This window comes from Hydra vulgaris, chromosome 01 (assembly GCF_038396675.1).
Source record: "Hydra vulgaris chromosome 01, alternate assembly HydraT2T_AEP".
In the NCBI taxonomy this organism is placed as follows: Eukaryota; Metazoa; Cnidaria; class Hydrozoa; order Anthoathecata; family Hydridae; genus Hydra; species Hydra vulgaris.
Window position 1 is genome coordinate 15,664,248 of NC_088920.1, and position 72,089 is coordinate 15,736,336.

The following is a 72,089-nucleotide window of genomic DNA, read 5'->3' on the forward strand; positions in this document are numbered from 1 at the left end:
TAATTTTATTTTTTCATTATAAAATTAAATCTCTTCAAGTTTCAATAAACCTAAAAACTCATGCCTTTATCGTAAACATTATGTATAATAACGAAGGTTGAATATAATAAAGAAATGTTACAGTAAAAAAGAATGTTACGGTAAAAAAGAATGTTGCAGTAATAAAAAAATGTTACAGTAAAAAAGTAGTAAAAAAAAATTAATTACAAATTTAATAAGAATAAAGTTTATTACCAAAAAATATATTTTTATCTATTTTTAGTATTTTTCTATGATTAATACTTTTTAATATTAATTTTATTTTAATATTTATAGTTACAATAGAATAAATGTATTAATATTATAATCAAAATGATCAAAATTCAAAATATAATTATTAAAAAAATAATAACGTTAAAAAAAAATTATGAAAAATTATATACTGAATATTTATATACGTTAATTTATATATAAGATTAATATCAATTATCATTATTTATAGTTTAATATTATTATTACAAATGTTAAAAACGTAATAATTATTAAAAACGTATGTTTTTAATAATTATTACGTTTTTAACTAATAAATTTTAAAATAATTATTAAAAACGTATGTTAAAAATGTACCACAAATATAACATATAACATTAAAAAAAATATATAAAATATATAACATTAAAAAATTAATTATAATAAATTAAATACCTTAATATTTATTCGAAGAATAATATATATAATAAAAATTATTATCATTTATAACTTACACCCATGCTGAACCAGATTTTAGTTTGATGAAATGACATAAGGTTTTGTCATACCTTTTTGGAATTGTTAGAACCATACTATTCAGGGAAAGTTAGTGAAAAAAATCATAGAACTAATTATTTAAAAATATTTGGATTTAAACAGGGGTCAAAACGAGTCCCGGACTTTGGCGTCCTTCTGGTTGATCATGAGACCAATCCGAGAGGGGCAAAACTTGTTTTATATTTTGTTAAATAATATAATTAGTCATAAGTTGCCCCTTCTAGAGGGCCCAAAAGACAACCCAAGGGGCACCAATTTTATCACCTTTTTTGACCCCTTTGTATGTAATCATTACTAAACTTTATAAAAAAGTTTATAAATAATGAATAATATTTTTTACTTAACAATTCTGAAACAACGAAAATAAAATATCAAAAATCACGTTTTCACTATAGTCAAATATGTTTACATTGAAAAAATACAAAAAAAATACAAGTATTGTACAATAGTTTTATACTAAGCATTAGTTTTATACTGAACAATACTTTATACAAAACAGACCGCAACTCATCATTACCACATGTGCAACCAAACTTTTTAATTGAGTATATTTTCATTTTATTTGTTTTAATTTTTAAAACTGAAGTATAATTAACAAAGCATGTAAGTAATGTTAAATAGCATTTAATAAGGAACCTATATACTACAATAGTCAGCATTTATATCTGTAATATATTATGTTATATTTGCATATTTGTACAGAATATTTGAAACATTTTTTAAAGAATTATTATATGTTATATAAATCCGTATATTTTATGTAAAATATAAAGTGTGTTTTCTCTGTGTTTTTAAATTATTTTATTTTTCTAGATAGAATGAGTTTTATTTAAACCGACCTGTACTCATGAGGAAAACAGGAGAAAAGTGTGTTTATACTGTGCCAAAAAAACATATAAACCTAACAATATTAATGTACCGTTGATTAAAAATTTAGTGAGTTTTAAATGCAGCATTAAAAATTTATTTTACCCTATTTATTCTACCATGCAAAAGCAATATAAGAAAAAGAGCCTTCTTTACAAGTAAAGTGGAACAAAATCGAAATACCAGTTCAAACTAGAAGTGTTTTTGTAAGTAAATGCAAAATATGTATAATTAGATCTACTCAAGGGAGACCTAAAAAATTCAAAAAGGGACGCAAATGCAACGCACAGTAAATAGTCTTGCTTGTCAAACCTGCTTTTCAATTATAAGAAAAAGAATTAGTCACAAATGTTCTTTAGCTGTACTTAAATGTAATGTAATGCAAAAGCTTGCAGATGATGTCAAGACAATTAGCAAATAGCTTATGTTGTAATTAAAGACAAATTAGACAAAAAAGGTAATGCAGTACTTGCCACCGGTGGTAAAAAAACAGTTTTACACTTAAAAGAAACATTGAGGATACTAGTAATATACAACAATTGTCTGTAAACAGTATGATTGACATACAATCAACTTAAGAATTAAGTAACACAAAAATTCTAAAGCTAGCAAAGAATTACGATTCAAAACACAAACCAGAAAAATTGTACAATCATTGTTAGCAGAAGAGCTAAAATATTTTGACCAGCAACTTGATGATTACTTTGTTGAGGATTTTGAACTTTTTAATATTAAATCTCTGGAGGAAAAAAAGTTTGTTTAAACTGATCCTATTTATCAGAACAACAAATGTCAATGAGTTTCTGTGGCAAATAATAGATAAAAAAGAGCCTATCCTCAAAACCAGTCTGTAAAAATTTTCATCGATGGAGGTCGAGGATTTCTTAAGGTAATTTGATTTAATAATGTGCCACTTTTGTTTCTATTTAAAAATTTAACAAGTGTAACTTGTTATAAATTATTTAGGTTTGTTTAAATGTTGTATCAAACCCTAGTTTAATTAAACATTTAAAAACAAAAAGAGAAAATAAGGAGAAACTAAATCATCAAATTTCAAAGAAGGATCTGCGAAAGCATCATTTATTATATCTCTGGTACCAGATGTACCAGAGACAAACCATAATGTTAAAATTCCACTATACAAACTCTGTTTTGATAAAATATGCTTTACTTGTGTGGCAGATATCAAACTCTGTCAAGTTATGTGTGGTATGTCTTCAAGGTCTATGACAACTCATCCGTGTTATATTTGTACATGGAATAGAACAGAGGTTTTTAAAAATGATTGCATTGAGTTACGAACACTTGTAAATTGTATAAATCGAGCAGATCAAAGAAAATTAGAGCAAAATTATATTTTAAGTATATTGATGAAGTTCTTTTAATTGGAGATGATAATGACCTAAATGTTAATTATCTTTTGCCTCCAGAACTTCACTTGATGGAAGGGGCAACGAACCATACCTTTAAGACAATAAACAAGTTAGCTGATCCAATACTATTAAAAAAGATCGAAAATGATTTAAATATTTTAAAATCAATAAGAAATGGGTCATATAATGTTGCCGAAAAATATTAAAAAGTTGGGTAAAGTACTATAACTTGTTTCCAGTCCAATTAAAACCATTCGCTGAAGCATTCAGACTTCTGGATAACCTTGTTCACTCACCTTGTTTTGGTGTAAATTTAAGGCCAACATTTGTAAAAGACACCAGGTTGTTTAAGAATCATTATTCAATCTTGGTGGAAGATAACAAAATGACAGTTACACATCATATTTCAACACGTAGGTCCTTCTTGTAAAGATAAGGACATTGGATTGGGTTTCTTTAGTGAACAAGCAGGGAAAGCTGCTCACTACTCATTTCAAAAGGAAGTATGGAAACGTTTCAAAGTGTCTGATAACCATCAAAAGTACGCAATGTTTAATAAATTATTTTTGAAAATGCTATTTTTTCCTTTTAATTTTAAGAAGAAAGTGCTCGGCATTGGCGCCTCTTAGACTGTTTATAATACCCATCTGAGGAGGGCGTATAACGACTAGTCACATTTACTGACAAAATGTACAACGATTGCATGCACTCCTGTAGTAGATCTTGAGATCGGTCAGAGGGGCGCCCAAGTCTGGGACCTATTTAGCCCCCTGTATAAACCTAAATATTTTTTAAAGATAAGTTTTATGATTTTTCACACTAACTTTCCCTGAATGGCATAGTTTGAACAATTCTAAAAAGGTATGACACAACCCTATCTTATTTCATCAAACTAAAATCAGGTTCAGCATGGGTGTGAACTTAATATTATTATTATTATCATTAACAATGGTTAAAAAAATAATTATTATAAAAAATTATATTCCACCATTATAATTATATATTTAATTATAATTACCATTATAATTATATGTTAATGTTATAACTATTTTTATTAATATATTTTAAAACGAATTAATTTTTTTTTGTTCTTTTATTTCTTCACAATAACTATTACAGTAAAATAAATGAAAGAAAAATGCATATAAATAAAAAATTACAGATCTCATCAACAAGAACCGCTTACAATCGCTACGTGTTTAAAACAATTTTGTAATGTGTATAAATTAAATAAGGCAGTCAAATAAAGTATATAAAACGAAAGTTAGAAGTAAAAATTTACGTTTTATATAAATACTTAAAATACAAAACTTGATAGGTATAAAATGTAAAAATTAAAATAACACGATACACAAAAGTAAAATTAATAAAACAAAATTTAAATAAATAAGTAATAGTCAAACAAAATTTAAATAAACAAGTATATAGTCAAAGAAAGAATTCGTAAAAACATTATAAATAAATCAAAATAACTAAATTTAAAAATTTATAAGTATGTTTTCAATTGAGAGAATATTTTTTAATTTCCTTTTAAATGCGAAAAAGTTCCAGTCTTGAGAAAAATCAAAGTGTTTCAAAACTATTGTTCTTTAGAATAATATAATAATATAATATTCAATTTTTTGAGTTTAATTCTAATATATTTATATTATTTCGTTTATTTTAAAACATATTTAGTTATACAAAAATAAATTAAATATTTTATTTAATGTTTTATATAATTGTTTTTATTTTATATATTTAAAATTCTAAACATTTTTAAATGTTAATTCATCGAGTTTGTGATAAGTTTTTCCACGGTACTTGATCTTGAACTTCTTGATATTTGAACAATGAATCCACACACAAATGTCTTTAATGAAATCAATGTCGTCGTGAAGTTGAAGAAGTAATTTTTCACAAAGATTAATCCAAGGTAGAATGTTGTCTTCAAAATCATTTTTTGTTATTAAATCAAGTGAGATCCATATATTTAACTTTTTAATCTTATCTTTTGGTTTCCATCCTTTAAAATTAATTGGACGATAAAAACTGACGTTGAGAACATTAGTTGAACATAAAATTAAAAGATTTTTTTCTTCATCACTTAAAATATTTTTATAAACACATAGGAACGATAACTTTCTTCCAGATTTTATGTAATAATTAACGAAATAACTATTGCAAGAAGTTGCGTAAGAAGTTTTTCCATCGTTAATCGAAATCCTCCATCCAATCCATGGTTCATCAAACAGTCGTTTAGACCAAACATCAAAATGAACTAACACACCATCAACGATTGATTTTATTTCATTAGTAAATGACGATTGACTTTCATAAAAGCATTCGTAGAAAAAATCAAAATCATCATGAGAAAATCTAGTACTTTTAGATAGTCGATCTAAAGAAAAATTAAATGTTAAATATTACAATAAAAAAAAAACAACTAACAATAATCAAAATAATAATCAAAATTGTGATATATATTATATTATTCTTTTTATATATACATAGATTAATATTAAACTATAATTAAATAAAAAATTAAATACACTTTCTTATTATTAATAAATAGATTATATTTACATTATAATATTATAAACATAAACACGTTAATATTAAATTATAAAATTATATATAAAACTTAATAAAACTTTTAAACAAAATAATTCCTTAATAAAAAATATATCTATTTTTTTAATTTGATCATAATTTTAATGTTATTAAATATTATTATAAATGTTGTTATATTTATAATTTATAATAACATATAATATACATTTTACTTGTAATAATATAAAACAGATTAATAATTTATTTAAGAAAAAATACATTATTATTTATTCATATTGTCTTTGAAAAAAATATAATCATTTTTTTTATATAAGTAGATAAAAACAAAACGTGTTTTATTTATATGCAAATTTGAAAAGAACTCAGTAATTTTATAACCTAAATTTGTCCAAATTTAGAAAAACAGAACTTGTCTAAATTTAGAATTTAATAAATTTGCGTTTCTTGAATAAAGCTACAAAATATATAAATGTTAAAATATAAAAAAAAGGAACTAACGTAGCTAAGAAGAACCAATAATCTATTTGATCAAATTTAAAACTTTTTATAAACTACATTGAAAGCATGTTATTTAGACAGATGAATAAAATTTTTGTTTTAAAAAGCAAAAATTATAGTTCATGTAACATTCATTTTTAAGAAAAGTTTTACTGTCACAATCACCTTATCACAATCACCTTAATCACCCTGTCACAATCACCTTAATCACCCTGTCACAATCACCTTAAAATTAATTTTTCTCTTTGGGAATGGGAAATGAACACAAGTTCTAGTGGGAAATTTAACTTACGCTAAAAAAAGAAAAAAAGCTACTATTAACTATAGTAACAGTTAGTATCAAAATTTGGACAAACTGTCGATTTACAAATTATTGTACTATTTTGTAGAAATATTATATATTTTTATTAAATCGAATGAAGAGATTAAAAATAAACTCGGTTGAAATTACAATCCTAGAATAGAATGAGCTTATATCTTGAAATCAAACTAATATCAAAAATGTTAAATTAAATTTAAATGTTTTTAGCATCTTTACTTGTATTTTTAAAAAATAATATAATTAATTTACAAAATAAAGTTAAAAAAAGAAAAAAAATTGTTGTTATTAACAATTATACTCAAGAGATCGTCATCGTATGTATACATATTGTAACAACTCAACTTTAGTTCTAAAACATGAACTTTTTTAATGAAAACAAATAATTGAATATAAAACTGAAGTAACGGGTAATAACTAAAAAATGAAAATTTTGATATTGGGCTATAATAAAAACAAATGTTTAGAAAATGAAATTTATTTATTATAATTGAAGGTACATCACTTATTTTTAAGATAAAGTTAAGGAACATTCGAATATGGTCCATCATCAGCAGTTCAACGTAGTTTTGTCATGGTGTTGGAACAGGAGCATTGTACAGCATTTACATTTATTTGACGAATGCATCTTTGATTCGGGTAATCTATTCTTTGCAATTTTTAGCTCTTCACTTGTTTTTGTATACTAACAAACTCAAATGTCCAAAGAAATTTTCAATTGGGTGACACTAAAGTAAGTTTGTCAGATTGTGGTTTTTTGGTATGTATGGGATGTTTTGGCTTTCCAAGAAGACTTGTATTTTTTTGGCATAATGCGATGACGCTTTATCCAGCCAAATCAAGTAATTGCCATCTGAATGATATTTTTAAAGAAATGGAATCAATATTTTCTTCAAACATTGATTTTGGTATACTTCTTGATTAATAGCCAAACCACTTGGCTTAAACTATGGTTGGAAATTCCCCTTTCAGATATGGCAATGTACAGCATCACTTTCAGCTCAAACTTGTGTTTATATTTGTATTTTACTTTTGTAGGTGTTGTAGAACTTTTATCTGCATAATATCGATCATTTCCTGGAACTTGCATTTCGGAGAGGGAAAAGTAACTTTTGTCATCCAAAACAAAACACTTTCCAGAGTAATTTTGGGTCATCCAGCAGCATTGAGATTTCATGGTTGATATTTGTTGCTCAGTGTATTCCGGTGCTCTTTTTTTTGCGGCAGAATATTCCTTGTTTTTCAATGATTTGCAGATATAAGGCTGCATACTCTCAAACTTTTCTGCAGCATCTTGTTGAATTATTGAATCATTGTTGTTGAAAGCACCATGAAGCAAATGTCCCTTTTTGTTGTTGAAAGTACCATGAAGCAAAAGTCCCTTCTTGTTCATTATTTTAGCTGGTCTTCCACTACCAATTTTACGATTGGTGGTTAAGGATGCCAAAATACAGTAAATAGTTGAAACTGGAACATTTTTGGTCTTAAAATGATTCACAGTAAACTTTTACCTAAGATTTTTGTGCATTTAATAGAACTATACAAAGCGTTCGAGTAGTACATCTTGGTTTGACGGCGTTTTAAACAACTGAATTAGCTAATGCAAAACAAAACATATAATAAGTTTGTAAACAGAGAGAGTATAGTTTCACATAGTAGTACTTTTTTTTTTTTGACGGTTTGATTTCAGAGGGATAGAATTATTCTCACTTTTTAGTTATCACCCTTTATACTTATGAAATTTAAAAAGTTTTGTTACCAGTGCGAATTTTAATAAACAATGGTAACAAAATGATACTGTAAAGCATTTTGAGAAAAAAAAATCGAAAAGTGAGATTTTTTAAATTTAAAACTTAATCACCGAACTTCAAAAAATCTGTTAATAAATTTGAAAAAATTATAAAAATTGAAAACAAACGCATTGCGCATAAAATGATTTAACTACCGCAACCTATTTTGGAATGCTTGGTTATTGTAGCTGGATGTTAAACAAATGAGCCGTTTATTTTAAGTGGCATATAATAATAAGATTTCTTTCCAAAATATCTAAATAATTTTTAACATCATCGGTTTAAATTATTTCACTATTGAAGAGATATCATTACATTGTAATCATTGTTTATTAAAAAATAAGCAGCTCAACTTATTTTTATTAATATTCATTAAATTTAAACATTCTAGTATTGTAATGTTGATTACTAAGAAACCAATTTTAATGAACATTTGCAATATGACGTTATAAAGAAAAAGTTTTTTGTTAAAACTTTTTCTTTATAACGTCAAAAGACGTTTTTTACTCTTGTTTTAAAAATAACTAGGGTATTTTTTAAGAGAATTAATCGAGAGAATTGATTTTTAATTTAATAAATTGATTTTTCCATTAATTTACTGACGACCATTTCCAACAACCCTTTTGAATCAATTACGTCCAATATATTTTTATTAGTATTAAAAAGCTTCAAATTTTGTATTTGGTCAACGGGCATTGTGGATCTAAAATAATTTATGAATAATTTTAATTTACTAAATACTCATTCATTTGATGACATAAACCTTGGCCCTGCAAAAGCTATTAGGGCCATGATTGTCGCAGAACCAACACTAAAATCTCTGAATAAATTCAATCAAAATAACTTTACTTTTTTGCATCACAACTTGGAGGGAATAATTTTACAACTATTTTTAAAGTCTATCTTTAAAATCTATATAAAGTATTTGGTACTTAAGGTGCTTTCAATGAAATAAATAAATGTTCAATACTTTAATTATCTTATTTCAAATCCACAGAGATAATAAAGTAAAGTATCTAAAAAAAATTTAAATTCCGATCTGTAAAATGTATGAAAATTAAACATCGTCTGAGAATATGGGTTAGATTCAATGTTTTTTGTAGTCTTTTTCTATGAACTCTTTTACAGACCCATACAAATTTTATTGATTCGGCTTGAATTGTTTATCTTATTTTAGATAAATTACGGAGTTGTAAAGAATTTTTGATTAGTCATAAACTTTTTTGTAAATATCTATAATCTCTTTGTACTGGAAGAAAAAAAATTGTTTCGATACAGAATATTAATCTCATCTAACTATAATACTGGTATCACAGCAGTGTTCAATGAATGTATTATTCTCATGGGCCTGGCATGGTATAAGAGGTTGTCCAAAAAATTACGTATGCTCATAAGGCGAGGAGGGGGATCTTCAAATAACGTACAAAATTGTAAAGGGAGGAGGAGGGGGGAGATGAGGAGGGTTTAATTTAAAAGTAGGTATGCTCGAATAAAAAAAAACTTTCTTGGAAATGTTAGTTTTCCTGATTTATCACAATTTTTAAGTACTTGTTAAGAACTAAATGTTTTAGAAAAATTAACAACTTAAAAAAACAAAACCATACAATATATAAACCAATAGAAAAGATAATTTTCTGACTAAGGGTTCTAGTTTGTTAACAAAAAAGAATGTATGGGATAAGGGAGTCGAGGGTATTGTTTTCTTCTATGCACATTAATGCCATCCCTTATACACTGACCCTGAGTAAGGCGGACTTTATTGTATTTCCTTTTTTTTCCAAAAAATAGGGTCTAGCAGAGCTGTGACTAATGGGTTGGAGTTTTTTTTATTATTATTGGGGATCATCCCCTCTCCCCGATAAAAAAATCTCTCATTAGGGTCCCTAAATCTAAAAAATTGTCCACGAGGTATAGTTAAAAAATAAAAGCTCCTTAAATTTGCAAAAGGATTCCTAGACTTATGGTTTAGCCTAACTCCAGCTTCGCGTTTCACACTTTGTTTTCATTGTTACTCATCTTGCATTAGACTAGTTTTTTACGGACTTACTAAAGTTAAGTTAAAATAATTTAAAAAACATTTCTGAATTCATACAATTTTTTCTAAATTAAAGCTTATTCAAATATTGGCAAACTTACTTTTAAGGAAGGAAGGGGGCAAGACTTAAAAGTATGCATGGCAACAGGGGAGGAGGAGGACGAGGGGGGGGAGGGGTCAAATTTCTTAATTTTTGGCGTACGTACTTTATGGACAACCCCTAAATGGAATTAAGCAATTAAGAAGATCAGGTAGTTTTTGTTATGTAGCACTTACTATTGCCAAACATATGAGTATATGTTTTATATCATACATGTATACATACCACATAATTTTTTTCTTTTAACATCATTAGTCCAAGTATGCTATTACATACATGACCAATTTTGTTCTCTTTCTTTTTTTGTTTTTATTTATTGAAAAAAGATGGGAAGGGGATAGCAACACCAACAAGTTACGAAAATACGGAATTCAAAAACATTGTAACAAATTAAATCTACATTTCAGTAAAATTGTTTAGAAAAAAGATAAAAGAGCTGTATGAACGAATAAATAAAACCAGTAACGGACAATGTAGCCACATCTATAGCTGATTATATTTTACTTCAAACCAGATTTAAATGCAATTTAACACTGAAAAAAAAAAGGTTTTGCAAAAAGGGTTTTCAGACTTGGATATGGTTTTTTAACAGCAGTAAATTTTTTGGTGTATTAGAGTTTTCCAAAAGTATTTTTTTAGAAAATTCTTTTGCAAATGTTTTAAAAATTTTTTCTTTTAGTTTTACAACCAAGTTTACATCTTTTAGCACAAAAATGATGTTTATTAATGTTAAAAGTTTTAAATATTTGTTATAAATATTTATATATAAATATTAACTAAAAGTAAAAACTTTTAGGTGTATCAGGATTGGCATCGTTAATCAGTTTAACAAAACTTTTTTTTGATATTTCTTCTTAGATAATAATGGGGAGTTCTACTTGTTGTATTTAGTTTTATTTACTAATATTTAATCATCAATAATCAATTTTATGTATTTGCTGCTTTTAACATGCAATCCTTGTGTTGATTTTTAAGTCATGCTCAAGCTGATATGTTGCGCTTGTAAATGTTATAGTATGTTAATACATTTCGTATTTTTTTTTTTCATTCTATAGAGTTTGTTTTGCAATTAAAATTTTATCACATCATAAGGCATGGTGCAGCAGTTCTGGGTCAGCATTATGCTGGCTCTGGATAGACAAGCTATTGGTAAGGAGGCGATAACTAATTGAAGAACTCTCTTTCGTTGTGCTCTGTGGTAAGATCGTAAGGACTTCTTGAAGCACCCAATTAACCACTCTCACAAAAAATATATATTCAAAATGATTACATTACAGTCGTGAAACAATCGTGCAAATGGAAATACTGTGTGGTAATATAAATCACACAAATGTCAAAACTCTTCTGCTACCACTAATATAAAATCTAAATAACGCCATTTCTGATAAAAATTAACTTTAGTGAAATATTATTCAAAATACAACATTTCCAACATTTTTTTACAGCTGCAAATAGTACTTTGATAATCTTTTACTGAAAATGAGCTGAACGTTTATTAAATTATTTGTGCTTTAGCAACTAAAATATCGACTTTTTAGATATTATTTATCATTAACATAAACTTTAGTTTAGTGAAAGCAATGTTTTTTTTCTAACTTTTCTAAGCACAGATAACTAGATTTTTTGAAACAACAAATGAATCATGGGTCTCAGTTTTTATGGCCAAAACATTTTAAATTTAGGTTACATTATACAAGCAGCGCAATTACAAAGTTAAAACATTTAATGATTATTTTTTATTAATATTGTTATTTAGGCGAACATGTATTTCAGGTACCCCTTTTCAGTACGTCCATAAAAATATTTTTTACGAGACGAATATTGTCGAAAACCATACCCTAACCAAACCCTAACCCTTAGGGTTATGCTTAGGATTTAGCTTATTGTTTGGTTAGGGTAAGGCTTTCAATAAAATAAGCTTTATTGTTGGGTTTAGGGTAAGAGTATAGTTTTCAATAAATGTGATTTGAAAATCGTGACTCATTTTTTACAAACTTACTACAGGGGGTGCCTGAAATACTCTTCTGCCATAATTTATACTTATTAAGTTTTTATACTTATTTTTATACTTAATGTTACCGCTAACTTTTAAATTTCTATTTTGTTTTTTGTTTGTATAATATCTAAAAAGTCAATATTTTAGCCGCAAAAGTACAAATTAATTAATAAACGTGCAACTCATCTTCAGTAAAAGATTATTAAATTACCATTTGCAGCCGTAGAAAAAATACTTTTTAATTCTATTCAGCAGCTTTAAATTTAAATATAATAACCTAATATTTAAACTTAAAGTTTAAATGTTTTTTTATATATATCAAATTTACTTCAAATTTTAGGTAAAATAAGGTAAATAAAATAACAAATAACTTTTTAATATAATATATCAAAATTGAATAAATTATATAAACAACTCAATTATTAAGTTGTTAATGAATTAAAATTATTGTTAATAAAAGTTGTAAAAGAATAAAAAATATTGTTAACAATTTAATTATAGTTAAATTTAATTATAATTAAAATCAATATTTTCTACAAACATGCCGGAAAGGGGTAGCCTAGACTAGCAACTCCAACTCCTGCTCTTTTGGCTGGAGTGGCAAGGGTAGCATGAATGTGCGCTTTCTAGGAAATAGGTATGGTAAATTTCTGTGCTTTAAAAGCATTTTATTATCCAACATTTCATTATTAATGTTTTATTATCAATATCTACTAACTGGAACTGGTGATTGGTGGTAATAGATTACTTTTTTTTCAAATTTTTTAAAGAGAAAACAGTTTATAATTGATTTAAACGAAACTTTAAAATATATTTTATTGAAGAGAAAAAAAAAGAATCAATAAACAGCAGTGGCACAACTCCAAAACAAATCAGCTAAATGAACCAACCTTAAAGGATTTTTTGTAAATTGCAATCACGTTTAGAACTAATATGTTTCCAAAAATCAACTTGAAATTAAATAAATATGTCATATTGAATTTTATTCTTCTTCCTATCAACTTAAGTTACAACTTTTTGTTATTACGCCTTAACTCTATATATATTCCAAATGTTTTTTAGTAGATGCTTTGCAAAAAAGCAATAGCTTTTTGAGTTTGTGTTTTTATATTTTGAAAAAAAAAAAGAAAAAAAGAAACACATTGTAAAGACAATATACAGTTATAAAACAAATATAGCAATAGTTTTTCAGTTAGTATTTTTATTTTCAATGATTATTTTCGAGTGGTTATTATTTCCGAAGATTATTTGCGTACAAATTTATTATCTCTTAGTACTTTCTTAACCGTAATCTTAACTTAAATGTAAAGGTTTTAACCACTGAACAGTCATGCTGAAGGCCAAAAGAATTCTAAAGAAAAATACTTAGGAATTATTAAAAGCAGTAGCATCCACCTTATCAGATCAAAATTACTACTTTGTTGAAAAAAACAACAACTGAACCGGTGTAGCCAGAGAACATTCACGGTGAACTACAGAATCAGGATAAACTTGACATAGTCAAAAAATTGACAATAGAGAAAAACTGGAGTTTGATGCAAACAGGAGTCTGGAGGTGAAATTCTAATGGAAAATCTTGTTAGAAAAGCTTATTTCAGTGAAATTGATTAAAAAAAAAAAAAAAACAGTTTCAGAAATGGAAGAGCTTGTGTTAGAGCTTGGTTTAATGAGTTTAGTTGGTTATTTTATGATTAATCACTGAAAGCTATCTTTTGTGAAACCTGTACAAAATATGTTCAGGTGGAGTGCTTTAGCATGGAGTCAAAAAGGATTTAGAACATTGAGCAAATATGCAGCAGCACTAAAAGATCACGAGGACTCCAATGTTCATAAGGCTGCAAGTGCTCTAAAGATTGAAAAAGAAAATATAAAGTTTACAATATTTAATGCTCATATTAACTAAATGTACATGGAGAAGCAAGCACTTTGAAGAAAAGGCCTGCTAGCTCATTTCGGAACATTAAAAATAATGCTTTGACAGGGTGTAGCTATAAGAGGTGATAATGATAAAGAATCCAATATTTATCAGTTTAATTTGGATAAGAGTAAAAATGACAAGACATTAGAAATGTTGATGATTGAAAACCATTATGTTTTATCTCATGACATCTTGCAAGAGTAAGAACAACTTCTCACCTTAGAAGTGCAAAGGCAGATTATTGAACTGATCAAAGATAAAGATTTCTACATTTCGGTATTTCCAGATAAATCCTCGGATATTACTACAAAGGAACAATTATTGTTTAATATAAGAACTTGCAGTGAAATATGAAGTGAATGAAGATTTTATCGGAGTATATGAATGTGTCAATGGTCTTTCTTCAGATGCCTTGGTGACATATATTGAAGATACCTTTTTGAAGTGCAACTTGGAGTATACAAAAGTTGCCGGATTAAGCTTTGATAAGCACAACATTTTCACTGCATAGCACATTGCAGCAAGCTGATTGTTAAGGATACATATGCAATATCATCACTACAGTCAGATTTCCTCAGCATTGTCCAAAAAATTTATGCAATTGTAGCAGCATATCCAAAGCGTGTTGTCTTTTTCGAACAAATCTAAAAGGATATATTTCAAGAGTCTGAATCAGAGGAATACAGAATATTGCGACTAAAGTCTATGTCAATGACTCGATGGACAACACAAACAAAAACAGTACAAGTGGTGTTGGAGAAGATTGTAGAACTTTGTACAATATTGAACAGTCTTCAGAGGGACAAGGCTATTTCTGCAGAAACAAGAGCACAAATTAAAGGTTTATTATCTCAGCTTTCATCAGTAAAAAAACTTTTTAAACTGCAAAGCACTTTTGAATTTTTTGCTATTATATAAAATCTATTGAAGCAGTTAAAAGAAATTAATCTGAAAGGTGTCGCAGTATTCTGCATTCAAAATGTATCTCAGAGATTTGCAGAACTTAGATCAGATAAGGAATTTAAAAGAATTTTAAAGGCGGCAAAAAAAATACCTGGAATCAAGCAAGGCAATGAGTCTGAAACATTATGTGATTCAGTAGTTACTGAGAAGCTTATATTGGGCGGTGCAATGACTGGTCCTGTCAAACCAGAGCAAAAACAAAGGAAATCTTGTTTTGAAGCAATTGATGCGATTTAGAACAGTTTGAGAGAAAGATTTGAACAGGATGGATTAACAGCTGTAAAAAATATATTGTGTAAAAATATAAAAATATATAGCTGTAAAAAAATATAACATGAGGAAATACTAAAGTAACTACTTAAAAGTAAGGTGTGATATTAAAAGTTAAACTTTTACTGGATTGTAATTATTTAGACTTTTTTTTCTTATTAATTTTTCGTTTATTAATAGGGACTTCAATACAATTTATAAACCTATTATAAAATTATCCTGAAATATTAACTTTAATTTTATTGCATTTAAAATGTTATTCTTGATTCAAAATGGATTTAATCAACTTTATAGCACTTCTGGTTATTAGGAAATTTGCATTTTTATACTTCATAATTTGACTTTTTTTGGACAAAAAAATTCGTAATTATGAATTCAGTTTTTTTTGACATTTTTTTTGTCATCGTATATGAAATCTGCATAAAAATTTTAAGCAACAACTTCAGACAATAATATATTTGTTATTTTTCATGCATAAAATTTAAAACAACAATAAACAAATAAAACAACTTTTAGTTTAAAACTAACTGGTTAGCAGAATTATTCTGCCTACCCTTTAAGTCTGTGCCTTGGAGGCCTCTTACAAGACAATAGCTGGATGCAGTTAACATCTGCCCAATATGAGTATTTTCATTGAGACAACATCTCTAGTTTTATCTCAACTAAAAGCCCCAAAACAAGGGATTTCTAAATGGCAGTTTGTTTCTTCTAGCCTTTGCTTAAAAAAGAACACTCTACAAGGCAGCAAGGCATGGAGCAGGTAGTACTGGGTAACATATTACCGGTAGCAGGTTGATCGCGATGATCCTGAACCTAACCTGAATTACTAAAACGTGTTATTACTACAACATCATAAAATCCTGCCTCTACCAACAAAATACTACAACTTTTATAAATTATAAAAGTATATATAAAGTCAAAGCTTATTTTTACTTGCCTTGGATATAATTAACTTTTTAGATATAACCATTGTACATTTTCAAAATAAACTGTGAGCAACTTAGTGTGATGAAAGATTACATCATAATCACAAGTCAAAATGAAAACTTTCTACTATAGTATAAAATATAATGTGATGAATAATATAAATACATAATATGATAATGCTGTACAAAAAGATACTAAAATTGTTCCAGATGTTATTAGACTTCGAAAGAAATCACCAAATATAGTTACCTCTATCTAAAGATATCGTCAGGGGTAGATGAGTATTCAGATGATATTGGACATTAGATATTAAATGATATTAGAGTAAAAGAAAAATATAGATGATCTTGAACAAAAGTGTATAGATGATCTTGGACTACTCTGTTGTTGGACAGATGTAGTAATCTTTTACAGAAGATATTACTTTAAGACAAAGAAAAAGAATAGAAATAAGATAGATAAAAATACAAGCAAGGCATTAAAAAAAATAATTAAAAAAACAAATCTGTGGCTATGTGATAATGATATTGGGGATATAAGTTTCATTATATAGAATAAGGTGCTGCTTTTGTAGTTGCAAATATTTCAATAGATTACCACAAAAACATTCAAATTAATTGATAATATTCAATTTAATGTGATAATAGTAATTCATTCAAATTAATAATAATTATATCAAATTATATCATTATATATCAAATTATATCATTATATATCAAATTATATCATTATATATCAAATTATATCATTATATATCAAATTATATCATTATATATCAAATTAGATCATTATATATCAAATTATATCAAATTAAATCAAATTAATAATAATAGTAATTCATTCAAATTAATGTGATAATAGTAAAAATCTGAAAAGCAAAGTTTTTAATAAAGTGAAAAAATGATTGCATTAAATGATAAAAACTGATAGAGATTCCATGCTATCCTATTCTTCAGAATATGAAAACCACAAACTTTATGAAGAGAAAATTAAAAAATATTACATAAAACAATATACATAAACTGATAAACTGATAAATATATGCTTTAATTGTGGTGATTGTGATACATAAAATAATTGTCTAAAAATTGTTTACTATAATTTTTAGACAAAATTGGTTATTTAATTAAAAAATATATATAAAAATATAAAATAGCTTAAAAACAAATAATTGAAAAAATATTTTGATGATAAAAATATTTTGATGTCTATTAAATTTCTCCTTGAAAAAATAATAACATAAAACAAAATTTATTGTTTGAACATATGAATATTAATCAAAAATGCACCAAATTTTAAAACAAATTACTTACTAACCCAAAATAGAAAGCAAAAGTGAAGACTCCTCTTTTGATTTTTTTAAAGGATTCAGGTTAACAAGAAACTTTAATAAAATATTTTGGTTTTTATTGCTTAATCCACAAATCATTGGTAAACAACTCCTCAGATTTGCATTGGCCATAATCTCTTTACTGCTTAAACAATTGTATGCATACACAGATGCACTAAACTCCATTATTGTCAAATGTGCGAATTGGTAAAAATAACCTAGATGTGTTTCAACCCTTTCAATAAAACCAAAAAGACCTTCATCAACTTCATTTAAGTCATTGATAAATAGTAAAACTTCCTCTTCTGAAAAAATGAATTTATTTTCAATAAACAATACATAAGCTATCCTACAAATGTTTAATACATACTTCTTATTATTTTTATTTCCCATCATTTCATAAACCAACCCATTGTTTTTGATAATGTGTTTTTGCAAAAAGTATAAAAAAATATTTGCATACAATTCTGTCATTGTTAAGAAAGAAGTTGAATATATTTTGCTTGAATCACTAATAATTTTACACATGGAAGATAAATAAAATGGAACAGATGCCATGGCTTTTGCAATTGGAGATTCTTTTAATGTTGCTTTTACAACTTCTTTTTTTTCTTCCATAACATGATTTTCTACATAATTATCGATTCCGATTTTGTTAAATCCCATTATTTGAATAGTTAGCTCATCACTATGCTCTGTATATATACTTTGGTATTGATCGATTGCATAAACTCTACCAGCAACTAAATGTTTGTATTTTTGAATTTCTGCTAAAGCATTAACAATCGGATAGGCACAACATGAACTTGGATTTAATAATTCATTTAAATATTTAAATTCATCTAATCCATCAATTATAAACAATGCAGTATGCTTACTAATATCAAAATCTTTTATAATATCTTTGTAGAAAACATGTAGTAATTCACTAATATTTGAAATATTTTGATATTGATTAAGCCTCCTACATTCCAAATAAAAAACAAGTTCAACATTATTCCAAATCAAATTATTTGACCAATCAAGCAAACATTTTCTGAGCAACCATGTTTTTCCAATACCAGCTATTCCAGATATTAATATTACAGATTTTTCTTTCATAAATATGTCACTGTATGGAATTGGTGTATAACTCATTTGCTTTTCAAGAAATTTCTTTCGTTCATCACTACAAACAACATCCATTTGAGCATTGTATGCATCAACAATACACAGATCAACAAATTTTTGTATTAGATCAACATTAGCAGGTGCTTTTAGCAGTGGTTGAACTTCGTTTATTTTCCCATAATTTTTCAGATAATAATTTTTTACTGCTGTGCATATCTCTGACACATCTAAACATAAACCATCATTATCTCTTAATTATTTCTGATTAATTTAAATCTGTAATAATTAAAATGTAGTGTAGTTATGTAAATTTAAACTTTTAAAAAACTTCTTATTTTTTGCTTTATTTTTGCTAATAATTAAAATTATCACTTCAAACTACTGCAATTACCTCTCTTGACATGATCTCTGCTAGCAACATCAGGTGGATTTGAAGAATCTAAATGATAGTTATATGAAAACTTCTGACAATGTTTTTGTTCAAGATTAATTTTGGTTATCCTTTAATTAATTTAAAAACTTATAATCTATAAAGTTAATACTGTGTATGAATTAAACCTCAATATACAAAAGCTCTGAAGATCTTTTTGACCCTAACTATCTCCCAATTGGTTTACTTACTGTTTAAAATCAGTGAATCTTTAATTTAGAAGCTTTAAAGTCAAAGACTTTTAATAAAAACTGGTATGTTTGACTTCTCCATAGGCTTGTTTCATATATCTGGCATAAATCTAGATATATGAAACATATATATATCTAGAGTAAATCACTTCAAAGAAAATGTAACTTTATTTCATACAAAGTTCATAATGCATTTATAGCTGAAGGAGGAGAAGAAGTTGAAGCATAGCTACAAACTTTTAAACAATAATATTGTTGAAAATATTCTGCTTTTTTCATAACTGAAAAATAACAGTATGAATGATAAGGAAAGATATTTTAAAAGTTGTACAAAAGTACCCAAAAATCTTTAAAAAAACATTTGTTTAAAAAAATAAAGATATTTTTCACAAACAAACAAATGTAAAAGCATTAAATTACAAGAAAGTTTTAAATCTAAACAATATAGAAGAATTGATAACTAGATGTCCTGGGATTGAAATGGATACAACGATAATACAACAATTTGTCTAAACCATGAATGTATTCACTTAGAGAATTACGCCACATTTCATATAAATTACTGTGGTTTATTTAAATAACGTTAAAGGTCTGGTGTTACCTCTGAAAATATTTTTTAGTAAAATAAATTTTTTAATCCAGTATTATTTTATTAAATTGAATAAATTAAGGGTACCAATACATATATTTTTTAAAGTGATGTTTTTAGAACCACCCTGCACTGCTCTTATTTTGATGTTTTTAGTCAGTTATTTTAACTACAGACTTCTTAATACTTTTACTTTTATTAACCAATCTTTTCAGCAGGTTCACATGAAATGAAAACTGTAGAAATCGAAATAAAAACCACATCTTTGTTTATTTTTTCAACTTTTTTCTATAAAATTAAAACATCTAAAAAATGAGGAGGTCCTGAACTTTATTTAGCAGGATCTTTTAAGTGCTAAAATATTTTGATCAAACTTAAAACGCAATTATAATTTACGATCATATTTAAAATTAAATTTTTATTTTTCAAAAATAAGTTTTCTTTAATCAAAGGAAGCAGGGAGTGTTTTTTAAATGTTATTTCTGCTCCAGTTTGCAAACAAGATGGTTTGTGCCTCAAATCAAAGTTATTTTTATTCAGAGACTAATTAAAGTAATTAAATAATGGCACAAAAATAATAAATAAAATAAAATAATAAAATAATAAATAATAATATTTAGACAAAATTAGTCTTAACAATTACATATTAATTAATTATAACATATATATATATATATATATATATATATATATATATATATATATATATATATATATATATATATATATATATATATATATAATCTATATATATAAGAAATTAAAATGATATAGTGCAGAAAATACTAAACAAAAACATTTTTCACAATGAGTCTGCAAAAAGCAAGATATCATTCAATATCTCATTTTGGTGATAAAAAATACAAAACTTGCAACAGAAGGTATTGCTCTTCTAAAAAAATTAAATGTACACTTAGGTAGCAAAGTGATCATACAAGGCTTAATTGGAAACTTAGAGGAGAACCATCGAAAGCTAAAAATACTCTTTTAGTTCCTTTAACTTGATTAGGGGAGGTGAGGGCAGTTTAGGACAAGGGTAGTTTAGGACAATGCAAATAATCCAATATATTCGTCGACTGAAAATACTTTCACATGTAAGCGTCATAGGATTTCTTTCACAAAGGCAGTCAGGTAGCTTTTCTACAAACGTTTTGTGGTTTTTGATATTTTTTCTAATTTTTTTAATTCTTAAGTGTAAGGATTTACAAAGAAATTTACTCCACCCAAGGAATTATTTTTTGCATTTTCTATGAAAGGTATATGTTCTGCAACGTAAATAAAAAAATTCAACGATAAAACATAAATTCTTCACAAAAAAATTGTGGAATGTTTCCTGAGATCAGGGTTGAGGCAGCATTGGACGATTTTCACGGGGCACATTAGGATGTGTTGCACGGATCATAACAAACTTATCTTCAAATAAAATTATACTAAGTTTAAAAATGGTGCGGAATTATAAAAAAAAAATGTGAAAGATTTATAAACGAAGAAAATTTAAAAACTGCAGTTAAACATGTTTTTGATATAACAATGAAGTTAAGAGAAGCTGCAGGTGTATTTGGGTTCTCTAAAAGTACGTTAGCTTACGGAAAAAAAATGCTCCGAAATAATAGAAAATCAAAAAGTGATAACTTTTCAACCAAATATTCTGTGAATCAAGATATAATTTTCTAACATAGCTTCTTCTGCATTTACTAAAGCAGAAGAAGCTATGTTAGAAAATTATATGTTAAAATCATCAAAAATAAATATGGTTTAACTTATTACCAAACTAGAATTTTAGCTTGAATATAGTAATGCTTTGAAAAAATGTCCTGAACTATGGAGCCAAAATAAAATTGCTGGCATTGAATGGATGAAAGGATTTATGATAAGACACAAAAAGCTTTCTCTGCGCAAACCAGAAAATACAAGTCTATCAAGAGCAACAAGTTTTAACCAACAAAATGTGAATGAATTTCAACTCAACTTAGAGAGAGTACTCTGTAAGTCTAAAATATTCTCCAGAACGCATATTTAACATAGATGAAACAAGTGTCATGACTGTTGTGCAGGCACCAAATATCATAACTCAGCGAGGTCAAAAGCAAGTTGGTCAAAACGTCTCAGCTGAAAGAGGGCAGCTTGTAACTATGTGCTATTATTAATGCAGTCGGAAACATTATACCACCAGTTTTTATATATCCTCGAGCAAAATTTCAAGAGCGTATGCTAACAGGAGGACCTAATTGTTGTGTTGGATTTGCTAACAACCCTAGTAGTGGATGGATGACAAGAGAACTTTTTATATGAGTGCTCAAACATTTAAAGCTCCATTCAAAGTGCAATAAAGAAAACAAGATTTTGTTATTACTAGATAACCACGAAAGCCATTGTACTATTAATGCAATCAACTTTTGCAGAGATAATGGAATTGTTTTACTTACATTCCCACCACATTGTACACATAGACTTCAACTTCTTGATGTTTCAGTATTGGGTCCTTTTAAACAAAAACTTTCTGTACCTTAAAATGACTGGTTGTTAAATCACCCAGGAAGAACTATAACAATTCATAATTTAGCCAGTATAGTAACCCCGGCATATAATAGCTCATTTACACCAAATAATATTACTGCAGGGTTCAAAAAATGTTGTATTTTTCCTTTTTCAAGAAATGCATTCACAAATGAAGATTTCGACTGTTCAGAGGTAACAAACCAAAGCCTTAATTACATCTCTTATCAATCTAGTAATAATGACAATAATAAAAAAAGCTACATAGATTTTAAAATTTTAAATGTTAGTGTTCATTTTATAGTAAAAACTTTTGAAGCTACTGTGCCAAATAATGAGTCACTTAATGCATATAAAAACTCAACTGATGAGCCGTCACAGCCATCTGCACCAGTTTTATCTCCTGAAATGATTAGACAATACCCAAAAGCACCTCCAAGAAAAAAAACATCAAAAGGCAAAAAAAAAGGAAGATGAAGAATTTTAACAGACACACCAGAAAGACCACCAATAACAGAATCTATAACTAACACAAAACAGAAAATATTTAACAAGCATATTAACCCCCCCCCAAAAAAAAAAAAAAAATTAATGCAACAGTCTCTAGCTCTACCTGTATGCACAATAAAAGTAATTCTTGTTTGCAAAATAAAACAAGTTTAAATTTTAAAGACAAGCCTGTTGTATACACAGAAAAATTGAAAACAGAAGCATTACATCATGGAGATTTTTGTTTAGTCCAATGTGCTTGAACAGTTAACAATGCAACGTTAGCTTTTGCTTGCAGAATTGAAGAAATAAATGGAAACATTTTGGTTGTTAATTTGTTGAATAAAAAAGTAGGATTTAATATATTTTACTTTCCTGATATACAAAATAAGTGGTCGGTGCCAATTGCAGAAGTCTTAGCTAAACATCCTATGCCAAACAATGCAGGAAGCATTTCAAGAGGTTCTGGTATAATATTCAAATTTGATTTTTCTACATTTAAACTTGGTTGAATGTTATGAATTCTCTCAATTCGAACAAAAAGAAAAAATTTATGTTTATCTACATCCATTTTATATTCAAACTTTTTGTTTTTTTTATTATCTTTTTATTAATAAGAGTGATTTGTGGTTGAATAGCATTTTCATTTTAGTTAATTTGAATATACAAAAAAACTCATTAATGGTTTGAGATCTTTATAAGAATAATTATGTTACTCCTAATAATTCTGTTGATTCTGTAATTGTTAATAATTACTGCTAAATGAAAAAATTATGTTTTAAGAAACATTTCCTGTCTTTTTATTATATTTCCTAAACTGCCCCAACATTGTCCTAAACTACCCCCTCTTGTAGGGTAGTTTTGGACTATTGGTAGCTTCGATTTTAAAGGAAAAAAACAACCATAATTTATTTGAACTAGCTCAACTTTGCTTTTTTTTGAAGAATGAATACCTAAATTACCTTTTTCAGCAAAAAATTTAATTTTTTGTCAAACAGTACGAAATCTGTAATATCTTTTTAAAAAAGTGTCCTATTGTGCCCCCTCTCCCCTAATTGAAGTCGGCCTCAACAACATCCTTTGATTACCAATAAATTTTCCTTATTTTAGCTTGATAAGCAATACAAAGCCTAAAATTTTTTTGTAAATATTAGGTTATGACAGAAAATGCTTTTGATGTTTTTGTAATGGGACAATAGATAAGAAAGAAGATTAAATGCACAGTGTCATAAAAGATCAACTCAAAAACAATAAAGACTTTTTTTAAACAAGATACTGTTTAATTGTACTGACCGGTCTTTCTTAATAACAAGTTTGTTCATTATAAAAAATTTAATCATATTAATTCTGTTGTACATTTTGATATTGATGAAAGACAGAGATCACTAAAAATTGTGATGAGAGTGTTTGAAAAATTGGCATTAGGTTTACAACCAAGGAATCAAAGGTACAGTGGGGGAGCAATTTGATCATACTAGGCTTATTTGGAAATGTAGAGGAGAAAATACTTTTGTTGCGATTGTGATGGGCTGATGGATAAGAAATAAGATTAAATGACTTTTGGATTACTAGTAATTTAATTCAGAGACTTGATAATAAACCTCCAATACATATTCAATATTATGAAAATGTTACTGATCCATGTCTGTTACCTATGAAACTGACTGCAGAAATTATCAACATAATTTCACCACTTGAATAGCATATTTTTTGAACACCATGTTAGTAAAATTATTGATCTCCTTTCTTTCCTAATAAAAATCAAAAGTTATTTAAAAAGAAAAAAAAAACTGTTGTCAGACATGGCTATAATGGTTGTGGTTTTGATGGATCTAACAAAGCCAAAGTTTTAAGATATTTCGACAAAATTCTTAAATAAATTTTTTTTTTAACTCAATTGGCCAGACTACCAGCCTACATTTGATTAAGAGACAAAAATATGTTAATACTACTATCTTTAGCAAGTTATTACTTAGTTAACTTTTGCTTTATTTAGTTGCTGAATGTTTTGAATTAAAATTAATAGATCCTACAGAGAGGAAATAAATAAGTTTACTCTCTATGCTGCACTTAAAAATAGCTATTCATGATGTATTCATAAACAAGATTTCACTTGGATGGAAGTTTCACATAATCAGGTTTTATATCAAGGAGAATTTTGATAGGCAGAAGATTTCGCTTGGTGTTACATCAGTACAAACATCTGTACTAGTTCATAAAACCTAAAAAAAAGATACACAGAACAGGTTTGTTGTGTCCAATAAAAATGCCCATCACAGTCAAAAGTTAGGAGCCACGGTGGCTGAATACAATCCAATAAATTGTCATAGGATTTTTCAAGAGTATATTCAGATTGTAAAAATTCAATATGAATTTTTTTTTGTATCAGTGAAGAAAATATTTTACACTTTTAAAATATTTTACACAGATTTTTGATATAAAGAAAATTGCAACTATTATTGCACTGATATAAATTATAAATAAAATATTTTGTAAAAAAACACAGCAATCGAAGCACAGGGGTAGGAAAACTTTAAAAAGCCCCTACTGTATCCACATAGTTAAGGAAAATTAATTTTAAAAAATTAAAACTTATATCCAATCACTAATTTAAAATTGGTTTTAAATTTTGTTATATATACTATGGCACTCAAAAAATACTGCCACATAAAGTTTAGAATCCCCTCAGTTAATGTAAGTTTTAAATTTTTTAGAAAAAAGGTCAAAAAATAAGAAGCAAGAGATCAGTCATCGATCCTATGATAATTTATTTATCAGATCTAGAAAGTTCTTTATTTGTAGAATCTAGAAATATATAACTTTGGTGTACATAGAAATTTGCTTTCAAGGACAAACAATGTCAAAATCAATCAAAATCATGAATTTTTAACTACTACAGTGTATTTTATGATGCTAATAAATTTACATAATATGTATTGTATGCACATTTAGTCATTATTATTATTAGTCATTATTGTACATTAAGTCATTAGGCTCATCAGTAGTACAATGTCTTAAATTAATGTCAAATTATAATTAACAATAATAATAATAACAATAATAATAATAATAGCAATAATAACAAATTAACTTTTAGATTTTTTTATTTCAATAATAATGATATTTTGTGACATCTTTGGTTAATGAGTTCTGTTAATAATAAAAGTGAGGAGCAGGTAAATAATATTAAACACTATCATTTCTAGAATATTTGTTGGTCATGTGACATGCATGCAGTCTGCTGTGGTCAGAAAACATTTTCTTTGAAATGTGAAAAACTTGTTTATTTTTCAAAATCCTATAATAACTATAACTATTCACTATGCTTGATGGACACACTTGTTAAAATCAAAAAGTTAAAAAATTTTTCTAGATACTAATAGGTTATTACTAGTTTGATGAAAAGACAGTATCAAACGCAAAACACAAGCAAACAGCAGCTTCATCGGGTCAGCAGTTTCTAAATGCAGCTGCAGCTGAAGAATGTGATGATGATAATGTCAATATAATGGGATCAGTCAAATCACTTCAGTCAGGCCAGTCAAGTGCCAGTTCCTCTGATGAAGAGCAACAAGAATCTGCTGATGAATTCATTTTAAAGCCTAAAACTCTAAGAACAAGTAGCAATAAAAAACCTAAACTCTCTGTGCTGACTTCAAAAGTATCAGCAGTATTAGACAGGACAAACACAAGCATTCGCACATTAACAATGATCCTGGCATTTCTGGTTAATAAAATAGGCAACTCAACATCTTCCACAGTTCTTTCAAAAGTACCATTCACCGTCAAAGAGCTGTTTTGTCGAGAAACTTCAAAACAGATTAAGAAGAACTTTTGAGAAAGCAAATCTGCCATGCACTGGGATGTCAAGCTTCTACCTGATATCACTGGAGTAGACACAAAACAAGTAAATAGTTTCTCAGTATCGGTATCTTCTCTTGTTAATGGAAGATCAACTTTCTGAGTGTGCCAAAGTTGTCTTCTGGGACAGGAAAGGCAGCAATGGAGGCAGTTTAGGAACTTTTGAAGTCGTGGCAGACAGATTCATAAGTGATCTGAATGTGCTTTGATAGAACAACCTCAAATACAATTCAACTTAATGGAGCCTGCACACTTTTGGAGTCAGTCATTGGTTGAAACTTGCTATTGTTGCCATCACATGTTCGAAGAGCTGCTGTCAGATGCATATGGAGTGTGCCTAGTCCCATCCACTGGAATGGAGATTTTGATATTTAAAAAATCTAAAGAAAACCGGTCGAAACTACTTCACTGTCAACTAAAGCCACAACCGACACTGCTGATCTGTGCAAGTGACTTTAACTTGGCCATCCTTGAGATGACTACAAGGAACTTCTTCAACTTGCGGCTTCCATGATTGGTTTGAGTAATTCTACTGTAGCGGCTGTTCAAATTCAAAAACCTGGTGCCCTTCATCAAGCACGTCGGACGGCCAAGTCAATCTACACAATGATGATTGAATTGCTCTTTGATGGTAACAAATCTGTAATAAAGCTAACAGCTTGAGAATTGCAAAGAATACAACAATTCAATGGATTTGTAGTCAAAGTATATCTTCAGTCTTGGTTTTCATGTCAAATAGTTGCTGATGCACCAGTCAATGACATTCTTCTGATCCAAATTCTCCATGATTATGACAACCTTGGTTTGCAAACAGCAGGTCTGAAGATGATGGTCTGGTATTCTTGGTACCTAAGCCAAGAGATGGCAACATTCTCTCCTTTTTCTCAACATCTATCCTGTAAAGAGAAAGCAAAGCTTGTATCAGAAATAAAAGATGATTGAGTATTGCATTTAATCAAATCATTTCCTCATTCAATATCAGAATGAACCATTTCTAGAAGTTTCTTTAAAACTACCGCAATTGACGACAGTTTTCTTGTCTTGCCTGTAGAAGAATGCAATCAAAGCCAATCTTTTCAGATAGCATGTGAAAAGATAAAAAAACTTGGCCTGTGTCAATGACTGTGGCGAACGTGGTGTTTCCCTCATACAGAATTTAAATGCCACTATAACAAAAGATGAGTAACAAAAACAATATCTTCTACAAGTTGTTGAGAAGCACATACACAACTTTTCAAAGTGCAAAGTTTACTACTGAGAACTGATGCTAATGTATTTTATATATGTAAATCTATTACTAGGTATCATAAAATATACCTAGTACCTAGTCCAACCATAGAAGTTAAAAGTTCATGATATTGTTTGACTTTGACATTACTTGTCCTTTAAAGCATATTTCCATGTACACAAAAGTTATATATTTCTAGATTCTACAAATAAAGAACTGTCTAGATTTGATAAACAAATTATCATATGATCAAAGACTGATCTCTAAAAATTTGTCCAAATTTGCCCAAATTGGAGACGTAGAACAATTTACAAATTACTCCGCTATTCTAGAACTTCATGACCCTTGGGGGACCCCTAAATATTATTGAAATGATCTAAAAAGAATTAGGAATTGTAATGGGACCATAAAAAAACTTTTAGGAGGGACTGCATCATCAATTAAAAAAAAAAATTTTATGAGTGTTTTGGGACACCCTAGAATATATATATATATATATATATATATATATATATATATATATATATATATATATATATATATATATATATATATATATATATATATATATATATATATATATATATATATATATATATATATATATATATATATATATATAAATATATATATATATATATATACAATTTTTCACAATTTGTTGATAATCAGGAGGAAAAACATATAATTATCAATGTGAAACTACTAGAATGTAAATTGGAGTATTATATTATTCAATGAACCTTATTTTTCCCTTATTGTACTCAAGGTTTATTACAGAAAATCTTGCAAGATATTTATCTTAATTACAAAAGCAGTTGAACAGTTTTATACAAAATTGTCTTTTAATTTTTCATTTGTGTTGTTTTTTGTTGCTATTTTACAGATATATTAATAACTTATTTCAAACTTTTTTTAGATAAAAATTAAAATATTGACAAATTAGGTGGGTAAAAATGGCTAAATCTAAAGACCCAAGATATTTCATACTAGAAACCATCCCTATTGAATCTGATAAGAATATACAGGGATCTAGGTTACCAACTGCTTGTCTGGTGCTTTTATGTTTTTTTGCACACTTTACTTCAAAATCTAAGAGAGATTCAGCAAATAAAAAAGTTAAATCAATTCTACCATTTTATAATCGGGCAAGAACACAAACAATTAAGTCTATAAAATGGCAGAAGAAATCATAAAATTATTTGAGGAGTTAAAGAGTCTGTTAAAAATTGACCATGCCCATAGAAACACTGTCAAGAATACTCAAATAATTATTGGATTTAAAAACAAGCTAACAAAAACAATGAAGTTCTGGCTACAGGATGTGCTAGATAAACAGTTTCTGATCAGCATGACGACTGATAGAACAGCATTTGTAGGCTCAGTTGATCTTAAGCTTCATCTTGTGAAAGAAAAGTTACACGACAGAAAATTTGCTGAAGAAAGAATCTATAAAGAAAAAGAACAGCAATCAAACATCTTGAGATGTTCTAAAAAAAGTTTAATGGAGATAGACGAAGGTTGTCTTGATCATGATGAACTTTGATGTATTTATGGAACAAAGCAGCATTATCACAAAAGAAGCTTGAAAACTGGCACAACTGTGTTTATACCACATAATATTCTGAAATCATGTAAAGTTATTGAAACAGCTCTTAGAAACAAAATTACACTTACTGCACTCAGTTCTTTATTCCACTCAATAATTTGTGCCACGTCTGGTGATTCTTCTAGAGTTGACTTGAGCTACACAACAGCATACAGGTATATATATATATATATATATATATATATATATATATATATATATATATATATATATATATATTTATATATATATATATTGATTAAAATAGAAATTTCTTGTTTTGTTTGAAATATTACTTTCTCTAAGACGAATATTTTACTTTGGGTACTTTTACTTTTAGTTAAATTTACTTTGGATCCAAAAGTATAATTCAATCATCAATATTTTTACTCTTGCATTTTTTATTTTAAACCATTTAGGAACAAAATGGAGTGTGTGCAGACGATTGCTACCAAGATAAAGAGCTCCTGGAAATCTCCAAAAATTGGCGTTGTTCATCGAGATAGCAAGTTAATGGATTCACTTGACAAAAAAAATTTTAGAAAAGAAAGACTTCCAGTTCTTCTTAAAGGTAGCTCTAAAATAAAACTTTGGCCAGTCAATTCATGTAAATTTAGGCACTAATGAACAATTTACATATTGGCATATTTATATGCTAATATTTAGCACTTTATATCTTATTTCTATTTCAAAATGTATATTTTTATAGGTTGTTTAGGAGTAAAATTACTGGGTGTACCAGCGCTTTCATATACAGGGTGGATGCTCGAAATCCGGACAATTTTAAATTTGCATTTTTTTGTTTTTAAATTCTATGTTGCGAAATTCAAACATTAATCAAAACAAACATTGTACTCTCGGGAAAAAAAATAAAATTTGCAAATTTAGCACATCATATCAAAGGAATATGACTGCAGAGTTGTCCCAGAGATTATAAAATGGTTTGGCTTTCCAAAAAGCACAGTTTATGATATTGCAAAGAGGTTTAATGATGGTGCAGAGTCTGTAGAACGAAAAGAAAAGACTGCTCACAAACCAATCAGGAATAAGGCCTTCATCAGCAGAGTACAGAAGTCGATCAACAAAAACCCCAGCACCTCCATCTGGAAACTGAGCAAAGATATGAATGTGTCTCATTACACCATGAGAAGAGTGATCTGTGATGACCTTAGGTACAAGTCCTATGTCCTGAAAGTCAGGCAGTTTCAATGAAGGAGAAGAGAGTGGCTAAGTGTTCCGTTCTTTTAGCATCAATAAAACATGAAGCTGTTGGTAAACTTCGTTTTTTCAGCGATGAGAAAATTTTTACTGTGAATGCCAAAGTGAACAGAAGAAATAACAGATGGTTGGCTCAAGACCCAAAAGATGTCCCAGTGATTGGTCAGACAAAATTTCTAGCCTCTGTCCATGTCTTTATGTCTGTTTCCAGCAAAGGGCATGTCATGCCACCACACTTCTTCCTGAAGGGCCAAAATGTCAACAAAGAAGTCTACTTGGACCTTCTGATTAAGGTGGTGAAACCTTGGATGGACAAGTGTTCCAATGGTAGGCCATATGTGTTTCAGCAAGACTCAGCTCCTGCTCATACCTCCAATTTGGTACAGGGTTGGCTTGAAGAGAATATCCCTATGTTCGGGTCGAAGCACTTTTGGCCTCCAAACTCACCAGATCTCAATCCATTGGACTATTATGTCTGGGGCACTTTGGAACATGAGACCAATAAATCAAGTCACAACACTGTTGAATCTCTAAAGTAGAGCAATTACTACTGCAGCTGCCAACATGTTGGCCGATGAGGTGGAGCACGCCTGCTCCAGGTTTAGGAAGCGTATCGAGCAAGTCATTGAAGCTAAAGGCAGCTGGATTTAGTGAAATGAAAGCTCTTATATGTGTACATTAATGTTTAAAATTTCAGAAATATAGCTTTGAAACTAATACTTTTATTGTAATTTTTATTTTGTATCAAAAAAGTCCGGATTTCGAGCATCCACCCTGTAAACCCACCAAGAAGATGGGACCAGTGATTGCTAAAGCAACATATGAATTACTAGAAGATTGGAACTGCATAGATTGTGTGGCAGGCATGGTTTTTGACACAACAGCATCAAATACTGGTGCTATAACTGCAGGCTGTGTTTCAATCCAAAATTTATAGAACAGGCCACTTCTATGGCTTGCTTGCCAACATCACATAGGAGAGATTATACTAACTCATGTATGGAACAGTTTAAAGATCGAGATTTCAAAAGGTCTTAATATCAATCTATTTTTAAGGTAATCTAACATGTTTATTATAATTTTTAATTATTATTATTAAGTATTTAAAATTAAACTAACATCAGTGTTATAAGCAACAATATAATGAATGCATTGTTTCACTTTTAGATTTAAGAAAAACTTTGAAAACTTAATTGCCAAACTATTGAAGACTTAGACATCCCTCAAATTTCAAGTCTTTGATAAACAAAAAAGATGCTATTACCAATCTTGATGGTAATTGTATGTGTATTTGTAATTGGTAATGAGGCAAAATTTCAACAGGGGTGATTATAGAGAACTTGTTCAACTAGCATTGTTGTATCTGAGCAAAGGCAAAGATGTGTTATTCTCTGGATTTATTAGACCAGGCGCTTTGCCCAATGCAAGGTGGATGGCAAAATTGTTATATTCTATAAAAGTTGTACTGTTAAACAAAAAAATCAGCCAGCTACCTAAAGGAACAACTTTTGCTCTACAGCAACTTCCTAAGCTACAAAGGATTGTTCAGTTTGTTGTATTTTGTTATATTCCATAATGGCTCAGTGTACCTATATCTTCAGCAGATCCTATTAACGATTTAAATCTTATTAATTCATTATTAGAGTATAAAGTTATAGATTTTACTATTGCTAATGCTGCTCTGAAAGCTTTCAGCAATCACATGTGGTATCTCACTGAGGAGTTAGCTCTACTGTCTCTATTTAATAATAACTTAGAGGGCAAGCAGAGGCAAAAGATTGCAAATAAAATATCAGGCAACCAAAAAAGTTTTTGCGGTTTTGCAGATCCATAAATAAATACACATAAAAACAGTTTTAATAAAGTTGATTCTGAAAAATAGTCTCCTTCAGCAAGAATAACTTTCTCCCATCGTGAAACAAGCTGGTATATTCCATTTTTATAAAAGTCTTGAGTTTGGTAGCTAAAAAATTGAAATAACTCATTTTCGAGATCTTCTCTATTTCGAAACTGTCGATTCCTCATATGATTATCCAGGGCCAAAAACAGGTGATAGTTGCTTGGCGCAAGGTCTGGTGAATACAGAGGGTGAGTTAAAATCTCCCATTGTAAACATGCTAGAGTTTCCTGCGTGATTTTTGCGGTGTGCGGATGGCGGTCTGGCGTTGTCCTGGTGGAATACAACACCTTTACTGTTTGCCAAAGCAGCTTGTTTTTGCCATACTCCACTTAAGACTTTTAGATTTAAAACGCACTAATAAAACTTATGAAACACACTGATTCTCCTGAAAACAAGCTTTAATTTAAATGCAAAATCATTCCCCCACCACAACCAGTTTTCTTAATACATTTCTTAGAAATAGGCAATTAGGATAAACTGCACGAACTTTTTTGGTAGCCTGATACTATCACTAAAAAATTATGTAACATTAAATGAAATAACTTCAAAAATAAAAGGGTCAGGATTTGGTAAACCTATATTTCCAATGGTTCCTAAAATGGCTGTGAATGATTTAACTGATTTTATTGGTGAAGACTCCCCAGTATTTTTCATCATATTAAATATAAATAGTAGTTTTCTCAGGGAACCAGTTACAGAATGGCATAAAAATGAAGATTTTTAAGCTTCCAAAATTGTGGTTTCTAGTTTTTCTGTTGTAAAAGATTCTGCTGAACGGGAAGCAAAGCTTTGTAGTGATTTTGCAGGAACTGCTAAGATAGAAAATAAGTTCTAGAACATTATACAAGTTGTAGAAAACAACAGAAATATGTTGCACAACCAAAGAAAAAGGCACTTAGAACCAATCAGATGGTACATTAAATTCTGATTGGACTGTTTATTTTTTCTAATTTTCATTTCATAGAGTTACTCTTTTATGTTGTTACACATTTAAATTTTAATATAACATTAAGTTTTTTGTTAACATTTGAGCTTTATTTTATTTTTAAAATTTAATGTTAAAACTTTTGACTTAATAAACATTTAAATATATTTTAATCTCAATTTATCATAATTAATTTTCAGAATGGGTTCCAACATATATCATATTAGTCTACCATTTCGCTATTAGACAGCATTTCACCAAAAACAAAGAGACAAACTGAAAACACGATTGTGCTCTTTTCATTTGTGTAAAATAAATAACCGCCCCCTACTCTACTTTCCTCCCTAAATAGCACACCTAATTCTTAAACTTGTTTATTCAACTCTCTTTATACCAAAAAGCTTCTGATTTAAACCTTAAAATTGCTAAAAATTGAAAATTTTCAATTTTTGCGCCTTATATATATATATATATATATATATATATATATATATATATATATATATATATATATATATATATATATACATAGATATATATATATTCCATATGACATAAGGTAGCACCTAGTTAGTGATCAGTTCAAGTAGACCATAAATGACTTTACATTCACATATTGGAAAGCATTCCAAACTAAATGCAGAAAATACTAAAATGAAATAAAAGTTCTATGTCATTGGGAGAAATGTAAGCATCAATAATAAAAAAAACTAGAGAAATAATAATTTTTAGAGCACTTTGTAACAGTCACATTAATAGGATAAGACTTAATTGAATGACGAGTAACACAAGAATGAATTTTAGTAGATAGCACAAGAGAGCTCTTTCTCTTTTTTATAAATACTATAATGAGCAGTGCCCATAATAGTATTAATAGAAAAAAAAAAGAGAAATAACATTACGACAATGAGACAATGGTTGAAGGTTGGTACCCAGAGCAGCTAAATATGTTTACATTGCGCTTTGTACCTCGTCAAAAAAAGAGAGCGTCATTTAAAGATCTGCTATAGATATAGAAACAGTATTTCATAAAAGGACTGATTTGAGATAAAGAATAAAATCCTGTGTAAGAAATTGCCAAGGACAATAAAGAGATGCAACCTTCGCAGATGCTATTTATCTGATCTTTGTTAAAAACCAAATACCCCATTTGATATATGGTTTCTAAGTTGTGGTTGTCTGGACCACAATCTGTAGAAGAGACAAAGCAGGAAATCACTATAGATACAAACACTGGAGTGATACGAATTTCAAGTATAGGATCAACCTGTTTGTTGGCTATATCAGGTAAAATGTGATTTGTGGAATCAAGAGATGAGATTGATGAAAGGTTCTTAGCAAGTAATTTAGCTTTGTCTTTAGGTGAGGTAACAAAATCTGAACCATGCAAGAGAGGTGGAATAACAAATTTGCCCTTACGACAGGCAATGTTAAAAATTCTCCAGAAGTCCCTGGAGCCTAATTTTTGAGAAGAAATATGAGATTTAGTGACCTGAGAATAGCGGCTTTAGCATTAGACAAAACCTTTTTACAATGGTTTCAAGCAATATAAATAGAACAATTAAAAAGTATAGTATGAACAATTAAAAATTGTAAAATAATAAATATACAGCCTATAGACTATCTATTATTTTATTAATTTATAAATTGGTATATAATTATTTATAAAACTATTTCAGGTCACAACACAAAGTAAGGAAATGCTAGGTTATTTAATTATTGATTATCTGGTTTCAATTGTAAATATAAAATTAATTTAATAAAAAATTAATTATTGATTATCTGGTTTCAATTGTAAATATAAAATATTCTATATCTAATTATAAACAATAAAGTAATTCATAACTGATAAGATTATGTTTCATTGTAGTTGGCTATTGAAATTAAAAGTTATTCGTGGTTAGCCACTTGTGGGAAATTGTGATGCTGCTTCTTCTATAAATTATAATAGACTTGGTAAATTCTCTTAACTTAAATATAACCACGATAAACTAAGGTAAAATGCAACTGAATGAACAATTATTTAATGATAAATAGCTAACAGAAAATAGATATTTATTGAAAAATTATAAAACTATTCATTTTATAGAAGTTACAGAGAAGAAAGAATTTTTCTTTTCTTAAAAAAATATGAACAATTTTGATGTATATTATTCTAACAACATGATGTATGTATGTAACATGATGTAATGAATAATATATTTAAAATTAAAGTTTAATTCAGTAAAAGAGATTAATAAGATACTATTAAAAAAATAAAGAAAATGGAAAGAAAAAATTAAAAACTTTTATTAAAAATTTGGTGCATTTTTATTTTTAATATCTTTTTTTTATGTGATATACTTATCAAGTATATCACATAAAAAAAAGATATTAAAACAAAAAGTTGAAGTTTTGTAAAACTATTATATTATAATTAGAGATGGTGTCTCGATAAAAATTATATTAGAGATGAAAATTATATCTCGATAAAATTATATTTCGAAAATTATATCTTCGATAAAATTATATTTTCAAAAATTATATCTCGATAAAAAATATATTAGAGATGGTGTCTCGATAAAAATACTCATCTTGGGCAGATGTTAAATGCACCCAGCTACTGTCTTGTAGAAGGCCTCCTAGACAAAGACTTAAGGGGTAAACAGATTCTATCTGTTGACCAGCCTCGCACCCCTTCTTCATCTATTAGGCTGGCGCAGATGTATTTTTAATACATTGTTTCCAGTTTAGGATGTTGAATGCTGGATCTTCTTGACTCAATGCATGGGTTTGCTTGTGTCACTGTTTTTATGACTAGGTAACTCATTCTATTATCTCCTTATGAGGGTACAGCTCTAAAACTCAGTTTTATGGTTCTGAGGCCGGCTGGTAGTCAGGTTTCCCGAACTCTGTGGTAGCTCTCAGAGAGGCTGATTCCATCAACAGCTGAAAAATATCAAAGTAATAACAGTGCCATGTTGCGCATGGATGGTGTCCCTGTTTGTACTTTTGATGTGCATTGCGGAGGCCACATTTGGAGCCCTTTGTTACAGCTTAGGGTTTATTAGTAGTAATGAGGCAATTGCTTGGGCTATTAAACGGTGTTCTGAGTACTATCTATGCTTTGAGTCAAGTTCTTCAATCTAATTTAAAAATGAATAAAGTACCAAAAACTATAAAACACAAAAAACCATCATCATCACCAAGTTCTCTAAACCTATCATTCACTAATATTCGTGGTCTTCGAAGTAACTTTTCTTCTGTTGAGTCTTATCTCTTGCAAAGTTCACCAGACCTACTTGCTCTTTGTGAGACTAATTTGAGTTCGGCTGTCTCATCTTGTGACTTTAGTGTTGATGGTTATCTTCCTCTAATTCGTAAAGACTCCAATAGTCACATGCATGGCCTCGGCATTTACATTCGTAAGAATTCACCCATATGTCGTGAAACTAGGTTTGAATCCACAGACTATTCTTTCATGTGCTTTCGTTTAGCACCACTTCACTCTATTGCCTTTCTCTTTGTTCTATATCGCTCTCCTTCATCTCAAGACTGCACTCTTTTTGATGTTATTTCTGATCATATTGACCAAGCCCTCTCTCTTTATCCATCAGCTAATATAGTTGTTGTCGGTGACTTAAATGCTCACCACTCTGAATGGCTTGGCTCTAGTGTCAGTGACTCTGCAGGCATTAAAGCCCACAACTTTTGCCTTTCTCAATCCCTAACTCAAATAGTCAACTTTCCAACTCGCTTTCCTGACAACCCTAATCATTTACCTTCTCTACTCGACTTATGTCTTGTTTCTGATCCTAGTCAGTTTCTCCACACTCACCCTTAGGTGCTTCTGATCACAGTTTGATCTCTTTAAAACTAATATCTCATTCTTCTTCATCACCTGAATACCCCTATTATCGAACCTCTTACAACTACAGTAAAGCTGACTGGGATTCTTTCCGTGATTTTCTTTGTGATGGCCCTTGGGTAGAAATCTTTCAACTTCCTGTCGACAAATGTGCTTCTTACATAACTTCGTGGATTCAGGCTGGCATGGAATCTTTTGTTCCCTCTCGACGATTCCAGGTCAAGCCTCACTCTCCTCCATGGTTTTCTTCACACTGTGCTGCTGCGATTGCCAATCGAAACCGTTACTTCCATATTTATCAGCAAAACAATTCTCCAGAAAACAGACGTCTGTTTATTACTGCTAGAAACAACTGTAAAAAGGTTTTGTCTAACGCCAAAACCCGCTATTCTCAGGTCATGAAATCTCTTATCTCATCTCAAAAATTAGGCTCTCGTGACTTCTGGAGAATCTTTAATAATATTAATAATAAGGGCAAATCTATAATTCCACCTCTCTTGTATGGTTCAGACTTTGTCACCTCACCTAAAGACAAAGCCGAACTGTTTGCTAAAAACTTTTCATCTATATCATCTCTTGATTTCACTAATTGCGTTCTACCTGATATTGCCAACAAACAGGTTGATCCATTGCTTGACATTCATATCACTCCAGCATCTGTATCTAAAGTGATTTCCTGCCTAGACTCTTCTACAGCTTGTGGCCCAGACAACATACCTGTTATTGTCTTGCAGAAGTGTTCTCCTGAGCTGTCGTCTATACTCTCAAAACTATTCAACAAGTGCTTATCAGAGTCTTGTTTTCCAGCCTGCTGGAAAGCCGCATCTGTTATCCCTATCTTCAAAAATTTTGGGGAGCGATCTGATTTGTCTAACTACCGTCCCATAAGTCTTCTTCCTATCATAAGCAAGGTTTTTGAATCTTTAATTAATAAACACTTAATTTCTCATCTTGAATCTAATAACTTACTTTCTGACCATCAATATGGATTTTGATCTTCTTGTTCTACACTGATTTTCTAACAGTAATAACCAATAGGTTTTATAGTGCATTAGATAGAGCTGGAGAGGTTAAGGCTATCGCTCTTGACATTTCTAAAGCTTTTGATAAAGTTTGGCATGCTGGCCTTCTCCATAAGCTTTCTTCTTATGGTGTATCAGGGGACATCTTTAAGATTATTGAATCCTTCCTTACCTATTGTAGTATAAAAGTTGTCCTTGATGGATAGCACTCTTCTTCATATCTTGTAACTTCAGGGCTTCCTTAAGGTTCTATCCTTGGCCCTACACTCTTTTTAATTTACATTAACGATCTTCTAGATATTTTCACTTCTAAGGTGGCATTGTTTGCTGATGATACTACTATCTATTATTGTCCTGATAAGAAGCCAACACTCTCTGATTGCTTGGAGGGGGCTATTGAGCTTGAAAAAGATCTCACTTCTGCTACAGCATATGGCTCACAGTGGCTGGTGAATTTTAATTCAGATAAAATCCAATTTTTTGCGGCCAAATGTTATCACAATAATTAAAATCTTCCTTTATTTATGTACGGTAATGTACTACATGAGTCATTTATTCTTCATTTAGGATTAACTTTTGATCATTTTTGGAAACCATAAATCAAATCCATTGGCAAACTAGCACCTGCTAAGGTTGCATCTCTTTGTGTTGCCACTTTCTTACTCTGGATTTTCTCCTTTATCTCTATAAATCTCAAATCCATCCTTTAAGAAATACTGTTGCCATATCTGGGGCGGATCTTCTAATGATGCCCTTTCTCTTTTAGACAAGGTGCAAAAACACATTGTAAACATAGTTGAAATTCTAAATCACATAAAAGTGATGTATAACATGATGTTTTGTTGTCAAATTTATATCCTTATGCATATTTTACATACATACATATAATATATGTATAAAACTCTTAACTACAATATTGGTAGTATGAGCCTAATTTGTTTTGCAAGGTAGCAGTCTTCTTTGTCAAGTTTGGTGTTTCGGATGTAAAGAGTTGAGAAAGTGTTGTAACCACAATCACACAAAAAGTCATTGTATCCAACCTTTAACTATTGTTAAAACTATATGCAATAAATATGAGGTTGGAATTACTGCCAACAAACACACTGATTGTCACCTTTTCACAAAAATAACTTTATATGCTCTTTTTAGATAAAAACAAAATTTTTGGGTATATTGAAAATTATGTAGCGCATAAAATATGTGGTAGTGGTGCAGTGGTAGACAGTTTACCTCATAAGCAAGAAGTTCCTTTTTGATCCCCACTACATCTCTCGTAGTACCGCGCTCAACTTGTTTCCCCACGCAGCGGCCTTGTTCGTCGAGGTTCATGTTTTACTGTAATATAGTTAAGAGAGGGTTGTAACCACAACTAAAAGTAGCCTCATCGACTGTAGTGGCCTTCATGGCCTTTGGGAGGTGAATTGAAACATTTTTTAAAAAATGTTTTGTTAAAATTTGCATCTTTTGTTAGCTAACACATAAAATAATCAGCTGAAACATATGTATTTATAAATTTGCATGAATACATAAATATCTTTCAAAACATCATGAAAAAACCTTCAGTATTGATAGAGAGAAAAACTGATTAACAGATGATCAAGTTCATTCAAATAGAAACCTCGATATCTAAAACAGCATCCAAAAAAGCAGGCTGTTTAGTTTCATGTAATTCATCAAACACATATACCTTTAAGAAAGGGAAAAAAAGAGTTAAAAAAAGATATTTATACATATCAGTCATGTAAATATGTAAATCAAATTTAATGTCCACATCAGTTTAAAAAAAATATTAATACCTAATAAAATAATAATAAGTCAACAGAGATTTAAGTTGACTTGCCAACTAAGTCAAACTTTAAAAGTTTGACTTAGTTGTGTGGCCTGAACTTGAACGCAAACAAGTAATCATATTAACAACTATCTGCTAGACATCTTTTAAGAAACACCTCAGCATGTCTCTATGTTTTAGAGTTGTACAGTTAAAATACTGCTGGAACAACAAACAAAAGAAAAGAGTAGCATTCTTGACTATTTACCCCCATCAAGGAAAAAAAATAGATGAATAAGAGTTTTTTGAGCACTTAGGAACAGTCACAGTAAAAGGATGAGACTTAATTAAATGACGAAAAACACAAAAAATGAGTTTTAGAAGATAGTACAAGAGACGCTAGCTCTTTAGGGCAGTGCCCATTGTAGTATTTGTAGAAAAAAGAAAGAGAAGCAACATTACAATGATGTGATAATAGTTGGAGATTAGCTGGAAGAGCAGATTCAACCTAAGTTTACAATGGGTGTTGGCACCTTGTCTGAAATAGAAAGGACATTATTAGAAGATTCGCCCCTGATAAGGCAACAATATTTCTTTAAGGATGGATTTGAGATTTATAGAGATAAAGGAGAAAATCCAGAGTAAGAAAGTGGCAACACAAAAAAGAGATGCAACCTTAGCAGGTGCTAGTTTGCCAATGGATTTGATTTATGGTTTCCAAAAATGATCAAAAGTTAATCCTAAATGAAGAATAAATGACTCATGTAGTACATTACCGTACATAAATAAAGGAAGATTTTAATTATTGTGATAACATTTGGCTGCAAAAAATTGGATTTTATCTGAATTAAAATTCACCAGCCACTGTGAGCCATATGCTGTAGCAGAAGTGAGATCTTTTTCAAGCTCAATAGCCCCCTCCAAGCAATCAGAGAGTGTTGGCTTCTTATCAGGACAATAATAGATAGTAGTATCATCAGCAAACAATGCCACCTTAGAAGTGAAAATATCTAGAAGATCGTTAATGTAAATTAAAAAGAGTATAGGGCCAAGGATAGAACCTTAAGGAAGCCCTGAAGTTACAAGATATGAAGAAGAGTGCTATCCATCAAGGACAACTTTTATACTACAATAGGTAAGGAAGGATTCAATAATCTTAAAGATGTCCCCTGATACACCATAAGAAGAAAGCTTATGGAGAAGGCCAGCATGCCAAACTTTATCAAAAGCTTTAGAAATGTCAAGAGCGATAGCCTTAACCTCTCCAGTTCTATCTAATGCACTATAAAACCTATTGGTTATTACTGTTAGAAAATCAGTGTAGAACAAGAAGATCAAAATCCATTTTAATAATTAGAAAGTAAGATATTAGATTCAAGTTGAGAAATGAAGTGTTTGTCAATTAAAGGTTCGAAAACCTTGCTTGAAAGATATTGGATGATAGGAAGAAGAATAATGGGACAGTAGTTAGACAAGTCAGATCCCTCTCAATAATATTTGAAAATAGGGATAACAGATGCCACCTTCCACCAGGCTGGAAAACAAGACTCCAATAAGTAACTATAAAACTGAGTTTTAGAGCTGTACCCTCATTTGGAGATAATAGAATGAGTTGCCTAGTCATAAGCACAGAGGCACAAGCAAAATCCATGCATTGAGTCAAGAAGATCAAGCATTCAACATCCTAAACTGGAAACAATGTATCATAAATGCATCTGTGCCAGCCTAATAGACGAAAAAAGGGAGCGGGGCTGGTTAACAGATGAAATCTGTTTACCTCTTAATTTATTGCCTCTACAAGACAGTACTTGATTGCGTTTAACACCTACACTAGATGAGTATTTTTATTAAGACACCATCTCTAGCCATTACTCAACCGAGAGCCCCAAGGCTGAGGGTGTTTTTTTGTCGGAGTTGGCTATTTCTAGCTATTGCCTAAAAAAGCGTATCCGACAAGGCAGCATGACATAAAACAGGCTGCACTGGGTTACATGTTACCAGAAGAGGGATAACCTGACCTGAAAGTAATAAAAATTAATTTAAACTAATTAAAGCTTTTGGTATTTCCTAACTGATAATTTTAATCATTTTGAAAAGTAAGTATTTACAAATTAAATTTAATTCTAATATTTTATTATAGATCCTATTTATATAGAGAAAAAGAAAAGATACATAAACAAAAAAAAACACAACTCATAATTAGAAAAAACATTATTTTAATAAAAAAATCTGTTATTCATTATACTAAAAATGATTAAAATATAATTACTTGTGAATTCATCTACTTTTCTTATTAGATCCATCCTATTCATTTCCTTTAAAGCTGTTTTTAACTCATCAAGTGTTATATTGCCATTCATTTCCGACCATTTAGTTAACATTGAATACGCTTTTGCATTAGTTTTAATATTTTCATGATCAATCATATCTAAATAGTTTTCTTCAATATTTAGCCAACGACCAAGAGTTCTCCAATCTACTCCAACACTATCACTGAACTTCATTTTAAACACTTGGCTAAAAAGAGTGGTTTCATCTTTTTTACGATATGTAAAATGTTGACTCATTTTATTGTTTCTAAAAAAAGTACAGGAGTTATTATGATACTAGGAAACTTAGCTGGAGCTATAAGTTTTATTTTATTTAAATTTTCTCATTCATTAAGAATTATTTCTTTTTTATATAACTTAGCCGGTTTATAATTTTTTTCTTGTCTGTTTTTTCAGCGTGTTTTTAATTATTTAAAAAGCCGTGGTCAAGCATTCAAAAAACAATTACTTGCGTGGTCATAATTGGAGTGCGATCGCATGCCGTTCCTGTCCACGACTGATATATATATGTATATATATTTATATATATATATATATATATATATATATATATATATATATATATATATATATATATATATATATATGTATATATATATATATATATATATATATATATATATATGTATATATATATATATATATATATATATATATATTTATATATGTATTTATATATATATATATATATATATATATATATATATATATATATATATATATAATTAAATATATATATAAATAATATATATATATATGTCAAGCAAAATAAGAACTTCAAAAAAAGTTTTTATTACTGAAAAGATTTGTAACAAAGTATTACAAAATATATCTAGCACTAGAGGCCTTTCAATGTTTCATCAGTAGTGCTATTTGAAGTGTTGTTATGCAAAAAAAATACACTTTTTAATTAACTAAAGTATTTTTGCTATTAATTATAATTGTTTAATATTTTTTAACATGGAAAGTGTAAGTTAAAAGTATCATGCTTTTGTTTAAGCAAATTATTTTCATATGACAATAAATTTTATCACTTCTAAAAAACAAAAAGCTGGAAAAATAGTTCAATTTTTTTTATTATACTTGTTATATATTTATATTATACTTATTATATACTTAATGTATATTTATATCATTATACGTTGGCAACCATACACATCGTTGTCCAATCTGTCTGTAGAATGACCAGTTCTGAAACTAGAAATGTGACAATTTAATAAATTGTCACATTTATAGTTTCAGAACAGGTCATTCTAAATTATTTATGCGATTTCTCAAATTATATGTTTTTTCAGTATATGTTGGTTAACCATAACACATAAAATAATAAATAACATACATAATACAATAATACAAGTAATGTGACTTTTAATGCAACTTTTTTTAGCAAAACAGCACTTAAACTAACACTACTGATGAAAGATTGAATGGCCTCTAGCGCTAAATATATTTTGCAATATTTTGTTACAAATCTTTTCAGTAACAAAAACTTTTTTTGAAGTTGTTATTTTGCTTGACATACATTTTTTATTCTATTAGCTAAACTATAATAATAGTTATATATGTATAAATATACATGTGTATATATACATATATACATGTATACTCTTCCTGATGATCCAGCGATGGTGAAACTCCGAGTCGAAGATAAAAGTTAGATAAGTGTTTTTTACTAATTAATTATATATATATATATATATATATATATATATATATATATATATATATATATATATATATATATATATATATATATATAAATTTGTAGAAAATCACTTAACAAAAATTTTTCAAAGTTTTATCAATAAAGACCCATCAAAAAAGAATGGTCACCCAATATATATATATATATATATATATATATATATATATATATATATATATATATATATATATATATATATATATATATATATATATATATATGTATATATATATATATATATATATATATATATATATATATATATATATATATATATATATATATATATATATATATATATATATATATACAGTGATGGGCATAGTTAACTAATTTTTTAGTTAACTTTTAGTTAAACTACTTTTTTTTAGTTAAATGCAATAGTTAAACTAAATTTTTGTATTTAAGTTAAACTTTTAGTTTAACTAACTTTTTTCCTAGTTTAGTTGAAAAAGTTTAACTTTAGTTTAACTAAGTTAAACTAAATTTTTATTAACTAAATTTTTTATATATCGTTAAATAAATCGTTCTATTTCTATGCACCACTCACCTGACCAAGGACTCCAAGGATTCTGTTATTACTATTTTTATGTATTAATTTATTTAGTGCATGAACTGAACTTTTCAACATCATTTCCGCTTGGTCTGTATCAATAAAACGGTTAGCAGAAACATAAATTCATCAACAAATTTTCTTGAGTTGAAAAAAAAAAAAGTTAAAAAGTTGAATTTTATTAAACTATTTCTAATTAGTTTAAGTTAACTACTTTTTATAAAAAGTTTGTAACTAAAAGTTTAATTACTTTTTTTTAGTTTTAGTTAGTAGTTTAGTTAAACTATAATAAAAAAGTTTGTGCCCATCACTGTATATATATATATATATATATATATATATATATATATATATATATATATATATATATATATATATATATATATATATATATATATATATATATATATATATATATATATATATATATATATATATATATATATATATATATATATATATATATATATATATGAAAACTTATTACACAAGGACTAAAAAGTTTCAGTATGCGTTTTTTCCATAAAAAAACATTTACTGAAACTTTTTAGTCCCTGTGTAATAAATTTTCACTACATTATTTGCTCTACTAATTATATAACACACTGTATTGAGCACTCTTACTGGAAAATATTAACACAACTCCAACTATATATATATATATATATATATATATATATATATATATATATATATATATATATATATATATATATATATATATATATATATATATATATATATATATATATATATATATATGTATATATATATATATATATATATATATATATATATATTTTTAGTAATAATAATTTAATAAAGCATTTGACAGTGTCAATTACTGGCTGTTGTTCAAAAAATTATTAGATACTGGTCTGCCCAAAAAACTTGTTAGTTTGCTTGCATTTTGGTACAGTAATCAACAAATGTCTGTTTGATGGCAGAAAACAAAATCAAACAGTTTTGGAATTGGGAATGGGGTTCGTCAAGGAAGTATATTGTCACCACTTCTATTTAACTTTTACATACAAGATTTGATTTCATCAATATCAAACCTTCGTATTGGATGTAATATAGGTGGTATATTCATGAATGTGTTGGCCTATGCTGATGATATGGTTCTAATTGCGCCTTCTTGGTTTTCTCTTCAGAAACTAATTAGCTTTACAAATAAGGAATGTTCCTTAATTAACATGTCCTTTAATACCAAGAAAACTGTATGTATGGTGTTTAATCCAACTCAAAAATCAAAAGTTATATCAAACTCCTTCCCAGAATTATGCATGTTAGGATGTGAAATTGCTTTTGTTGAATCTTTCAAATACCTTGGTCATATAATTAAAAATGACCTTACCGATGATCTTGATATAATCAAAGAGGTGAAGGGCCTTTACACACGTACAAATATCTTAATTAGACGCTTTCATTTATGTTCCACCAGAGTGAAGGTTAAAGTGTTTAAAGCATATTGCATTTGTTTATATGGTGTTCCTTTGTGGCAAAATTATAATGATAAAACAATGGCACGCCTTCAGTATTGCTACAACAAATGTGCTAAAATGTTTTTCGGATACAACAAATATGATAGTATATCTTACATGCTTTTAGAGTTCAGATTACCATCTTTTCATACAATTATCTTAAACTATAGACATGCTTTTCGTAAACAGTTGATGGCTTGTACCTTGGTGAATCACTCTATGAATTCAGTTAATCAAAGTTTAAAATAATACTTTTCTTTTCGAAAAAAAAAAAAAAACTATGGACCTGGCACCTAATTTGTACATGCCTGTTGTCTGAAATATATTTTAATTATTTATTTATTTATTTATTTATATATATATATATATATATATATATATATATATATACATATATAGTGTGTTGAGTCTTAATCATGTAGAATTATGTAGAAAATAGAGGTGTGTTGAGTCTTAATTATGTAGAATTAAGACTATGTCAGCCGATTACAAAATATATTGTTCAGAAACCAAAATATTTATCAATACTGTTTTTAAAAAGGTTTAAGTTATCTTTATCTATTATCCATTGAGGAAGAGAATCCCAATCGTTTATAACTCTGTTTATGAAGAAATGGTGACGAATTCTTGAATTGGTAAATTGTCTGCGTATTCTACAACTGTTACTTCTACTTAATCGTTCCAGCTCAAAACTAAATGGAGGGTGGTGAAAATAACCAATATCTTTTCCTTGGGTGATCTTTTACATTTGAATCAGATCACTTCTTCTTCTATCATTCAAAGTTGGCAGTTCAAGTATCTTCAATCTTCCTTCATACGATTTCCCCCTTAAAGATTTGATTCTTGTAGACCTGAGTTGCACGAGTTCAAGATTGTCAATGTCCATCTTCCAAAATGGACTCTAAACTGCTGCTCCGTTTTCCAAATGAGGAAGTACTAACAATTTGTATAGTAATTTTAATGAAAATTCATCTAAATACTTAAAAGAGTTTTTGATCATGCCTAATTTTCTGTTTCCTTTGCCTATAGCTGAATTAATATGATATTTCCACTCTAGATTATTTGAAATGAAAATCCTAAGATCTTTTTCTATTTTTGTTTCTGTTAAAACAGAGTTGTTCAGTTTATATTCATATCTAGGATTCTTTTTACCAATATACATAACTTTACATTATCATTAATTAAATTTAATTAGCTAATCTTCAGACCATTTTACTAACATGTTAATGTCCTTATGTAATAATTTATTATTATCATAATAATGATTGATTGAAATAACTTTGGTATCGTTTGCATATGTTTAGTGACTTTAATAATCCCTCTACATAGATCATTAATGAAGATAACAAATAAAAGAGGTCCGAGAAGTGAACCTTGTGGTACTCCACTAGTAACCATCTTCCAACTTGAAATATATTCTCCTATCACCACCCTCTGAGTTTGATCTGACAAAAATGATTTACACCGATTCTGAATAATAGGAATACTAAAATATGGATCAGGACATTCTTTTAAAAGATTGTTACCTAAAACTTCTTCTGATGAATCATCTTGTATAAAAAATTCATTAAGAGTGTTTACTATCTCTTGATTATCAGTGGTTATAATACCATCATGTAGCTTTATTGCTTTGATAGAGTCTTTAAATCTTGTTTTGTTATTTATATATGCATAGACACTTTTAGGATTGTTTTTTGAATTAAGTGCTAAGTTTTTTTCAAAATTGCGAATAACTTTTTTTGACAAGATTTTTTATATCTTTATTTATTTATTTATTTTTTTGTAGTTATTTTAGGTGCTCCCAGAACACAGTGGGACAGAGTGTGCCAAAATACTTAATAATAAAAATAACGAACATGCCTTCAACATTATGAAAATTTGTAATAATGGTGAAGACATGTTCGTTATAAGAAATATCTAGTTAAAAAAACATTTAATATTAATTTAGGCGTAATTTTATGCGGTTATTTACACGTTAATTTGACATGTGTTCCAAAACGCTATATTGCATTTTTTATTTATCAACTTTCTTACGCTACTATTGCTTTAAATTAACTTTATTGACTTTCATTTTAAACTATTTATTTTAATTAAGAATGTTTTTTTCGCTCAGGCTTTAAAAATAATTTAACGTAAATGTAACCATTAGTTTTTATGCATCGAAAACAGACAGCTTTTGATATTTTTTTTGGTACTAACCTTTACTATTAGGTATCAGATAAACTATCCTCCAATATCCTTCAAACATTTGAATATGTAAATCTCATGCTAAATGTATGTAAATAGCCATGCCTCATACATTTTTTGCAACTTTTTGCAATAAAAAAAGTTATAACAAAAGATTGGTATATACCTAAAGAATACCTACAAAATCTTTCATTACTGTTATAATATATAAGTTTTGTAAATATAAATCTAAAAAAGTTATTTTGTGACAAATACATGCGTCGAAAAGTAATTTTTATAATATTTACACTGATAAAAGTTGTCTTGTCCATTAAAAATATTTCGTATTTTTCACCAAAATAATTAATTTTTTTAATATTTTTATTTTATACTATATAATTACATGTTTATTACTTTATTTATGCATTTTATATATAAATATAGCTATTCTAATAAAAAATCCAACGAAAATAATTTTGGCACAAAAAATTCGATTTTGTCCCACTGTGCAGAAGTCCTTACGGTCTTATCGCAGAGCACCGCGGGAGAGCATTTAACAAGAAGTTCACGCCTCCTTCCGTACCAATGTCGCATGTTGGGCTGGAACAGGCGTCGAACCTCGGACCTCTGAGTTCTTAGCCAGAACTCTAAATACTGCACCACGGCTGCCCATATTTAATTTTTTATTCTTATTGACTTCTAAAATACTTTTAAAGACTGAATTTCTGTTTCTAAACCAACATTTTTTGTTTTTCTCTACAAATACTTTCAAGTTCACTTGCCATCCGCAGTGAGTTGTTTTTGTGTTGAAAATTCATTGTTGGAATATATTTTTCACACCCTATTTCATATTTTCTCAGCCATTTTTCGTAACATTCATTAACACCAAGCTCTTCAAATTTTTGTACTTAGTTTAAGTTATTAAAATACAAGTTTAGCGCTTTATAGTTTCCCTTTTTTCATAAAATTTTTTTCTTCCTTATGGTTTGTTGTGATATTATTAAGTTTCCAAATCTAAATTTCAAAATATGATGACCATGATCAATGCCACCTAACGATGGAAAATGCTCCTGAATAAAAACTCTGCTGCTATTATCAGTTAAAATGAGGTCAAAAATGTTAGTATCTATACCAAACTTTACTTGAAAACTATTTCACTAAAGTTTTCGTCGTTCCACTTGATGTTTGCATAGTTAAAATCAACACATATTAAAATACCAGAGCATTTTTTATTTTTTTTAAGTACGTATGCCTGCTTTAATGATTGTATCATGTCGACACACTTATAATTATTACTAAGACCTGTCCGGTAAATACAAACACATAAAATTTTCTCTTCGCCAAGTTCAATCAAACACCATACTTACTCAATATTTTCATTTATTAGAGATTGTTCATTTATTTCATAAGATTTAAAATTCTCTTGTATATAAATACATACTCCACCACCACGACTAAATTGATGATCCTTTCTAAATTGATTATCACCCAGAATATTAGTAGTAGACATTACTGACCACCAAGTCTCGCAGACAAATATAACTTGAGCCTTAGATCTGGATATATCATCAATGAGTTCATCAAATTTATTATTTAAAGAGGTTGCATTTGTATACCAACCTGTTAAATAATCAATTTTTTTTGTTTTTTAACCTTTTTATAAGTTTTTGATTCATTTCATTTACCAGCTGTGTATTAGCACTTGAATCCAAATGCTTTCCTCCTCCAGTGACTGTATCAGGGTCACTTAATTGGTTATATTGGTTATATAAACATTTACAAGGAATTTGTATAGAGTGTCTATAATTATTTGTGTCAGTGTTACTCTGTGAAGACTTGAACAACAATTGCTATTTGCTTATTAACACCACTTGTTTATTCTAATTACGTGATAGCTTTTAACTTTATCCCAATCAACTTTCAGGTTGAGTGGTTTATTTAATTCTCTACATTTATCTCTGAGTTGTTTATTCAAGTTTCTCTAGGCATCGGTTAAATCAGGGTTTACATAAATATCCTTAAACTTACGGTATGATTTTCTTATAAAGTCATTTCTTGTTTCTTTATTTCTTAACTCCACAACTACTGGTGCAATACCCTTTTGAGATTTTAATCCAAGCACACGAATCAAATGATGCCTATCTATCGATACTTGATCCAATAAATCTGAAACTTTACTTTCGTCATCTTTCTTTATATCTGCGCCATTAGTTTTATTCGATTCTTCTAAACCAAAAATAATAACGTTCTGCTCTCTTTTTTCAATTTCTTTATTTTCATTTGAAACCGTACTAATAATATCAATCTGAGATTGAGTTTTATTCAATTTCCTACCAGTTACAATGTTCCAAGCTTCATTCGGAGCTGAAAAATAAACTTCACAACTTTTTTGTTTAAATCTTCATTCTTTTTAGTTAAATCAGCAACTGTTATTACTAACGATTCTATCTTTTTATTCAAATCTGCTACAGCATTGTTAATTTTTGATTCATATTCAATTCTCAGTATACTCTCCAGAGTATCCAGAGCGTCTTTGAATTCGTTTGCATTAACCATAATATATTAGTTATAAAATATTATTTATTATATACTTGTTACACAGGATTTATTTATTATATCAATTATCAGGGTTAAAAAGTTTCAGTATGTGTTTTTTCCGCATTATTACATAAGATAATTTCCAAATTTCTTTAATTTTTTTGTATAACAATTATCAAATGTTATTATCAAATAAATGATACCAAGTGTAAATTAAAAACCATATATATATATATATATATATATATATATATATATATATATATATATATATATATATATATATATGTATATATATATATATATATATATATATATATATATATATATATATATATATATATATATATATATATATATATTTGCCACAAAACCACAAAAACAAAAGCAAAAAAAACTGTACTCTTTTTGGGAAACACTTAGAAAAACGGACAAATTTAAGAGTAAATTCTCCAAACGTTTGAGAACAAAACTTCACTTTTTAGACGGTAAACAGTTATGAATAAAGCAATATAAAAAAAACTATTTCCCAAGTTAATGTGTAAATTAATTTGTTTTTATTTGAATTCGTATAAAATATCAATTTAAAAATGAACTAGCTTACTTGTCATTTTGATAAAATTTTATTTTTATCATAAAGCTGTTTTGTATTAAATTACATACTAATGTTTTTAATTGGATGTATACCATTGGATGTATATAATTGGATGTAGAAGAAGTCAAAAAAGAAATTGAAATAAAGAGTGGATAAATGATAGAGTGTTTTAGTAAATTTTGTTACGTTGGAGTTAGAATTAAGGCTGCTGGAGCACAAGAAGCATCTTGGGCAAGAGTAAGGTCTGCTTGGGCTAAGTTTCAAGAATTATCTTCACTTTTAACAGCAAGTTGTGCTTCATTAATGATTAAAGAAAAGTTCTACAGCACATATGTCCAGATCGTTACGATGTATGGCAGTGAAACACGGGCAATAAAGGTTGATGATGCCAAGCTTTTAGAAAGAAAAGATAATTATTAGACTGACATGCGGTGTGACTTTAAAATAAAATAAAAGCAGTGGTGATTAAAGAAAAATATTAGGCTGATTGTGATTGGGTGTGTCAAGAAAGATTTAGGTGGTTTGGGCATGTAAAGGATAAAAATGCAGATGATGGGTATCAGCACGTAGAGAGTTGGGAGTTTCAGAAGAAAAAGCTAAAGGTAAAAGCAGAAAAATTTGGTAAGAATATGTTTAAGATGATTTGAAAAAGCTAGATTTAAGGAAAGAAGATGTTCAGTTACCCTTGAACATCAAAGTTGAAGTTTAGAGTTTGTTGATTTTAATGTTGCTTGATGTTGATATTGCTTTATTACAATTTGAGAGTCCTACTTTATTTTTTATTACCTGATATAAGTTACAACAAACTATTCAAACTACTTGAAAATTTTTTCTCACTGATCTTTCAAACAACTCGTTTTCTGTGGAAAGAACTATAAAATTTTGAATCCTTAAAAAACGTTCATGAGAGGGTAAAGAGGCTGCTCTAGTTTTAACAATGCTGTGTAAAAACTAGAGCAAAATGGAAATTAAGAGAAATGCTACAATTGCACACTTTCTTTAAAGTAATTTTATCATCTTTTATGTTACATAAATATATTGAAAATGACAAACTTTTTTTTAAAATACAGTTTGCTGTTTCTTCCAATATGAGAACAATAAAACGTTTTTGTATTGCAGAAATAAAAACTAAAAATTTGATAAACCATACACATTGCGCAAAGGCGAGAGATAAAAAAGAAAATACACAATAGTTTTAACCATGCTGTGTAAAAACTAGAGCAAAATGGAAATTAAGAGAAATGCTACAATTGCACACTTTCTTTAAAGTAATTTTATCATCTTTTATGTTACATAAATATATTGAAAATGACAAACTTTTTTTTAAAATACAGTTTGCTGTTTCTTCCAATATGAGAACAATAAAACGTTTTTGTATTGCAGAAATAAAAACTAAAAATTTGATAAACCATACACATTGCGCAAAGGCGAGAGATAAAAATTCTAGCTTTCATTAAACTAACCTAAATTAAATCAACACCAGAACTTTCTGTGAACACTCTCAAATATAAAAGAGCCTTCCAAAAAAAAGGGTTATAATTTTTTTGAGAAAAAAGACTGTAGAGAATAACCAAATTAATTAAAATATCTTAAAAGAGCTATAAATATACTAGTCTATAACAAAATAACAAAATACATAAAGTATATATATAGAATAATTCAAAACATATATGTATACATAAATCACATCAACATAACATTCACCCTCCTCTTGAAAGTATTCAGGGGTATTTATAAGTTTTTCTGGTGCTTTAGAAATTCATGAAGATCTACGAGTAAGAATGTTAACTTGTTTTATAGGATTCATTTTGTTTTCTAGTTCCTTTTTGGAGATTAAAGGAGTTTCATTGCTACCATTAGAGGTTGGGTGATATTTATTGATGGTTGTTACTTCTAAATTGATATTTGATGTTTGTATTATAGGAGTTGTTCCAATGGGAGCAAGCTGTTTAGTAGACATTGTAGTCTCGTGACCACTAGGAAATCTCACATAAGCATATTGAGGATTTGCTTCAATTAGTTGAACCTAATTTACTGAATCTTCATATTTACTTTGCATCGCATTTCTTTTTATAAGTACAGGTCCTGGGTTGACAAGCCATGAAGGAATTGAGGACCCAGATGATGATCTTCGTTGAAAATTGAAAAGACATGTGGACTACAATTAGTAGAAGTACATAATAGGGATCTTGTAGCATGAAGTGCATTAGGTGAAACTCTTTTCCATGATGATATAGGCATATTTCGAGATTTAAGAGTGAGTAATATCGATTTCCAAATAATTCCATTGTAACTTTCAACTTGCCCATTTCCAGTTGGGTTGTAAGGGGTTGTTCTGCTTGTTGCAATTACTTTTGAGAAGAACCAGTGCTTTAATTCAGAAGATATTAATGAGGATCCACCATCAGAATGAACATAGCTAGGCATACCAAACATAGAAAAAAGATCTGGTAAACAGTTCATCATACATAAATGCCACAGATCGTTGGTCTGCGATGAGAATAAAATGTCAATCCAAAAGGGTCTTGAAGGAACAATACTATTCATCAGTGGAGAAAGAAGCTTGAGCTTCTTTCTCCACTGATGAATAGTATTGTTCACTCCCTTGAAGGGTTTGTGAAATTTTTGAAACATTAAAAAACATTTTTTAATGTTTCAAATGCCGATATTTGCTGCTGAATGGATAACAGAGTTCAAAGGTCTAATTTTATCTGAAAACTTTTTTATCCATTTTGCATAGTATGAGAACATTCCAATAATACGCTGTAAAGACTTTACATTATCAGGTGGGGTAATTTAATGAAAGGAGCAAGTCTCTGAGTATCTGGTTTTAAGGATCCATAAGATATACGTTAACCTAAAAAACTTGAGGTCTCAGTTGAAAATACACAACTCTCTTCATTAAATGTAATTCCAGCATCAATGGCAGCTAATCTAAACTTAAGTAGATTTTCATCATGTTTTTTTCTGACTATTACCACATATCATAATGCTATCAATGAAAGGAAAGCAGTCAGTTAGTTTATATGTTCTAACAAAGTTATCTATTTTGCGTTGAAAACATGCAGATCCATTGGTAACTCCAAAAGGCATTCTAGTTTATTGCTACAACTTATTGTCAGCTTCAAAAGCAGTATATGGTCGATCTTTTTTAGATGAACGTATTTGGTAGTATGCTGAGCAAAGGTCGAGAGTTCTATAAATTTTTTATATGGAAAGTATGCTTACAATCGTAAAGGTATTTCTCTTAGGTAGAGGGTATGCGTCCAATTGGGTATACTTATTAATAGTTTCAGAATAATCAACAACCATACGACGTTTAGTCTTTTCATTTACTACTAAGACCTGGGCACGCCAAGGTGAATTACTAGGCTCTATTATTCCTGCTTGAACCAGGCGATGGATTTCAGATTTAATAAATTCTTTATTTCTTTGAGAATAATTTCTAGATCTAGTGGCAATCAGTCGACAATCTTTCGTGAGATAGCAAACAATTCAGGAGGTTTAGTTTTTACTGTTGTTAAAGCTGCGAATCTTATGGGTGGTCCTTCCCACCATACTAAATGGTAATACTCTCATGCAACTCTTAAAAATCTGTGCCAAGAATAATATCTATACATAAGTTATCTAGCACATGCAACTTGACTTTATTGCAGATTTTGTTTTCAAGAGTTATTGAAACATAACAATATCCATCTGATTTTGCTGATAAAGAAGCTGATGCCATTCCGATTACACTCTGTTCATAAATAACATCTATATTGAGTAGAACCACTAGTTTATTGTTAATGAAACTTTTAATTCTACTCTCACTATCAATTAAAGCATCTGCTTTATACTTATCGTTAATAATGATTCTATGACAGACTCTGAAGAGAGAGTTTGCTGAAGCTGATATGGTGGCACAGAAATAATCATCATCAATTTTAGGAACAGCAGCAGAAACACTAGATGATTTGCAAAGTTTTTCAAAATGACTAATTTTTTTACATTTGTGACAGATAGCTTCACGAGCAAGACATTTAGTGCGTGGATGTCTTATATTTCCACAAAACCAGCACAGTTTTTTTAGTTTTACTATAGTAGCTAAGTGATTATCAGTCATGGATTGATTTTGCAAAGATGATTTGATTTCCTGAATAGAGGCAGAGATAGGTATAGTTCGTTGTGAGTTTAAGTTTGAATTTTATTAGGCGACGTCTAAAGATCGAGCTTGGTCAAAGGCTGGTGAAAGGTCTAATGATTTGTTTTCTTGTAAGCGTTGGCGTATAATGTTAGAGAGTAAGCCATTTATAAACGCATTGCGAATCATTTCAGATTTATACTGCACTTATATTTATCAGCACTTATATTGCACTTATATTTATCAGCACTTATAGCAGTGAACTTACAGTTCTTAGAAAAATTTTTAAGTTCATTTAGGAATTGATCAATTGATTCACTCGGTTTTTGCTTCCGTGTTGATAAAATGTGTCTGGCAAATATTTTATTCTTTGGTTTTATGTAGATACTCTCGAGAATACTTGTTGCTTGTTCAAAGTCATCACACTCTGATATGAGTTCATAGACATTAGGTTCAATATGGTTTATTAGAAGATTAAGCTTAATGGAGTTATCATCAACTGTACTTACAAAATTATAAAATGTTCTTAGCCAATGGTTGTATGTTTTTTCTGCATCTGTTGAGTTCGGATCTATACCAAGTCTATCAGGTTTCGTGTATCGCTCCATCTTTCTTTTAGTTCATAATAATATTAGCTCTTTTGATTGTAATGAATAACCAAATTAATTATGCTGACTCACAAGAGCTATAGTTATACTAGTCTATAACAAAATAACAAAATACATAAAGTATAAATACAGTATTATACAAAACATTTATGTATACATAAATCACATTAACATAACAAAGACAAATTAGTCAAAAACTTTGAAGTGATTTCCCATAATTACCTCAAGTCTAAATTAGCTAAATTTTTTGGAACCGTGATGATATATACGTATCACGTAAATCCCAAAGTGTGCCAATAAAAAATGTGTTCAGAAAAAATAAGTATGTTTAGATCTTTTGATCTAGTTATACGTTTTCTTTCCTAAGTATATTTTTTATTGAACCGATGCATTTTCTTCTTTTACTTTTTATTGTTATTATTGTTCTTTTTTTTTGTGTGTTTATTATTATTAATTATTTATATATATAAAAAGATCTGCATTTTTTGGTGTTATCTTAACATTAGTTGAATTACTATCTGTAAATATCCATGAAAATTTTTTTTCAGAATATATATGATTGATGATATTGATAATAGTGACACTGATTCTAACTCGGAAATTGACAACGCCGCAACGGCAAAGTTGTCAATAGCGCTCGATCACGATACGCCTAAAAAAAAGGAAACCTAAGCGATTTAGTCAATTTCAAACAAAGTGGGAGTCCGATTTCGATTGGTGTCGTCGAGTGCCAGAAAATATGTTTGAAGCTAACTGAACCCTTTGAGACCAAAAATTTGGAATTGGACATGGTTGAGGCAATGATTTGACTATTTATTCAAAGTGGGATCTCCACAAGGGAAACGTTAATGCTGCTCTTTCTTCGTCAGTGCTCTCATACTTTGTAAAATCTACACCTACCGACCTAGACAAACAGGTTAGTTGCACTCAGGATTCGACTTATGAGTCTCATATCAGCCTCTCTCTCAAGTCAGCCTAGTCATGTCACTTAAAAACTATAAATAAAATAAAGTTGAATTAAATACTAAATTACATCATTTATTTTGTTTAGTAAATTAGTATCAGTATTATTAAAATCAGCTGAAGTGGCGAGTGTTTACCACACCGTCAAACATCACATGTCATACAGTGCAGTTGGCTGTGGCTCAAAGCTGAATTCTGTACTCTTCCCTGACTCCGCTATATGCAGAAGATGGCCTATAACATACTAAGGCTGAAGCTATTGTGAAGTGTGTTTTGGCTCCAAAGTCGATTGAGATGATTGTTGATGCCCTCACCAGTAGCGGTCTTTTCAAATCGTGTTTCGCTGTGTCAACTATTGCAGCAAATTTAAAAAACCGAAAGATGTTCCTGATTTGTGAACAATATTTCAATATTGAATGTGGTGTTAACAAAAAATTTATTGTATTTGTTGAGCAAAATGATGAGTGCTTAGTTGCTGTTGGTGAAATGATAAAAACAGTTCTTAATAAAATTGACCTTGATGTCAAAAATGTTAGTGCGTATTCGGCTGACAATGCCAGTGTCAATTATGGCTTCCGACAATCAGTTTTCACTGAATTGAAAGCACTGAATAAAAATATTTTGAAAACTGCAATGCACATATCACTCATAACACTCTTAGAAAAGTTGTTTACTTGCTTGATTGTGACGTGGAAACCTTTGTTACTTCAGGTTATGGTCATTTTAGTATTTCAGCCAACCGTTGGGTTGAGTTGCAAGAATTTTTAACATTTTTGGATATGAAACTTCAGGAAATAATTAGATATATAAGCACGCGTTGACTCTCTTCGGGTCCTGTTATCGAACGCTTATTGCAGTCATGGCCGGCCATTGAATCATATTGAAGAAAACTTCTTGGTCTTAAGATCGACATTGATTACGGTGATTTGCAACTGAAAGTCACCGAAATTTATTTAGTTTTTTTCCAAAAGCTGTGTTTTGTTTTTGAAAAAACTGTTTTTGTTCTGGAAAGAGAAGTCTTTTTGCAAGCTATGTAATATTATGTTCGAGTTACGCAAGAAGTTGAACGACCGGCATCAAGACAGATTTTTTGGGTTTAGCGCCCTGTGCATTCTAAGTCGTAGTTAATTCCCGCAGCTATGAAAAATTCAATTTAGTCAAATTTATATGCTGGTTTGCAGACAGTTGGAAACTTTCAATAGTATGAATCTAGAAAGTATAAGACGTATGTCTTAATAATTATAGAAGAAGCTTTTAAGAATAATTTTTATTTTAATTATTTAAAATTATAGAAGAGCGTATAGAGTTATGGTAAAAATTACATGTTACAATCTCTACACTAATTTTTGACATTTAAATATCGATAATTTGTAAAAACAGAATGTTTCTCAACTAGTATCACCAGAGTTTACAATCTGCATAGACAATGATATAAATGTTGCGTCTAAAATTAGTTCAATACTAGAAGAATTGGTACACAGAACTATCAGAGGCACTATACACAACATGAATGCAAATACATTTAATAAATGCAAAAGAAAGCCAAAATGCAGGCGCTTATTGAAAATTCAAATTCAATAGTCATAACATATTTATCATTGGTAGACACAGAAACATCTCATGTATGTTTTTCTTTTCTCTTATTAATACAAATTAAAAATCGGAGTAGTATTTAAGTAGTTAAAAAGTTATAATTGTCCAATTTCTTTTTAATAAGTCACTTTTTAACATCAGCTCCCTAAGGTACTGATTATTTTGAAGATTAAGCTCCAAATTTTGATATGCTAATTAAACTGTTTTTGTCAAAAACCTTTTTTATATGAGTAACGAGGTCAGTAAAAAATTGCTGACCTCTTACACTTTGAATTCTGCAATGCCAAATACGGAATCTTATTCCGAAGGCTGTATACAATACTTATAACCATTATAGTTTTTTCGTTTTTTAGATAATAGAAGAAGTGAGAAGGATATTGAGGCTATCTGAAGGTGCTGAGCCTAACAGTTTTACGAATGATTTGATTTTTTTTTAGAAAAAGAAATTGATTCTATAATTTAGTTGTGTTTCTCAGAAAAAACTAAAGCTACCAAAATCGCCAAAATTATGTTAGTTCATAAATGCTTGTAAAAACTTCATTTTGTTTCTGTGAGAAGTTCTGTTCTCTTTTTTAAATGTTCCATGTGGATTGGCACGTTTTTGGGTTTAAATAGTTTAATGACATTTTTTGGGTTTAAATAGTTTAATGACATTTTTTTACTTGAATATGACATTATAGGTAAGTTAGAACAATATTTTACTTACAGAAGTTTTCCTGGTTTTACCCTATGTTGCAGATTAAGAGTATTTTTAATGTAATACTACTAGCACAGTGTAATATACAGCGATACTTACTGTTAACAGAGTGTTAATCTAAACTAGTACTTTCCCTCTTTTGGGAAAATCACTCATACTACTTATGTATAAAAAGAACATGCAACTTAAACATTAAAATAAACTTTTATTGATTACTTTTTAGATTAAAAATCATCTCACTTTTTTAGAATTTAAATCTGAATTTTCCATCAAAACTAAAAAGCATTAAGAGAGGGGTTTTTCCCATCTTCGTTCTTAAGGTAAGTTTTCGAGTTTTATATACTTTTTACACAGCACCTTATGAAAGTCAAGGATAAGTCAGGCAATTTTTATTACTTCAAAAATAAGGTTAGGGAAAACAAGTGGGAAAAGAAAAAACAAACTTTATAAAAATTCTTCAATTGCTCAGAGAGAAACATAAAATTTGTTTTTATAATGCTATATGTGATGCTATTTTGTCGTTTATTTTAGAAGTTCAAATATTTAATCATCATTAAAAAAATACTCAGGCTAGCTAGCAAAAAATTTTATAAACTTTTTCTAATTTGTTTTGATCAATTAATTGCTAATTTAATTGTTTTGATGAGTAAAAAAATCTGAATTCAATAAGTTTTTTTTAAAGTAATTAATAGGTTTTACTAAAGTAACCTACTTATTGCTGTTTATTTTATTTTATAAACATGAAGACCCGGACGGATGCATGGTGGGGCAGAAGAGCTGGAATTGTTCCCGTTCTTTTGGTGGATGGAGATATGTTTATGCTAATTGTTCAGCAAATGATAATTGCTAATGTACAAGGTGCACAAGAAGCCGTTCTTACTGATATAGCTTTGTTTTATTTAATGAATTTTGATTATACAAATAACTACGAGATTGGACTAAGTTTGCTGCAGTATTTTTTTTTTTGATGACAAAGGTATCCGAGCAGGTTTAATAAAAAATTTCCACATAGTCATGAAAGGCTACATAATTTTTAAAAATTAGTATGTATGCATATACATCACAGAATAGTGTGTATGTATATATATATCATAAAAAAATAGTATTTTTGTTTGTATAGATATATATATATTATATATATATATATATATATATATATATATATATATATATATATATATATATATTTTAAAACAAGATATTTTTGCTTGTTGCAGAAGTTGTCCCTAACATCGTGTACACACTGCAAAAAATGAATACTTAAATTAAGGAAAAAAAAAAAGTTGTTTTAAGCAATTTTTTACTTGTCAGTATGGAATGGAATTTTTTATTAACCAAGAATTTTTTTACTAAGCAAGAGTTAAAAAAAAAAATTTTACTTAATAAAAAAATCTTGCTAAGTAAAAAAAATCTTGCAAAGTAAAATAATTCTTGCTTAGTAAAATAATTACTGCTTAGTAAAAAAAATCTTGCTCAGTAAAAAAGTTCTTGCTTAGTATAAAAATTCTTGCCGAGTAAAAAAATTCTTGCTTAGTAAAAAATTGCTTACCATACTGACAAAAAATTGATTGTTTTAAGTAAAAAAGTGCTTAAAACAAGTTTTTTTTGCTTAAAATAAGAATTCATTTTTTGCAGTGTATATATTAACGACCTAACAAAAACCTCAAAAAATCTTGATGTAACAATTTCTGTCGATAACACAAACTTAATTCCTCAAACTCAATCAAAGACCTTTATAAATAAATGATCAAAGAGCTTGAAAGATTAAACACCTGCGTAGAAGTTAAATAAGTTATCTCTGAATACAGAGAAAAAAAAAATATTCAATCTCATTCTAAATAACAAAAAGACAATATACCAACTATACTTCCCTTGCTAAAAATAGATAAGATAAATATTGAAAGATCAGAGTTAACTATATTCCTTGGGATACTTATAGACGAAAATATATCTCGGAGATCCTACCTACAAGTAAACACCGAATATTCAAAAAGTATTAAACTACTTTACAAAGTTAATCAATGTTAGTTACAAAGTTAATAAATGTTGTCCATTTATTATGTTAAAGTTAATCTTTTTTCTTTCATCCAAAGTTATCTTACTTACTCTAATATTTCATGGGCACACACAAATCCAAGTTGAATACTCTTTATATATGTCAAAAGCATGCATCAAGATTAATTCGATATAAAGATAAACTCGCCCATCCCGAACACTTACAAAAAACTTTAAATGCGCTAAATGTTTACCAAATCAACATCTACCAAAATATTCTATTTATGCTTAAATACAATCTTGGACAATCAGGCCCCATCACAATTTTAATACAACTTTTTAAAATTAACTCTAATAAATATATTACAAGATAATAAATATACAAGAGCAACAGGAAACTTTACATCGCCTAGAAAAATAACAGAGTTTTAACGATTCTCTATTTCCAACCGGAGTTCGTACTTATATAGCAAAATAATATCTGGAAATATGGAACTTAAAGCATGAAATGATCCATCCATTTTGAAAAAAAAGTAAAAAACACCTCGTATTTAATATTAGCAATTGTACCGACTTGTATTAAACTTAACAACAACAAAATTTATACTAAAGTATTTATGTGTACCACTGTATATTGTTAAACCACTTTTGACTTAAATAATAAGATTTTAATAAAGCATTTAAATGGTTACTCTTAGAAGACTTCAGAGTCCTCTACAAGTTTCCTTTACAACAACATGTTTATATTTGAAGAAACAATTGTTTTTATTTTTGTTTTTAAATAAACACTGAGTTTTTATAATTGGAAACATTGTTTATTAAATTACGTTAAACATGGTACGTACAAATACGTAGATTACTACGTATTCTTATATTTGGTTAAATAAATTGTGTTATATATTTTATACGCTTCTAAACCACCAAATTGCTAATGACCTAGACTTCATTGCCCGGGATAATACTTGCAATCAAAAAACTTTAATTTTTCTACTTTATTAATAAATGCTTTCTCGTAAGCTTGTCAATAAATACTTGGTTAACTTTTAGATTTACTTATTGACATCTCTGCAAAAGTGTCTCCAGTCAGCTTATGTATGTAAAGTTCATACCCGCTTTATGTTGGATATCGCTCGGCTGCATATAACATTTTTACCCATAAATAGAGCATAATAGTGTTTCCAATGACAATCAACTTTGACTAAAAATGAATTCAACCACCGGTATGCATTGATTGCATGGTAATATAAATTCACCCTGAAATAAGTTTGGCAATTATTGCATAAACACTAATTATAGTTAATCTTTACTTTTTAAGCCACAAAAGAGCAGACATTGATTGTCTAATGCTTCGTCCAAGATCCAGTAAACTTCAGTTTTCCTGTAAAACCAGTTCTTTGAATTAGGCAACTAGTTTTACAAGTACACTGAAAGTGGCAATTGTGGAAATGCCGTTTTAAGATGAATTATTAATATTTTTATAAATATTTTCACTGTACTATAGATTCTATAAATTTTATAGAGTATGTGACGTATTTAAAGTATGTGAAGGTATGTGTATGTGAAATAAAACTTTTAAATTGATTTAACTTATCAACGATATATTTCATTAGAAAAGTCTTTGTTGCAGTATTTTTTAAGACTTGTGCTTAGCTATGCATGTTTCACAGCCTGTAAGTTTTTTATTATTTTTTTAAATTTGACAACCTCTGCAATATTTATTTAGTACTTGTCTATACATTTTTCTCCACTTATTGCTTTAACTACACCATTTATGGCCGCACGTTTACCAAAAATCCTGAACAGCAACTTAAAAAAGTGCTTATTAATTGGTGATATGTATTTAAGAAACAAAAAATACACAAATGGTGTCAATTCACAGTTTTTCTAATTTCTTTGTAAATAAGTATTATAAAAACTCCCTCGAATTCAAAGAGGGGTTTAAATTTTATATGGTCATTATTTTTGAACGTTAAGAGAATATTGTAAGAAATTTAAAATTTATTGTGCAAAAGTGCAAAAGTTTATAATTATCACAATTGAAGATTAATTAAAATAATTATCACAATCGAACCATTCTTCACAAAATATTTAAAGTTTTTACAAAAGCAATTTTACAAAAATTTTTAAGTAACATTTTTTGAATTTGAAGAATTTGAAGAAGAAAAACAAATGTTCAATTTAAAAAAAACTTTTGTCAAAATTTTTTTTGTTACTTTTTTTGGATTGTTATAACTTTGCCAATTCTAAACATTGTATCAAAAGATGAAGATAAACAGCTATTAGAGAGCCGGGTGTTTCAAAAAGGTTTGAAGGGGTCAGGAACTACAACCTATACTAACCAAAAATGCTTATCTTTCCAATTAAAGACTTTTTTATACCATTTTATATATTAATTATAAAACGGTAATAAGTTATAAAATTCTATAAAAGTGTTTCCTAAATATAACTTAAAAGTTGTTTTTAGTCACATTTAGGAAACATGAGTTTTATCCAATGAAAAAATAACTTTTTTTAGTTTATTTTTGAATTTAGGAAAACTCCAACTTTGGGAAAACTTGAATATTTTTTATAACTGTTTGGTTTCAAAGAAAATCTCCGCAATTTGATATAAAAAATCTTCCAATTTTTGTATACCAAAATGTTGATAAATATGGTGCAGCCGTGGCGCAATGGTAAGAGTTCTGGCTTAGAACCAAGGGGCCTGAGATTCGACGCCGACTCTGGTCCAATAAGTAACATTGGTAAGGAAGGAGGCGTGAACTTCCTGGTTAAATTCTCTTCCACGGTGCTCAGTGATAATACTGTCAGGATTTTTGAGAGAATCTTAATAACTTTAATAATAATAATAAAAAAATAAAAATTAAAAAATCTTTACGTATCTTAGACCATATTTGTTTTGGGACATTATTGCACTTAAATTAAAGGAGTTAAGTTTATCTTACATATGAATATGAAGCAAAGAGCAATAAAAATAATTTGCAGAATTTATAGATAAAAAACTTTAGCATGAGTATAACAATCTTTAATGTTTATTAAACGTGTAGGATGCTTCTGTTATGGGTAGAGGCTCTTATGGATATATTATGGATTAACCTGATTCTGTTTTGGGTAAAGGGGATTAATTGTAGGTAAACTTAGCACTATCCCATGTGATTATAGCATAATTTACGATGCATTTGATAAATGAAGAATAAAGTTTAATTAATGCACGTTTCTTAATTTAAATTTCCAAATTTTTTAACATTCTAATATTTTTGGAAACTTTGTAGCGCAAGATTTTAATATGATTTTTCCTTTTAAAATTTTCATCAATGAGAACACCAAGGAAAGTTTAAACAAGGAAATTATGAGCAACAAAAATATAACTTTTCACTGTTTTGTTTGAATATCGTCAATGTGTTAATATATAAGTCATATATATTAAAGACATCATTTGGAAAAAAAAAAATTTTTAATTTTGAATAAAAAAAGAGCCCATTAAGTTTTATTGATATTATTTGATTTTTATCTATTTAAAATTTTAACTAGCTCCACGTTAATGTCATGAAATAGGGTTATGATATTATTGCAAGACAGAAAAAAACTTGAGTCATTTGCAAAAAATACTGTCATTAAATTTGAGGCATTATAAAAATCATTTAAATGAATGAGAAAAAGAAGTGGTCCGAGTGGACTTTTGAGGAACACTACATGTTGTATTTAGCAAAATTTATAGAGGAGTAAACATCTATTTACACTAATTTTTTACGATTGCTTTAAAAGCATTGAGAAAATTACCGCTGGCAGCATAATGTTATATATCATAAAGTTCTTTATAAAAGAGTTTTATGATCTATCGTATCTAAGACTTTTGATAGATCAATGAAAGCTCCAAGAGTAAATTGTGATTTCTCAAACGAACTTCCAATATTTCGAGTCAGATGAAGTAGAATTATTACTTTTAAATATTCGGCATTTCCATTTCTGTGCTCAGTTTGTAATTTTTCATTGTTTTTAAAATTAGAAGCTGGGGTTCATAGCAGTATGCATATTATAATGATTTACTTTAAGAACAATTATAACAAAAATATATTTTTTATCATATTTTAGGCTACCTGAATGTTAAAAAAGATATTTTCATCATTTTTTTTGTGTGTGGGTGCTTTAATTTTGCAATAGTTTGAAAAGTATGAAATTTTTTCCTATACGCTTTACTCTAGTCAGATATATTTCATGACTGCTACTTTTCATCAAAAGTATATTAAATATGAGTTGCAGAGATATTTCACTGGATATACTTACTAGCAATTTGTTTTTATAAAAATAACATCGTGAAATTGACGAACACGATTTCCGAGAGTGCTTTTAAACAGTTACTGTGACTCTATGAATAATAGTGCAATCCCGTAACTTTCTGGAAATTTTTACTTGTATCTTAAATATAATTTTAAAAAAGATATAAATTTATTCAAAAGTTTAAAAAACTGTCAAAACTAATATTTTCCGAGAAATTAAAGTTTATTTATCTAGTAATTAAAATTTACGTTTTTCTGTTCCGCGCGTGATTTCGCTTCAAACTTAATTTATTCATTGATATCATTATAAATGTATGTTCTATGTTACTAATGTATGCATACATTAGTAATGTAGTTGATAATATTACCAATCTTTATCATTCTTTGTTTACAAAACATCTATATTGATTAGAACTAGATGAGAGTAAATAGGAGATTTAGTTATTATGAAAATAATAGACAAAATATAAACGTGATTCTTTTGGAAATGAATGATATTTAGTACTTTATTTATAGAAAAATGATACAATACTTTTAGTCATATACTTTGTTTTAAACAACTCTTTCAAAAATCTTTGAAAAAAAACATTTTAAATGCAACCCGTTTCATCTTCTACAGACCGGTACTAAACATATATATATATATATATATATATATATATATATATATATATATATATATATATATATATATATATATATATATTGTATGTATTCATATATACAGCCATATAAACATGGCTTATACCGTCTTTTTTGATAAAAAAAACTTTTGAGTTTTAATTAAAAGTTACAGTTTTTAAAGTATGAATAATAATCATAATAATGTAACTTTTTGTAAGTTGACGTTGGTATATGTATTCAAATTTTTAAAAATGATGTTTTCTGTTTCGGTTGCAAGCTGTTGTCACCAATGCCATTAAAAAAAAATAAAACGATTGATTTTCAGCTTAAAAAGATTATATAAAACTGGAAGGTTGGAATAGAAGTTGGGCAAGAAAAACTGTTTTTAATTGTATATTTATAAACAGAAATAAGCATGACTTTTCGTTATGTTTATTTTTGCGTGACTCTTTTTAGTTTACTCTAGTAACTGCTAATCTTTAGTTTAGCTTAGATACTTAAGTTTCAAAAAGCATAAAAATTAGAAGTACATTTTTAGGATACAACTACTGATACAAAACAAACTTTCTTTCTTGCTTATTACATATAGCATTTTACAATATCAATATTATTATATAACAAATGACCAAATGAGTCACACAAGTTTATATTTGAAGTAAGGTCTTCTGATATTATTAGAAAACTTGAGGTACCAGAAAAGCCAAAAAAATAACAAAAGTATTATAACATTAAAATAAAAATTTTCAAAAAGTATTGACAATTACATATTAATACACCAATTTTCTTAAACACAATTCAAAGGATTATTTTATTAGAGCATTTCTATGTTTTTGAATGTTATTCGTATTTCCAAGATAATACTTTTTTTTTTCAGATTGAGTTCATCATTTACTTTATTATTAAAAAAAATTCTCTTTGTTGATACTTTTTGATTATTATTGTTTTTATTCTTTGATAAGTTAAGAATAAAAACAATATAAAAAATAAATAAAATATAAAAAGAATCGATTCAGATAATATTTTAGTTTAGATTAAAATATTTACTTATAGCGGTACGGCTTTTATATACATTCACTAGAGAATTCCTTCGTGCGGATTTAATCTAAAAGGAAATTACGGTGTTGCAATCGTTAATTATTGTGAAAATAGAAATTACAAAACTTTAATAGTTGTCCCTAGGGAATTGTTATTTAGCAATCATTACAAAAGCATTGAGGAAGACTTTGGACAATGTCCGAAATGTTCAAAGACTTTTGACAACGTCCGAAATGTCCAAAGTTTATATTGAAAAAATCAAGAGAATTGTTACAAACTCATATAAAGATTACTAACACTTACATTCCCAACGTCCTCAGGTATTTGTTTGTTCTAAAAAAAGTTACACTAACTCTGGCAGAGTTCATAACTTAGATCTGAATGATTCACTTGGAGTTAAAAATTTTACATCAAAGAACCAAAAACTCTTTTTTTTACTCTAAAAATCTGTTTTTTGGCGGGAAACTGTTACCTAACTATTTTAAAGCTAAGAGCGTATGTTTACCAATATATCGACTATAGACAACATTATCCTAATGTTAACAGGGTAGGAGATTTTCGCGTGTCCATTCTCTCCCCGTGTCCGAAATCTCCCCGGTCTCCCTTAGACTATTTACAACAGATTTTTTACTTTTCTGTTAATTCTTTACATAGCAAACCAGTTGCAACCACCTTGCAACTAAAGTTTTATTTGAAAAGCTCAAAATAGTTAGAATTTAGAAAATTATAAGTTAACTGTGATTTTTCCATAAGGGCAAACTAAACACGATCACAAGATTATTTCACATTTAGTCTCCATCAACTCAAAAAAAATTAAGCGCTTATAAGAATTTTGTTTTCATTAAAAAAATTTTGAAAAAACGTGGTTAAGATAATATGTTTAAAATTTTGATAAAAATTTATTATTCATTAACACTACTCTATTTTTATTTCCTGATATTATATTCCGTGTTTAAATTTCAAGTAAGCTTCGTGGCGTGGTTTGTTTTCCGTTTTGATCAAAAAATATTTTTTCGTTTGAAAAAAGTTAGCAAAATCTTTTTAAATTTTTTTTTTCTTTTTATTTTTTTTATTTTAGTAAAGTTGAGATGCTTATATTTAAAAAAGGCACAATAATCTTCTAAATATAATAGATTTCAAAAAGTTTCATTATAATACCATTTTAATTAGCATTATCATTGTACGTCTTTTAATAATGAAGTTTCGCTTATGGAATGATTGCATGCACGCTTATGGAATGATTGCATAGCATGGTATGTCGGACATGTTAAACGTATTTGTTCGTCGTTATTTGTATATTTGCATTTTTACAACAGCAAATGTAAATTTTACATTTTAAAAATATAAACTTTTTAAAACGTCAAAATATATGAAAACTATTAGATTTTAAGTTATTCTAATAAAATAAGCACAAAATGTTTGAGTATAGGTTGTTATTGAAACTTGGTTGGAACACTAAACTAAAATTTTTTGTTATTATCATTTTTATATTCGGTGTCGCTTTATGTCAGAAATGTATGGAGAATAAAGTCAAAAGTGTTGTCGAGGGAGATTTTAAAATAATCGGCTTGTTTCCGATGGGATGTTCAACACCATCTAATATAGATAATAGAACCATTGCATGGATGGAGGCTGTAAAGTTCACCATAAATGAAGTGAATAATTTACACAACAAAAGCATATTTGGTTACGTGATTTACGATACGTATAATACGTCGAATATGGACAAGACAACGTTTGCTGTAATAGACAGCTTGCTATACTTCTCTTTAAACAACACCAATGAGCACAATAACGTTTGTGAAAGCAACTACAACAACTGCAACAATAACAAAACCAGCTCCAACATTTGCGCTGATTTAAATGAGAGCCTTTGTAATAGTAAAGTTTTAGGTTTTGTCGGACCAGCAGAATCTTCTAACTCTATTTACGCCAATCAATTAATGTTGCCCTACAAACACTTTCCTATAATCAGTTACGCAGCAACAAGCTTAGAATTAAACGACAAAAATTTATATCCAAACTTTTTTCGAACAATTTCTTCGGATGTTTATCAAGCAGAATTTATATATGATTTAATTAAAAAGACAAACTCCAATTATATTTCCATTTTATGGGTAGATAGCTCATACGGAAGGGGTGGAGCAGCTCAGCAAATGAACAGTTTTCAAAAAAATGGCATTTGCATAGACTACATTGACATGGTTCCAAACATTTATGATGCAAGGAAATATTTTCAAATTGCAATGAACCTTAGCGTTAGTGCATCAAAAGTAGTAGTGTTTTGGGGAACATTTATACCACTTCGTAACTTGTTACAAAAAACAATAGCTCAAAATTTAACTAATAAATTATGGGTAGTAAGTGAGGCCGTTGGAAAAAATTCTTTTTTTTTCAACTTTACAAATATTTTTTTGGTGGTTCAGACAGACGGGGAAGATCCTTCATTTAAAAAATACTTCCACAGTCTGACTTATCAAAATTCAAGTGAGTGGTTAAAAGTAGTTTTTCAAAAACATGGAGTCAATGAAAGCACTACAAATTTTAATGTCAAAAACATTTCAGAGATATTTGATCTCAGTAAAGTTTTGTTTGTTCAAAACGCGGTAAAAGTATTAATTGAATCATTTTTTAGTTACCAAAAATTGGTTTCTTCGATTCAAGAAGGTTACGATTTTAAGAATATTGATAATAGGACAATGTTTTTAGAGCTTTTGAAACAAGTTAACTTTTCTACTTTGAACGAATCAAGTTTTATCTTTAATTCAAATCATAATCCTCAATCGTCTACTTTTGAACTTTACACTTCACCTGGTACTTCATTTCAATTGGTTGCTAAGTGGTCTAATCAAAATACATCTTCTGGAAATCGTTTGCAAATAAAAGATGGTAGCCTTTTATCAAAAATCTTCTCTGTTTGTTCGAGTCCCTGTGAATTTGGATATATAAAATTAGGTGATTTTTGTTGCTGGACATGCATTCCATGTCCTGATAATTTTGAAGATGAAAATTGTTACCAATTTAAACGGTTGTATTGGAATTTAGAAAGTAATGAACTGCTGTTACATCAAGTTTTAATTTTATTGTTTTCCGTTACAGGTGTAATGACGTCAATATTTTTTATATATACTTTCATAAAAAAGAAGCTCACCCTAACTGTTCGATCATCCAACTATGAACTGACTTTGATACAAATGACAATGCATCTTGTTATGTTCATTTTACCTCTTTTAGCATTTGGAGAAGAAACACAGGGAAAGTGTGTTACAAGAATATATTTTGGCGCCTTTTTACACGTCACCATAGTTACAATGGTTTTAGTTAAAGTTAAAATACTCATCGCAACTTTTAATCATGGTATACACTCCTTACATTCTAAAAAGAAAATGTTTATTATTCGATCCAAAATTGGTGTGATTTTAGTTTTTTTTCCTTGCGTGTTCTTAGCATTAATATTTATTGTTCACAATTACAAATATAAAATATATGTGTCAGATGAAATAAACATCAGTTTACATACAACGCAAAAATATTGTGATTCAAGCAATTTTTTGGTGTTTTATGTATGCTACGTACTTTTTTTATCGTTGTTGTGTGGCTTTCAATCCTTTAAAGCAAAAAATGTTCCATCAAAGTTTAATGAAAACGTCTACATTGCCTATTCTTTGTTTTTATCGTGTATTACTTTGTGTGTCATGCTGGGACTTATCAAAAGTAATTTTGATTCAAATAACAAAAACTTTTTGTATTGCTTGCTAATAAACATTTCAAATTTTTTTCTAATAGTCATTTTATTTTTCAACAAAATAAAAATTTTATGGATAAATGAAAGAATAAGTCAACAAAAAAGTTCTCGCATTGAATATGCGAGAAATAGTATTGCAATCAAATACTCTAATGACATTTCGTGTTTATATCTTAAAAATCGAAATGGAGCGTCAACAGACATCATTTCTGTTTATTCAGCAAATACCATAAATGCATTATCTTTTGCAACTACAGATGTATTATCTGTTACAACTACAGATGCATTATCTGCTGCAACTAAAGATTCATTAAATCTTGCAACTACAAATGCATTATCTCTTGCAGCTACAGATGCGTTATCTCTTGCAACTAGAGAAACTATACCTGTTGCAAACATAGATGCAAAGTCTCTGGCGAATACTGATGCACCAGTTCTTGAAAATACAGCTCAATTATCTCAGCATGTGTATGATATACATATATAATATTACATCTACATATATGTCAATATAGTTACATATACATTGATATAAATATAGTTTTTTTCAAATATAACGTTGTGCCAACGTAAAATACAACGTTGAATCAATGTAAAATATTACGCAATACCAACCTAAAGTACAACGTTGGGCCAACGTTGTTTTTTGGTTGTTGGCGACGTCGCATTTACAA

At 28.6% G+C, this 72,089-nt stretch overlaps 1 protein-coding gene across 1 annotated transcript; it reads right to left on the reverse strand.

Annotated features, from left to right (window-relative positions):
• Positions 1–4,610: 4,610 nt before the first annotated feature.
• LOC105847355 (protein NLRC5) lies at positions 4,611–42,960 on the reverse strand. Its single transcript, XM_065787477.1, has 4 exons — positions 42,657–42,960; positions 19,227–19,274; positions 17,713–19,062; positions 4,611–5,406 (listed from the first exon to the last, which is right to left on the reverse strand). Exons 1-4 carry the CDS (start codon positions 42,952–42,954, stop codon positions 4,775–4,777), a joined length of 2,328 nt encoding a protein of 775 aa, XP_065643549.1. The 5' UTR covers positions 42,955–42,960; the 3' UTR covers positions 4,611–4,774.
• Between the last annotated feature and the right edge of the window lie 29,129 nt (positions 42,961–72,089).

Coding starts and splice junctions, on each gene's coding strand:
- LOC105847355 (XM_065787477.1), bottom strand. CDS start 42,954: ATGAGTCAACATTTTACATATCGTAAAAAAGATGAAACCACTCTTTTT. Junction 19,275..42,656: donor AAAAGTAGATGAATTCACAA/GTAATTATATTT, acceptor ACTATCATTTAG/ATTCTTCAAATCCACCTGAT. Junction 19,063..19,226: donor CAGAGATCATGTCAAGAGAG/GTAATTGCAGTA, acceptor GTTTATGTTTAG/ATGTGTCAGAGATATGCACA.